Source organism: Akebia trifoliata, chromosome 13 (assembly GCF_017979445.1).
Source record: "Akebia trifoliata isolate Shusen 1 chromosome 13, ASM1797944v1, whole genome shotgun sequence".
NCBI lineage: Eukaryota > Viridiplantae > Streptophyta > Magnoliopsida > Ranunculales > Lardizabalaceae > Akebia > Akebia trifoliata.
This window is the reverse complement of record NC_141387.1, coordinates 21,227,145-21,296,351: the sequence shown is the minus strand read 5'-3', so window position 1 is coordinate 21,296,351 and position 69,207 is coordinate 21,227,145. Positions and strand designations below refer to the sequence as shown.

At 37.2% G+C, this 69,207-nt stretch overlaps 1 protein-coding gene across 1 annotated transcript; it reads right to left on the bottom strand.

The window, feature by feature from the left end:
• Positions 1–8,963: 8,963 nt before the first annotated feature.
• On the bottom strand, positions 8,964–48,426 carry LOC147388069 (WD repeat-containing protein 26 homolog). Its single transcript, XM_086421084.1, has 5 exons — positions 47,853–48,426; positions 31,881–32,756; positions 14,882–14,983; positions 11,878–12,507; positions 8,964–9,408 (listed from the first exon to the last, which is right to left on the bottom strand). Exons 2-5 carry the CDS (start codon positions 32,655–32,657, stop codon positions 9,190–9,192), a joined length of 1,728 nt encoding a protein of 575 aa, XP_086277210.1. The 5' UTR covers positions 32,658–32,756; positions 47,853–48,426; the 3' UTR covers positions 8,964–9,189.
• Positions 48,427–69,207: the final 20,781 nt, after the last annotated feature.

Below are 69,207 nucleotides of genomic sequence, written 5' to 3'. Positions count from 1 at the left end.
AATATATACCCCACTGTGCAAAAGACCACGGGCTGACTAACGAGTTGAGTTGAACGACTGGCTGATTGATGATCCTCACATGTCTCTGAGTTTTATATGTAGGGTAGCATCTTTTTGTAAATATGGCCAAAAATACTCTTGAAAGAGTACTTTATGTGCTAACGATCTAGCACCTGAATGATTCCCACAATCTTCTTCATGGATTTCACTCAGTACTTCTTCTACATCTTCTAGTGTTAGACAGGGCAATAATGGTCCGATCATAGATTTTTTGGACAATTGCCCATCTAAGAGGGTATAACACTCTACTCTGGCCTTTATTCGCCTTTCTTCCTTAGAGCCATCAGGCAGCTGTCCTGATTAGAGGAAGGTAATAATTGGATTCATCCACCCTTAGTCCATTGTTGCTACCATTAGACTAACTTGTTCAGACTCTTCGATCAATGGTAATTTTAGGAAATTGAATGGGAGTGCTCTCCTATCTTGTTCTACTAGCATCGAAGCCATGTAGGCTAGTGCATCCACATGTTTGTTATCCATTATAGGTATATGTTCAACCCTTACTTTTCCCACTTGAAGTATGGCAGACTTGATCTTCTCAAGATAAAGCTGCATTCTGGGGTCTCGTGCCTCGAATGTTACATTGACATGCTTGACCGCTAGTTGTGAGTCACTATAGACTGTGGCTTCCTTGACTCCTAGCCCCATCAATGTGTTTAGACCGAGCAGCATCGTCTCGTACTCTATTTCCTTATTTGATGCTTTGAATCCTAATTTGACTGTCTTTTCGAGTTTGGTACCAATTCCAGAGCATTCTATGTTTGAGGATCCATCGACATAAACCTTCCATCCCAACTAATCGTTGAATTCTTCCCATTTCTCCGTATTCTCGAACTCTTTTATTTGTCGGTCTGCCTTTTCTTCTATTGGGAAGTCAGCCAAGAAATCAGTAACCACTTTCCCTTTCAAAGATACCCTAGGCTTGTATCCTAGCCTGAACTCGACCAATTGAACCGCCCATTTCACCAACCAGCCTGATCCTTCTGTTTTTCCCAGCATTGACTTCAACGGGTATTCCATGACTACCTAAACTTATGAGCCTGAAAGTAAGACCTCAGTCAAAAAGCTGTGTAGACTAATGTCAGGCCCAATTTTTCAGTACCTAGTTTCCGCGTTTGAGAAAGTCTTGTTAAGAAAATAGATAAGTTGCTCTGCTACTGTCCCTACTTTAACCAAGACTGAGTTGAGTGCGCACTCTGAAATGGCAAGGTACAGTTTAAGCTCCTCCCCAGCTTCTGGCCTTGAGAGGATTGGTGGTCGTCCCAAGTATTTCTTTAGTTCAACAATAGTCCGGTCACATTCCTCTGTCCATTCAAAGTTCGTGTTCTTTCGTAATTACTGGTACAAAGGCTTGCACTTGTCTAAAGATCTGGAGATTAATCTATTTTGCGCTGCTACCCTTCAAATGAGCTTCTGGACCTACTTTTTGATCTTCGGAGAAGGCATCTCGAACAGTGCTCTGATCTGATCTGGTCTGGATTAGCTTCTATCCCCCTTTTTATGACCAAGTAACCTAAGAATTTCTCCGATGTTAGCGTGAAAGTGCACTTTTCTAGGTTAAGCTTCATACCAACCTTCCTCTCTCATGAAAATACTTCCTCCAGGTTTGCAATGTGGTCTTCCTTTTTTTTGCTCTTCACCAACAAATCGTCGATGTAAACTTTCACAGTTTTTCCTAACAAGTCTCTAAAAAGGTTTGTCACCAACCTCTAGTATGTTGCTCTTGCAATTTTCAACCTATAGGGCATGACTTTGTAACAATAGAGTCCCTATTCAATGATAAAGGTCATTTTCTCTTGATCTTCAGTGTAGAGTTGAATCTAATTGTAGCTAGAGTAGCCGTTCATAAAAGACAATTTCTCATGGTCTAATGTGGAATATACCAATTGATCAATTTTGGGCATTGGGAAGTTGTCCTTAGGACAGGCTTTCTTCAAGTTTGTAAAATCAATACACACCCGAACCTTCCCATTCTTTTTTGGTACTACCACAATGGTAGCTACCCAATCAGGAAACAACACTTCCCTGATGAATCATACTATGATCAACTTTTTTCTCTTCATTTACCGCTTCCCTTAGGTGTGGTGTTAACCTCATCGGCTTCTGCTTTATTGGCTTGATGCTTGGCTCAACATTTAAGTGATAACAGATCACTTCAGGACTGATTCTTGGCATCTCCTCTATTGACCAAGCGAAGACATCCTTGTTTATTTTCAAACAATATGTTAGATCCTCCAGCTCTTTTGGACCTAACTCTACCCCTATTCCAATCTATCTTCCTTCCCTTATATCAACCATTTTGACATTCTCCAAGTATGGAGGTCCATTTTGCTCACCTTCCCCCATTGTAATTGGTATTGCTGACCTTTTGCTTCTACACACTCCTCTTGGTCTAAGGTGTACACTTGAGCTATTATCTGATCTCCCCTAATGTCCCACGTCCCCTACGGTGTTGGGAACTTCAAGACCTGATAGTATGTCGATGGAACAACCCTCATCACATGCGTCCACCATTTCCTAAAGATAACGTTATCCAATGAGCTTGCTTCAACAACCATGAACCTGATCATTATGGTCATCGGTCCTGCCTACATAGGCAAAACTATCTCCCACTAGAGCTGGTTTGATCTTCCATCAAATCTGATCAAGGGGGCTCCTACTTAGGTTAGTGCGCTCTTGTTCAGCCCCATCTTTTAGAAAGCTGGTGCGTACAAGATGTCGACTAAGTTGTCGCTGTCAATCAACACTCTTTTAAGAGTAAAGGTACCAACCTGAAAGGTTACCACCAGAGCGTCATAATGAGGCCTAACCACGCCTTCCAAGTGTTTCTCAGTAAAGGCCACCGTTTGTTCTTCGTACATGTCATTCTACTCTCTAGGTCTACTTTTAGTCATGTAGACGTGCCTGAAATGTTCTTGCCATCGCCTCTTTACTTTCTTGTCGTTCTTGTTTTATCCTGACTTTTTAGGCTCCTACTTCAAGATTACATGAATCACTATAGCCCTTCCATCTTGACCTTCCGCTGGAAGCTGCTCTCGCCTTTGATTCCCTTCTCAAGGACGTTTTGGCATTTTTTTTCTTGTTAAGTCTCCCAATAAACCCTACTCTGTCAATCTATGCAACATACTTCTTAGAGCTTGACATTTGTTGGTAACATGAGCTTGAACCTTATGGAATGTGCAGTCCCTCTCATCCTACTTTATCTAATCTAGTGGAAGCGGCATTGGCCATTCAAAATAGGGCTCATTTATGATAAATGACAGGATCTCGCTGGGGGGCATGGGGAAATACATCCCCTCTTTTTTCTATCCTCTATACTACTTTGGTTGCACTCTCATTTTTTATTACTATTGTTACTGCTTGCTAGGCTTGGCCACTGTGTGTATCATTTTACTCTTTCCGACCAAATTTCGAGGATCATCCTCTAGTCAGATATACTTCTCTACTTTTTCAAACAATTCACTTAGTGTTTCCAGCATTTTCTTTACTGGTGACCTGTATAACCCTGAGCCAGATGGCAAAGAGTTTATGAACGCCATCACTGCAATCCTCTTGTCATAGCTCTCAAGGGTCATGACCTCTTTTCTAAATCTCTTTGTAAATTCCCTAAGATTTTCTCCTTGCTATATCTGCATGCTAAGCAGAGCATCCACATTTCCACCAACTTTCCTATTATCGATGTACCACGCCATGAAAGTACTGTAAAACTTCTCAAATAAAGATATTGAACCACTTGGTAGCTTGTGGAACCAAGTCAAGGCATTTTCCTACAGACTAGAGGGAAACAACACACACATCAAGCCTTCATTCCCCTCCTATTGAGTCAGCATCTATCGAAAGTGAAAAAATGCTCAACCGGATCTTTTGTTCCTAAATAGGGGGTGAAACGTAGTGCTACAAACTTCTTTGGGATCTCCTTGGGTAAGATCTCAATCGTGAAGGATGATTTTTGAACTCCTCTAACAGCTTGTACAGCTACCAAGCTGATATCTGTGCTCTTTACCACCTCATTTTCCTTTTGAATCATATCTCTGGCCTACTCTCGCATCAAACCCATCGTGAGCTCAACTTGAGTTGTTGTAGCAGTCATGGCTTCAATGTCTTCCCTTTCACTAGGGTCCCGTGATCGAGAACTGCTTTTTGCCTTTGAATCGTGATCATCTCTGTCAGGAGGTGGGAGATCTTGTCTTTCTTTCTACTGGTTCTATATGCACTAACTCAACATTCGATTCTATTCAACTAAGTCATCCATTCTTTACTACATCTTTATTTGTTGCTTTCTTATATCTTCTAACTGATTCAAGAAAATAGTCTCCATGGTAGGCACAACAGGCGAAGAAGCATTCCCCTCGGTCGATCTGATGGTTCTCACCATTGTTTTGACTAAAATCAATTTGCTTTAACAATTTTCATGGATGACACCAAATTTGTAGAGGCAGTATCTAGTTTTACCTTGATTGACTATGTTCTACTGATCTGAAATAGCTCCAGAGTTCCTCTTGTAAGCACCGATGTGGTACCTACCAATAATCTTCCGACGCCCAAGTTAGAGGTGCAGAAAAAACAGTATTAAAGAAAACTAGTTTCAGCCTTTATTCTCCTAGCCAAAAAGATCTTTTCTCTTCCATCGATTCCTTTATTTGTAGGTTCTTCCTTCAAATCAGGATTTCACCTTTAATCGGAATTTGATTACGGTGAATCCCCTAATTGTAAGGATCTTAAACAGAATTTGAATCTCTAGTACAAGATTCTTTAGAGATCTCTCGGACTTGACAAGTGTAATCCAAAATTATGCTGATATTCGGACTAAGCTTATCTTGCTAAGTAGGCCAGGTCTCTACTTATGTTGTCCTGCGTCATTAGTCAGACCAGACACTACTAGCTTGGTCTACCCTGCTGTTGGACAGGATTGAATTTATTGGCTCGCTCTAAGTACCATTTAACTAGCTAGGACACATGTACAGTTTAGATAACGTACCATTATTACCCTCTATAGTACTTAAGGTAGAAACTCTAGATTCATATAATTCAGAGAAGATGATGACTAGAGATCTTAGAAGGGTTTTTTGTTAGGCTTGTTTTTGCCTTCCAAAATTTGAACTCCTTGCCTTACCTTGAGTGGGCTTTTCTAGCCTTGTATTTGGACATGTGTCACCAAATAACTTACCCATGTGTAAAAGCTAAGTAGGTCATGAGCTAGTTAGTGTAGTTGGTTGCGTTCTTAGGTTCTGTCCCAATGCCTCATTAATGTTTTCACTTGAATTTGATTTGAGCTCTCAGTGCATTAATTATTGAACTAATTTGAATTTACTGTTTTGGAATTGGAGAGTCAGAATACATCACTGTCAACATTACTTTGATTCATATTCGTGGATTCTACATTAAATGAAGAAATTTGGCTTCATAGTCAGACCTCATTTGTCTTCTAGTGCCATTTTACTCTCGTTCTGCCTGATCTTTCCGACTATTTGAGGTTGATCCTCTGTGCTGGTCCTTGGCAATCTTAATTTTCGATTGGTTGCGCCTTTTTCAAAACCAACATGCTTGAATTCAAACTCGAAGTTGTAGGCCTAGGCAGGGCATGTGCCATTATCTCAAGGTGTGACAAAAATGGACTCCATAGTAAATATTTTTGGAATGTATACTATCATGGTAATTTCGAGATCACTCGTACATGAGTTGGTAAATTTCTGTAAAAATATATTTCAAATAAGAAGTGGTTTCGAATCCTTAGTAGGTTGGCTTAGAGGTAAAACTAAAAATATGAGTTTACTATCTTTGGTCATGTGTTCAAAATTGGATGGCCTCTTAACTTTCTTTATTGCATTTTCGCAAACTTCAATAGGATTGGTACATGCAACCATAGGGATTAATCCCATCCCAATCTTATATATATGGGTAGCGTTCGATAGACAATCTTAGGGAGAACATTGGGAGACAAAAAAATTTCCTATATGTCATATAAGTTTTGGATTGGGTTGAGCTGTTGTGAGGATGATCTCTTCACCATAGAGATCATCTCACAAAAAAGCAGCCCAATCTGAAACTTTTAAGTCATATAGGACAAATTTTGTTCCCCAACATTATCCCCCTAAGATTGTTTGTCAAATGCTCTCCTATATATATAAAATAAAACACAATTGTAGGATCCACTTTTGTGGCGGGACAAACTTCCATCCAATGAAAAGAATCTATGGTTCTTACACACTTCCACGTCGGGAAAGTGAGATATGAGGTACAATCTTGAGATCACTCCAACACAACTCCTATATGTGTGTATGTGTACATACATAAGGTCAAGTTCAAGGGCCATATAAGAAACCAAATATTTTTCAATATATGGGTTAGAAGTTTCATAATGGGTTGATTTCCTCACCATAACGATTTCCTCACCATAACTTCCATACAAGTTGAAGAACTATGGACCGTCCAATATTTGTAAACCATTTTTAATAGGTTAGAAGTTTCAGACTGATTTTATATGAGGATGATCTCGTTCAAATTCCATTAAGAGATTCTACAATTCGAAAATCAAGGATGGCCAATCCCATGTGACTACCATCAATCAAACTAATATTCAGATGCCAAGTTATCAAAACATCCAAAGGACACTCTTATTTGTCCTATATGGCTTAAAAGTTTTGGATTTGACTGATTTTTTGTGAGAAAATTCAATTTTTCTCGTTCTATGTCATGGTATCCATTCAATCAAAACGTATCTACTTCCATTTCCACTTTTCGTAAATAGGACCGGGCTTTTTCCAACTATTCAATGGCTTTTCCACGTAATTCGTTTGAATTTTGAATAGTACTCAAGATTCTTTGTGTACGATTATCTAATAAATCACTCATCCTCACCAAAAATCAGCCCAATCTGAAACTTCTAAGTCCATTAAAAGTGGTTTATAAATTTTCAGTAAAAAATCGACAGTTCACAATTCTAAAATAATTTTGATGGAGTTGGAAGTTTTAGATTGGGCTGATTTTTTATGATGATAATCTCCTTACAATAGAGATCATCCTCAAAAAAAAAAAAAAACAACTCAATCAGAAACTTTTAAGCCACACAAGACAAAAAAATTATCAGCATTTTTTCATCCTAAGATTGTCAGCTGAATGTCGCCTTCTGCATATGCATAAAGGTTGTGACCATAAGGTAATTAACAGGCATTATTTATGAATTGGCAAACACCCCAATAGCATGGTACGTTGTCATGGATGTTAAGCATCATGTAGATGCCTTCTGTTAGCCACCTAAATGTTGAACACGAGAGAGTTGAAAGCTTGAGGCTTAATGGCATGTATCAGTAAGTTTGTGGGCAAGACAGCAAGCCATGTGAGCAAAGCAATGTGTTGTGTGGGCAAAACAAGAAGTCGTGCGAGCAAGACAGTGTGTTGTGTTGACTACACATTGTGAGAGCCTGAGCCAGCGAGTTACAGGTGGGAGTTCCCAAGGTCTAGCGAGTATGGCAAGGCATCCAAGAGACTGCTTGGGATGACCTATGTTGAGATGGGAGGAAATGGATCATGGGTCAAAACTCCAAAACCCGACCCATGACCTACTATGATCGATCCCATGGAATGATATTTCCTTCTGAAAATGGAGAAAGACTTAGTGTACTCTTTAAGGAAGGAGACACTCTGTATAAGTAAACATATGGGCACACGACTGAGGCATAGCTCGTGTGGGTACATGGTGCATATATACCCAAGGATATGATAGACAGTGAGGGGCATGCGTAGGCGATCAACTTAGATGCCCGAGTGAGATGGTGACATCTGCTAGGTGACCTGAGAGCATAGTTGAGGCAAAGACATTAAGCTGCACAGCAACATGCTTGAATGTATCATGGGCAATTATTACAGTAATAGTAATTTGATTGGTTATGTGGGTTGCCCAAACAGTTGGTAGTATGTCCCTTGCACATAACATATGTGGTGCACACATGTGGAGAAATGGTTATGTGACAGGTGACATCATGAGATTCTTCGGAATGATTATTCAGAGATCATATAAGATGGTGACACCTAGCAAGAGGTTAAGGAAGTTACCCCAAGAAGGACAGATGTCTGTGTGAGATGAAGACAATGATGGTTAAACTATGTGTTCTACCCTTTCGTGAGAACACCTGTAAGCTGATGCAAGTCATTATTGTTTATATTATACATGTGTCATTTGATGACAATGGGATAGTTATTGTAGATTGTTGGACCATACACAGAAACGGTCTTCATTATGATAGGAACACAATGGGTGTGAGCTTGTAATCCCAGAAACTATGCAGAAATAAAAGAAAGGACTGAAGCATTTACTATTGTGTGTATGTAAGACTGAGACTAAAGTGAATAACTAATGGCAACACAGTTGAGTACAAAAATTAACTGGAAAAAATTTAACCTGTACACCTTCTATAACGTGATTTCCTATCAACCTACAGCTAGAAATGAGTTCATTCGGCAAGGCCACAATGTTATGTTGGGTCATAGCTTGTAAGAATCGATCCATATAAGCAATCGAGGCCTCTCGTGCTGGACTACGGAGATTTTGAAATCTTGAGATCTAGGAAAGTATTTGGCTCCCCTAACTAATCATTGGAGTTGACAATTAAATCTAGTGTTTTGAGCCATTGCACTCCCAAGGGATTTTAGTAGAGAGAATCCAAGAACACCAGTTTCACTCAGTAATCAATCTTCTAACATCAATTTGCAGCAATTATTCGCAAGGGAAAAAGGAGCCTTCCCCCTCATTTCACTGAGCTCATAATACATCCATCAAGTTCTGATCAAGGTGAAGGATGAAAATCTCTAGTTTTTAACGAACTACAAATGATGCCAATGTAAATGAGGACGGCTTACCCCTTGAGATCCAGACCATTAGATGCTCTTCAAGATTTGATTCAAGATTTCATCTCACCTCAACTCGAATGTAAATTGAAAGAAAGAATATTAACGAAAAGAAATGGTCATCAGTAGATGTTTATTGGCAGGAAGTGACCGCACAATTTACATGCATGTTTGCTAGGAATGCCTACAGAAAAAAGAAAAAGGAAACAATAAAGGGGGAAGAATGTACATAAAGCCTAATGGACTTGAATGGATCTGAACTTCCCCCTGTTTTGGCTCTGATCTTTAAGTTGCCCCGTTGCAATGGTGGATTTTGCCATTACTGTTAGTGTCCTTGCGCTTCCAGTTGGCCCGATTTAAACCCCAAATACGAATCGTACGATCATCACTGGATGATGCCAACATATGGGGGTTGGCTGGGTTCCAATTCACACAGTTTACAGCTCCGGAATGCCCAGACAATGCCTCTAGGACCTCCCCAGTACCTCTATGCCATATATAAACCTGCAAAAGATCACAAATGCCCTTTTTATCAAATGATCAATCTACCTAAAAATATTCAGAAATGAAAACAGAAAATACAAAACAATTGGCTACAACATCGATTAACATTAGAATTAACTAAAAACGCAGAGGATGACAAAGTAAAATAATGTATATACATAGGTAGCGTTCGTTAGACAATGTTAGGGAGACAATGTTGGGAGACAATTTGTCCTATATAGCTTAAAAGTTTTGGATTGGGTTGATTTTTTGTGAAGATGATCTCTATGGTGAGGAAATCATCCTCACAAAAAACAAATAGCTCAATCTGAAACTTCTAACCCCATAAAAAGTTATTTACAAATTAACGGTAAAAAAAAGGATGGTTCACAATTCTAAACCACTTTTGATGGGGTTAGAAGTTTCAGATTTGGGCTGTTTTTCGTGAGGATGATCTCGTCACCATAGTAGAGATCATCCTCATAAAAAATCAGCCCATTCCGAAACTTCTAACCCATATAAGAAAAGCGTTGTCCGCCGAACGGGGGCCATATATATAGGGTCCCGTTCAGCAGCCAACATTATAGAGCCAACGTTGGGACCCAAAATTTCTCCTATATGGGTTAGAAATTTCGGAATGGGCTGTTTTTTTGTGAGGATGATCATCCTCACCAAAAATCAGCCATTCCCCGACCTTGTGGGGACGTTCGCATTATCTACCACATTCTTTTTTCAATAATACCCTTGCCCATTTTGTCTTTTATTGAAAAATATAAGGGTATGTTAGTTTTTAATTTAATAAATACTTGTATTTTACAAAATAAATGCTAAGGACATTTTAAATGCTTTAGCAATCAATGCCAATATAATAAATGTATTTATTATGTAAAAGACTAACATACTCTTTGTCTTTTTCACTAAAAGACAATGGGTAGGGGTATAATTGGAAAAAAATGTGGTGGTCTTAGATGTTAGCATTCCCATAAGTATATATACATATGGATAGGGTTCAAGAGCCAATAATATAGCCCATATGGGCTAGAAGTTTCAGAAATTCAGCCCATTCCGAAACTTCTAACCCCTGTTTACAAGTTGAAGAATTGTGGACCGTCATTTTTACCGTTGAGGAGATCATCCTCACAAAAAATCAGCCTATTCCGAAACTTCTAACCCATGTAGGACAAAACACGTTGGCTATGTTATTGGCTCTTGGACCTAACTATCTATATAATAAAACATATCTATAGAGCCCACTTGCTACAATTTTATGGGGGTATAAATGTCCCATTTGCTACAGTTTTGTTGGGGACAAATATCCCATCTAACTACAATTTTTATGGGGCACACATTATTTCCTTGATCTACTGCCCTTTAACTTTGCTATATTTCCTTTTTAACCCACTTTATTATTTTATCCTTGCCCCGGTAACCTCAAATTTTTAATAATACCCCTCAAACTTTATTTTTTTCCACTTACACCCCTTAACCCCTAAGGCACGAGTGAACTCTAGTGTATATATGTATGTATGTATTGATCAAAATAAATATATAATAATCAGCACCGATCAAATGATCTTGAACATTAATTAATGGCCTTCATTTGGGTACCATACATTTTTTTGGACTAGCAATCAAAATAATTTTTTGTTAACGCTACATCTTTTTTGATAGGTGTAAGAAGGTGAAAGAGGGGAATTTACAATGCTACAAAAAAATGAACTGACTTGGATAATTGTGTAGTCTATATCCCAGAACACTGTTTAATTAAGGTCAATATCTAGTACACCGGGTGATGGTTGATGAAATTCATACCACCCATAAAAATAAAAATAAATCAGATTTACCTAAAAAATCGATTTAGGTGAATATGACCAGATCAAATAGTTCTATCTATCTGTACTAATAGAATATTTTCTGTACCAAGCATGCTTTTTATAGAACTAAATTTATATTCAAATAGGTACAATTCAAAGACTTCTCTCGCAGGAAAGAATCCTTTGGTCTCTAACTCCTTTTTCTATTTGTTGGTCCTTATGGAATGAGAGAAATAGTAATAACTTTGTGGGGAAGGGGCATGATGATTTCAAGGTTACCATCAGTATTCTTGGTATCATGTTTTCTTGGAACAAGCAAGTCAACGAGTTTAAAGACATAGTTTTTGAAGATTTTCTTTTCAATTGAGTGCTTGTTTCTAACGAGAGATCCTAATTTTTGGGTTTCTCCTTTAAAAATGTATCGTATATTCACTAAGAAAGCTTCTATTGCCACGCCAACTTTTGCTAATGCCACACCAAGATGTGTGCTAATTCTTTGGTGATTCACATTTGAATTGGGGTAGCGTTAGCAACAGTTGGTGTGGCAATAGAATATATCTCATTCAATATAAATTACAAAAAATTTATTTTATTTGTAAAACTAGATCATTGAGCATGTTTCCCATACCTTAAATTTTATATCAAATTAACAATGAAAAAGAAATAAAATCCATACCAGTGAGTCCTCACTTCCGCTAGCAATAAAAGAATGTTTGAATCCGCCAAAACAAGACCTAATGACAAATCGGCTGCGCTTGTGACCTTTGTACTTCGCAACAAGCTTGAGCTCACCATTAATGCCCCACAAATGAATCTCTTGGTTTAAGAGATTAACCAACAAGAACTTACTATCCCTTGATAATGAGAACGAAGTTATTATTTGTTGCTCCTCAATCAGTCTCTCGACTTTAGCTTCCCTGTCAAGTAGTGATATTACAGTTTCCTTGCACATACTTATAATCTGCTTTCCATCATTTGTTATGCCCATGTCCGAGATCTTAAGGGTTCGCTGACCTTTCCAACATTCCAACTCTTTCCCATCCAAATCCCATGTGCAGATGCTCTTGTCGGTTACACCCGAGCATATCCGTTTCCCATCAGGAAACCATCCGCATGATATCATTCCAAGACCAATTTTTTCATAAACATGCAAGCATTTACCAGAGATGACGTCCCAACGTCTGATGGCCTCCTCCAGTCCACATGTGAGGAGTTGGCTACTATCGGGGCTCCATGAAAGAGTCAACACGGGTTTCTGGTGTCCAATTAGTTTGTGCTTGGAGGACACCGCACCATCCTCGTCCACCTAAAATATTACATTTCTTAGAGTAAGAGAGCTGCTATTGGCACCCCAGTTTTTACTTATTACACCACAATTTATTAAATTATTCATCACCCCGTAATTAAAGATTAAAAACACACCATTCAAACATTACAAAAGTTAGGTCCAAGTTATAACACATTCAAACAACTTCAACAATTGCTTATAGTTAGGAATAGGCCCAAATTACATCCTAAATCTAGCAAATAGAAATCTAGACAGAAAAAAAAAAAAAAAAAAAAAAAAAAAAAAGGTTTCTTTTGGCACCCCAACTTTTACTTATTCTCAACCATTGATTTAACTATTTTTTTTAGTTTAATTGGTGTATAAAAAGTAAAAGTTGGGGTGCCAATAGCAGCTCTCTAGAATAAAGGGAATAGAAAATATTTTTTGGAGAAAATATATGGGTTATTCTCTCTTTTTTTTGGGTAAGTAAAATCAATTCATGAAAGCAGTCGAGATGACAGCTAAAAGAAATTGTACAGACACACCAACCACACTAGGACGATGAAATACAACAAATCTGATCCCACCTAACCAGAAAATCTTCAAAGAAGATCCCTTTGAAATACCTGAAGACCTTACACCAGAAAAACAACAAGCCTAACATCGTCTCAAACGACTCATTTAATGGATATTATATAAGCATAGAACTAATCATATTATGGAATCACTCCTTACATGCATATGCATTCACCTGACGCGGACCTAGATCTTTTTACCCAAATCTCAACCTGATCAAAAAATCCTATATCATCAATTGCATTATTCTTGATGGTTGTGCGCTATCAAACAAATGATACAGAAATTAGAAGGTTTGTAACACTTCGAATTTTTGAGCCAAGAGATCTGCTTGGTCATGCCTGTTATTATTCCCATTATTCTTTAAAACGTAATCCCAACACTCGTGAGTTTAAAGTATATTCCTTCCCAAAAAGAAAGCTATCTCTCCAATAATGGGTAGCTCCTAAGTGCTTTGATGTTCTAGGCAACCATCTAGAAGCTACTTTTACAACACTGCTTAGGCTAATGTAGGAAAATAGTAAAGGCGCTCAAACTAGTAACTATACTTGATGAGATGGTTAGTCAATGTTTCTCGTGAAACACCCACACAACTTCCCTACCGACACATATTGAAAAAAAAAGGGAACTTATAACATCTTTGCTGAGCATCAAACTACAATGACTTTCTTTTGACTAAAATATGCAAAACAATTCTAAATAAATGTTATGATAGTTTTACTTTTTAACAAAAATACTAATTTTTTCATTGGCTTAGGGGGGAAAACCTTAAAAAAAATACTTGTGTTTAATAAATTAACAAAATAGCATACAGAGGAGAAAAACATCAGTGCACTTTGGAATCTATTCTAATGGAAAAAAATCATTAAAATAACTTATAAGAACATTCGTTGAAATAAATGGTGGCATTGCCATACATGCAGGATTTGTAACACGTGTTGATGTCCATACTTATCGATATGGCCAAAAATTCCTACAGGACAATGCCATTGTTTTCTTCTTCTTCTTCTTCTTCTTTTTGTTTTATTTTTTATTTTTTATTTTTTATTTTTAATATAGGAAAACCTTAGTCGTGGATTAAGTGCAAGCTGATGGTCATTTGTCTCTCTTATTATTTTTTCTTGGCCTTCAAAGCTCAATGGGACAAGAAGAGAGTAAAAATGATCCCATGCAGAAGTTGTTCAATTTGTACTCTATTTCCAGCTCTTGTAGCATAGAAGCCTTACCATATATTGTTCTTCCTTTTATTTGAACAATTCCTTATCTTGATCTCCTGTTAGGATCACTTTCTTCAATACCGCTTCTATAGAAGAAAACTCAACATAAAGGGAAAAAAAATAGAAGATCTGATTATAAATATACGGTATAATGGAACAAGAATTGTGTAGCTGAACCCAAATATTTTGACTACGATGATGGAAGGAAAACATGTGATCCATTTTAATGTGGAATTATCCCACACTTTGCCATTTCCCTTTTCTCAATAATCTTTGACCTAATATATAAATGCAAAATATTACTAAATCATGAAACAAAAATTTCAAGTAGAACTAGCCAAGCATAAGCAGAACAGCATAAAGAATCAAATTGTGAAGTATACAGGCATACATGCACTTTGATGCAACCCTAGGAATTGAAGTGCAGTTAACCCCAACCAGAAAAAAAAAAAAAAAAAAAAAAAAGACCAACAGGAAACAGAATAAAAAATATAACAGTTCCATTTTTAAAAAAAGATTGCCTACTTAGGAAAAAGAGGCAGCCAGAGAGAGAAACGGACAGACATATAAGATATAGGACAGAACAATTTCCAATCAAAATTTGAAAATAAAAAGGTCACCTCCCATATAATTGCAGAACGATCACTGGATGAAGAAGCTAAGTATTTTCCGTTATGCGAAAATTGCAAAAACCAGACTTCATCACGGTGTTCTTGCAGTACCTGACCATTCAGAGAAAAACCAAAACACTCAGACGATAACTTCCACAAGATTTGAAGAAACAGAATCCATAGTGTCAAATGTTAGTCAAGCGTGCAGTTCATTTAAGGTCAATAAAACATCTAAAAAAAAGTACTTCAAGAAGGCCGGTGGTAATGTAACAAATTCAAAGGCAGTTTCTCATCCAATTGGAAACACAAAATTCACAGTGAACCTCTTGGCAGCGGATCTTTCTGTTGTCTCAGGAGACAACAAAAAGAACAAGATTAAAAGAATTGAAAAGAGAATTATACAGCCCCATTAACTTAAGATCCCACTTAAAATCAAAATCCTCAAAGAATAACCATTACACACAATATCCAGCTTGGACAGCAAAAAGTACGTAGATTCAGATGTGCCTTATTGTGGAAATAAAAGTATTAGTGTGCCAACTGGTAAGAGATGTACAAATGATCTATGAAGAACCCAGGTAGTCCCAGAGGTGGAAAAGAAATAATGTAACATCCTAAAAATTCATTACATGTTTCAAGGAATAAATTTAATGAAATTGGTTGTTTATTCCTCAAAGTTGTGGTAGGAGAATGTTTGAGTCAATTAGATCTTGTCATTAGGTTTAGAAGAGCCGAGAAACATAATTTGGCGTGAACCTGATTTGATGGTTTAGGTTAATTGGCTTAAAAATATATTTTAAAAGAAAATATATAAATATATGAAGAGTTAATTGATGTTCATTTAAAAGAAAACTCATCCCAAAGGAGCTGAATTTAAAACTTGTTTGTCCTGATTTGAAGTTTTGATCTCTTTAGGAAGTGGACTAAAAGTCGGGCTATTAAAGAAAAGATTCAGAACATCAAATTTAGAGGCCAAGAATCAAATCCAAAGAGGTAGGGAACTTTCAATTTCTTAATTGTAGCCGCCCGTAGCTTCATTTTAAAAATGCTTTCAATTCAACGTAAATGAATTATTTCGATGTTTATGTTCAATACATGAATTTTGCAAAATTCATACATTTTAGAATATAATTATGATATATTGATGTTTACTTATGTTAATATAGCATGGTTCTAAGCTAATCAAGCATAGTTTATGATTAGTTAGAAACATATTTTGATTAACCATTTAGTTTAGAAATATAAATATTATTGTCGAAAAGATAGATTTTTGGACAAATTTTAGATGAAAAATATTGAAAACTAAAATAGGTTTTTCTATGATTTCGACTAATCATACAGAAAAATTGTTTGATGAAAAACTGGATATTTAGTGCCCAAAAAAATTCAATGTGATTTCAAGACTTTTCTTATTAATTTCTTAAATAAAAATTTTAAGTTTTTGACTGATAGGCAAAATGATTTTCAAAAGAGATTTTGGTTGGTTGTTTCAAAGTCACATTGGAGGTGTAATTGCTTGTATTATTGTACTGAGAACTTTGTTCTCAATTTGTTGATGTGTATGGTGTATGGTGTATGAATAGCCATCTACATAAGATATAGCTCGTGTGATCACGAGGTGTGATTTTTTTAACTAATTATAGCTTGTGTGATGTATATGGTTTTAGCTAGCATGATTACTAGGTTTTACAATTTGATACAGTTTTACCTTGTGTGATTGCGGGGATGGACGTTGTCTCAAGAAGCTATATACCACAGGAAGACTGGGTATTCATTATTCATACTGGGTGTTACTTTTCAATTTGATTTATGTTCTGAAAAAAATAATAATAATTATATTTATTTTATTTTAGAGATCAATTAAAGGAATTAGAACACCTACAAAAAATAAATTATTTTCACTTCCGAAAGGACATGTTATTCTAGGATAATCGTCGTGATGTCTGATTTCTTATGTAGTATGGGATATAAAGATAGTTGTATAAGGATAATCGTCGCGATGTCTGATTTCTTATGTAGTATGGGATGTATAAGAATGTAACATCACACTAGGAATCTGAGAAAGTCTTTTCTATGTTTAATAGAATATAAGATAAAAAAAGATAGTTGTATAAATGATAGAATTTAGGGATAATTAGTATAAAAAATATATATTATTTTTTAATTATTAAAAAAAATTAAGATTTTATCAAAAAAGTAATAAACAAGCGGTCCAACTGCCAGATTTCAAGTTGACAAAAATACCCGCTCTAAATTTCAAAGTTTTAGAAATTTTTTAGAGTTGCGATAAACTGACGCACTAAGACTTACGCGGTGATGACACTGTTGACATGGCATGTGCACAAAATCACATATCATTTTCTTTGGAAAACATAATTTATAATTTATTACATAATTTAATATATATATATATTATATATATATATATATATATATATATATAGATATATATGGGTCAGGATCAAGGGCCATATGAAAAAACATATGTAGAAACAATGTAACATTAATAAATTTTCAAAATATGGATTAGAAGTTTTGGATTGAGCTGATTTTTTGTGAGGATGATCTCTATGATGGGAAGATCATCCGAAAAAAAAATCAGTCCAATCTGAAACTTCTAACCCCATTAAAAGTGATTTAGAATGTGGACCGTCGATATTTTGCCAATTTTTATTAATAATTTGTAAATCACTTTTGATGGATTTAGAAGTTTCAGATTGAGCTGATTTTTTGTGAGGATGATCTTCTCATCCTAGTGACCCCATCCTCGCAAAAAATCAGCTCAATCCAAAACCTCTAAGCCATATTTTGAAAAACCATTGTTTTTACATATGTCCCTTGAACCTCCCCTATATATATATAACATGTAGAAATTCTATTAATATAATTGATTATATTATTATATATAATAATACATAATTTATACTTTATATTATAATTTAATATATATTTACTTTATATACTTTAGATTATATTTATCACATAAGTTACATAATTTATTATATAATTTATAATTTATTATATTATTATATTATATATAATTTAATATCTATATAATAAAACACAACTAAGTTGGAACATTTGTGTGACACAAACATCCAATCAACTACAGTGTTGTGGGAAACAAATCCATTTCACTCTCCCGCCCACACTCACCCTCTAATTTCATTATCCTCTTTCTCTCTCTCTCTCTTTCTCTCTCACAAACATACACACTTTGCCTTCAACCTCTACTGTAGTTGAATACACAATTTTGGAACCTCTAGTGAGTCTCTCTCTCTATATTTCATACCAAACCTCTGCTTCAGTAGAATATAGATTTGTCTTCACACTTGCTTAGCTATTTTGGCATTTTTCTACAGATTGTCAGAGTTTCAAATTCAGGTTACCTCTTACACTAACTTGGTGAAGGTTGGTCAAGCTTAATTATGGTTTCTTCTTTAAAATGCCTATCGCCAAGCTTGATCTAGAGGGTTTTTTAGCTAACCTTAACTCTGGGTAACACTAATTCTCAACCTTCCTTAAAAAGCTTATCTTCAAGCTTAATTATTATGCAAATAATTTTTTGGATTTCTTCCCCAAAGGGATTTAAGGAGGTTTGAAGATGATGGGTTTAGGGTTATTCAAATGGGTTTTTGTTTCTATGAAAGGGGTTTCTATCAAAATTTTAAGGGGGTTTTTGGTTTTTTATTTATGAAATTTCAAAGGGGTTTATGTCTCTCTTACAATTATTTGGCAAACAATTGAACATTTTAATTTTTTCCCTGATTGAACTATGATTTTCTTTATTTGAAATATTATGCTTTAGTTTATTCTTACTTCAAAATTGTGCATTCTATAGGTGAATCTCCCATGACTCTTTTTTTTCCTCTTCCCCCCCCCCCCCCCCCCCCCTCCTCCTCCTTTTTTTCCCCTTTCAATTATTGCAGCAAGTAAATGAAGCACTTAAGTGGTTTCCTTTAGACGTGCTTCTACTAGTTTTTGAAGTACTTGAATGTTTTTTTCCAAATGCCATTCACTTAATTGCAATTCGTCTATTGGTTTGAAAATTAACTAATAGCTAAAATAGGGTTTTATCCCCCACAAACATCCAAATAGTGGAAAACAAATTCCATCGTTTTTCCTTTCCTTTACTATGAACTCATCTCATTCGTGTATCTCTTCTTTGGCAGGGAATTGCAAGGTCAAGGTTGAAGGAAATAAAGTCATCTACAAATAATCAAATAGGAGCACTCTTCGAATTTCAATCTTGGACCTATAAAAGATCTAAATAGCAGGTATAATTTGCTCTAAAATTGAAGTTAGTATATTTGGCATCATTTCTATTAAAGTTCTGAAGGTATGGTTAAGGTTTTAAATGCAGAATATTATATTTTTTACTTCTAAATACATATTTGATTATCACCATGTAGTTGGGATTATTGTAGTTTTTTTCTTCTAAATACATTTTGATTATTGCCATGAAATGGTAGAAGCTTCTTCAAAAAAATTCTCTTTTAGTTAAAGAGATTTTTGGAAGTTTATGATAGGAAGGGTGGAAAGAAGAACTATAGATAGATTTTTTTTTTTTTTTGATAAGTGTAATATATTGATAAAAGAGGGATAACAAGATACAAGGAGGCTGAGATGGCCTCTAAAAAGCATAGAAAAGAAAATTCAAGAGTCAAAGATCACATAAAGAGTTCCATCTAAAGACAAAGTCGTCAAAAGTGATTCTCACAAAGTCTATGTTTTGTTTTGACCAAATGTACATCAAGCCCAAGATCTCCAGGAAACCGTCGTGAGAGCTTCTACTCCTGCTGTTGAACACCTTGTTATTTCTCTCGGTCCAAACCCCCCAAGCAATAGCCGAGGGAAGCATCACCCAAAGGAATCTTTTTCTAGTGGGAAAGGCCTTACTGTCCCATTCTTCTAACAACGAGGAGAACTTACGAGGAAAGACCCAATTAATTCGAAATAGATCCAAGAAAAAAGACCAAATAGTATAAGAGTAAGAGCAGTGAATTAATATATGATCAACAGATTCCCCATCCCTCAAACAAAGGGGACAACAATTTGGAGTGATCCAACCCCGAGTGATCAAGTTATCCATTGTAAGAATCCTCCCAAGGGAGGCCAACCAAACAAAAAAGCAGATTTTAGAGGGAATTGATTTGGACCAACTGAAGGACCTCGTGAAAGATCGCTCGACCAAAGGGATGAGTGACCTATGAAAGGATTTGACAGAGAATCTAAGGTCCTTAGCCCTCATCCATTCCCACCTGTCCTGTTCGCTGTCTTTGAGATGAAACGAATGCAAGAGATCAAGGAAAGATATCACCTCAGTTAGCTCCCAATTGTTGAAGTTTCTCCTGAACCCCAGATCCCAGGTAGAGCTGGACTCGTTGCGAATCACACACTACTGGATCGAGCAGTTCTTTTTCAAAGAACAGGCATACAAGAACGGAAATTGAGCTGCCAGAGACAATGTACCGCACCAACTATCCTCCCAGAATCTGATTTTGTCCCCCGTGCCCACTTTGAATCTAATCCCTCTCTCAAAATCCTCACTCACTTTTAGAATCCCCTTCCAAACACTACACCCATACGAACCTTTAGCCTCACCACTGTACCAATCTAGTCTCTTTTCCCCATACTTAGCCACTATAACCCTCCTCCATAGACTATCCCTTTCCTCACCGAACCTCCACAACCATTTTCCTAAAAGCGTTCTATTGGCTAATCTTAGACCCCTAATCCCTAGACCTCCGTTCTTCCTGGGTGTGCAGATAACCTTCCATTTAACCAAGTGGTACTTCCTCTTACCATTCTTATTATTCCACAGAAAATTTCTCATAAGCCTTTCCAACCTATTTTCAACAGACCTAGGAAGCGTGAATAGGGAGAGAAAGTAAACTGGGATACTCGTCAATGTACTTTTAATCAAAGTAACTTTCCCTCCTTTAGAAAGATATTTGGCTTTCCACATGCTCAATCTCTCAATCACCCCTTCCCAAATTTTGACACTATTGTAGGGTGCTCCTAACGATAATCCCAAGTCGTGGGTAAAGTGTCATATCCACAGCCCAAAGTTGCGGCCATCAGATGTATGTCATTCATATCACCTACTCCAAACAGCTTACTTTTCTGCAGATTAATATGTAATCCTGAAATAGCCTCAAAACAACATAATAAAACCCGTAGAACCCTCACTTGATCCCTCGAATGTTCCAAGAAAATCAATGTATCATCCGCAAATTGTAAGTGAGAGATCAACGGACCATCATTCACCCTAAACCCCGAAAGCTTACCTAACTCTACCGCTTTTCGAAACAATCTACCCAGGGCTTCTGCTACTATAAGGAACAAAAATGGAGATAACGGATCCCCTTGTCTCAACCCTCTCGAACCCCTAAAAAAACCAGCTGGACTTCCGTTAACAAGAATCGAGTAGGACACTGTTGTGACACATTTCATAATCCAACTGATCCACTTCACTCCAAAACCCATTCTCCCCATCATATATTCTAAGAAATCCCAACTCACATGATCATAAGCTTTCTGCAAATCTATTTTCCCTATCATTCCCTTTTTCTTGTCTTTGATCCTCGAGTCAATACACTCGTTAGCCATCAAAACTCCATCAAGAATTTGTCTCCCCTTAATAAAGGCCCCTTGCTCGTCTTCGATAAGCTTGGGGAGAACTACTTTCAACCGTGCCGCAAGCACTTTGGATATTATCTTGTACACCGAGCTCACCAAGCTAATGGGTCTGAAATCCCCTAACTTGTCCGCCCTTGCTCTCTTTGGGATTAAGGCCACAAAAGTACTGTTAAAACTATAATCCAAACACTTCTTATCTTCCAACTCCTTAATGACTTCCATGAAGTCCTTTGAGACAACCTCCCAACAATGTTTGAAGAATTCCATAGAAAATTCATCCGGCCCCGGCGCCTTATCCCCACTCATCGAAGCAAGAACTCCTCTAACCACAACCTATCTTCCTGATTTAACGCTTTAAACTCCAGATTATCCGACCGGGGTCTTGAGGGTTCCTTTTCCTTGTACAAATCTTTGTAATATCCTACCACACCTTCCCTAATCTCCTCTTCTCCTACCACCATGGTGTTCTCGATGTGCAATCTATCAATCTGATTACTTCTTCTATGCGAGTTGGCCACTTTGTGAAAAAAAATTGTGTTGTTATCCCCTTCTTTCAACCATTTGATCCTCGATTTTTGTTTCCAACTTATCTCTTCCATAAGCGCCGTTCGTTGGAATTCCAGTTTCAACTCCGTTCTTTTGCCTCTTTCTTCCAAATTCAAATTTCCTACCTCCTTTTTGTCCAAGATGTCAATGTCTTTCAAAATTTCCTTTTTTTTTCACATCGATTCTTCCAAAGACCTCTTTGTTCCATACCTTGAGCTTTTCCTTCAAAAACCTGAGCTTATTCTTGAATACTCTGCCTGGATTCCCTAAGGAGGGGCACTCATTCCACCAATTCCTAATAAGGTCTACAAAGTTGGGTTGGACTAACCACATTCTCAAATCTGAAAGGAAGAGGGTAATTTCTAGGGTGTCCAGCTTCCAGGACGATAAGAGTGTGGTCAGAGACTGGGCTAGGACTCGCCGAATGAATCACATTTTGAAACTTTTCCTCCATATGTTATCAACCAAAAACCTGTCTAATCGAGACATCCTTGTATCACCTTGATTATTAGACCAAGTGAATCGTCTACCCAAAAGAGGAAGGTCCATTAGGCAATGTCTTCCAATAAAATCATTGAACTTTCTCATGCCCTTAGAGATATTTAAGCCCCTATTCTTCTCATGGGTAAATCTGATAACATTGAAATCCCCATCCAGCACCCAAGGTTTCTCCCAATAACCTGCGACATCTTCAAGCTCCTCCCAGAATTGCTCTCTTTCCCTATTGATGGTTGGCCCGTAAATCCCTGAGAACACCCACTGAAAGTCATCATCCCTGTAATTGCATAAGATAGAGACTGAGAAAGCCCCTACCAAGTAGTCTACCACTTGAATCAAATCTTTTTTCCACATCATAAGAATCCCACCAGCTGAACCAATAGCCGGGAGGGCTATCCAATCAATGTTTCTCCCCCAAATTTCCCTAATGATTTTGTCGTCACATTTATCTAATTTCGATTCCTGAAGTGTAACAATTAGGGGATTTATACTTCTAATAAAAGCTTTCACTGCTGCCCTTTTTCTCCTATCACCCAACCCTCTAACATTCCAAGATAAGACTCTAAGCGACATTGAAAACCAAGGAAGACCCATCGCACCCAGAAACAACCTACCTCTTCTCCTTCCTAACCACTTCCTTATCCGTTCGTGGTCTGAGTAAGCTCCTTGTCATTTCCAAGGGGGCGACTACCACCAACTCATTGCTCTCCCCGTCCCTATAACTTCGAATTTCCTGACTATTCTCGGATTCTAAATGCTCGTACCTCTCCTCAATTCCGTACGTTCCATTAATGCGATTAAGTTCCTCCTCTAGAATAGTTCTTTCTCTCCGGTCCCCGACCGCTACTCTCAAAATCAGGGATGATTCGCTCAATTTTGTAAACAAATTCATTCAATTTTTGCTAAAGATCCTATAGATAGATTGTATCATCTCTAATTTTTATTTTTATTTGGAGAGCTATCATGGTATCAAACTCAAGGTGATACTGATTATGTCAATCAATTTGAAAATAGGGTTGTCTGATCTTCTCCATTGATGATATTTTATTCTTTTCCTTCTTAATTTGTGAGTGTAATTTTAGTCCAGATTGGGGGACGAGTATGTGAGATTATCCTTAAAGCTAATTGAGCATAGTTGCTTCATATTTTGACTATGCAATATTTCACAAGAGGTTAGGGGAGGTAGTGGTTATACTCAAATAAATCCCTATATTCCTCGATGTCTTGCCTTTACAAGCTATTCAAAAAGAGGACCAAAACAATTGTGCTGCAAATGCTCTCAAAACTATTAACACGGATCCTTCATGGTACACTCAATATCACTCCAAAACTAAACATTGTGAACTTTTTAGCACTTATGTAATTAATACATGTATTATACACTGGTATATGCTAGAACTCTAAGATTTCCAATCGTATGAGGTCAACACCATAACCTACACAATGAAACATTTGGTGTCCCAACCAGTTTGTTCTCATCATATATATTGGGATGGATGAGACTCATACTTCTTGATGATGATGATGATATATACATCCAAAATAAGAGGCTCCAATTTGAAAATGAAAAAAAAATATGTTTGTGAATAAATCAAGTTTTGTTTAGCCAAATTTGTCATTTTATTCACAAACAGAACTTGAAAAATTCAGTTAAGAAACTCATTTGCTCCCTATGTGTAGTTGAGATTTTAGCTCTCATTGTTTTTCCTGTCATAACGTGTATTGCAATCTTTGATGTACTTAAGATTTTAGCTCTCATTACATCTATATTCTCATCAAAGAACTTATTGGAAGACTCCCAATTACCCTTGACAATGGTATCCTTTGGCAATCTTTGATCCTTTTTTTTATTGAGGTTGTGGAAATTTTCTTTATTTTTATGGAATAAAGCGTGCGGAGAATGAATTGGATTTTTAAAGGAAATTTTAATTTATGAACCTTTGCTTTATTTGTTTGTGGTAATCTTTTGTATTTTGATGGGAATAGAGCCCTCATAATTTAGAATATGTTTGCAGACATTTGTTCTCATCATATGAGGAAGGCGACACTCCTGCACCTTCAAATGCATCAAGCGTACTAGCACCTTGTACCATGCAGTGGTTCTCATCCCAATGTTTATCCCCCACGTAAGGGTTGAAATTAATCCTACACAAATCTCCATGAACAATTTCAAAGTTATTTCATTTTTATTCCTCCCGTACCAAAAATACTCATCCAACTTTATTATCTTTCTTCTTCTCTTTTTTAATAATACCCTACAAACTTTATTGCATTTTTCCAATAATACCCCTATACTTTTTTACCTCCTTAATCCCAAAGAGAATGACTGTGTCACCATGACGTAGGCACGGGAAAACTTTAGTATATATATATAAACATATAGAAATCAACGGATCAAAAAACATGTAGAAATCCTATTTAATATAATTATAATCATTATATATAATTTATAGTTTATATTATAATTTAATATATAATTTAATAGGGGAAAGTTCAAGGGACATAAGTAAAAAACATATGTAAAAACAATCATTTTTCAAAATATGGGTTAGAAGTTTCGGATTGAGCTGATTTTTTGGGAGGATGATCTCTATGTTGAGAAGATAATCCTCACAAAAAATCAGCCCAATCTAAAACTTCTAACCCCATCAAAAGTGATTACAGAAAAGGCCTAGCATCGAAAAATATAAGGGAAAACGGATGCTTAGATACGAAGAGTGGGCTGATATTTTGGGATGTGACATTTCCATAGGGGTTGGTATTGCGACAAGGCCAATGTTAGATGAAGACACTTGTCCAATCGATCTTACTGAAGATGAAAATATAGATAATCTTGGTGCAAGGAGTCAACCATCCATCCCGGTTGGAGAATCTAATTCGCAAGTAGAATAACAGAGCAAAAGAAATCGACAGAGCATCTCTGTCTTACATGAAGATTTTGTTAATGTCATGGATGGCATGGAAAAGATTGCAAATGCGTCAAAGCATGTAATAAAGATTCAATGACATCTTAGATGGATGCGGCAACAAAAGGGATTGAAAATATAACATTTATCGACGTGGTTGTAAAGATCGAGGCATTTGAGATAATTTCGAAAGATGAAGGTTTTGCACGTGTTTTTATGGACATGACAAACATGAACTTGAAATAGACTTGGCTAAAGATGCACTTAAACCAAGACGGATGATGATTGAAGATTGCTAAGTGTGGATCTCATTAGTAATATTATTTTTTTACTTGAATAAGGAACATTGTTTAGTTTATTTATTATTTACTTTTTTGCCAATTGGGCATTTAGCTGGTAGATTTACTATTTTACTTGAATAAGGAACATTGGATCATTTATTTTTGGACAATTTTACATTTAATTGGTAGGATTTACTATTTTATTTGAATAACGAATGTTGTTTCATTTTATTGAGAGGGTTTACTATTTTATTTTATTTTGAGTAAGAGTTATGTGATTAGACCCATAGATGAGTTGATTGACATACTATAATGCAACTTTCAAGTCATGGGTCTAAATGTAGATTATTTATTAAAAATAATAATAATAATCTATCAACTCCAATTCCAAGTTGGTTGTCCAAATGTCGAAGTTGAAGTTGTGTACAATTCCTTAACTGAATTCCCACGGACAACCAAACGTTGAAGTTTATTTTAGGAATTGCAACAAAATCCACCAATTCCAACTCCAACTCCCACTTACAAACACACCCTTAGTGTCTAGTGCCCTTTCTACTCACAATTACTTATCTCTGGAAATTGGCATTCTTTTCTCCATGTCCCTTTAACAACTTACCCAATGAAGCAATGTCTCCTTTAACTTGGAGAACACATTTGAAACTCCATTCAATAAACTAGAGTCCTAAAATGGAAACGAGCTTACCATCCCACCCATAGTTTAGTGCCCTTTTTACATGCAATCACTTACCTCTCAATGCTAGTATCTTGTTACCCATATCTCCACAACTATTGAGCAATGATAATCTCCAAGATATTCTTATCTCCTCTCCCTCCCACTCTCTTAAGAATACAAAGGAAACTATAGTATCTTTATCAACACCTCCTTACCTCCTTTGGACAAGACTTCCAAAAAGCAACTCTTCTACCAACACCATCAACAAGAAGATCTCAAACAGCCTTATACCTATATTTAGCACCTATGGGGAGGCCTAAATACATTGTAGGAAGTGTTCCAAGATCACATTCCAAACTATTAGCCTATCCAAATTCTCACCTCCTACAAAAATTTTGTTCTTATCCAAGTTGATTCCAAACCCTAAAATTGTCTCTTAATAGTGTAGCAAAACCCTTAAATATCTCACCTCACCTTTAGAAACTCACAAACATAAAAGTGGCTGCAAATTATAAATGGAGATATTCATAACCCATTAGAATGTCAAAATATCCAGGAAGACCTCTATCACTTGGACATCATTTTCTCAAGAGCTTCCACCATTATGATAAAAAGGAATAAAGTGAGATCACATTGCCTAAGGCCCCTCAAGCTCTAAAAATAACCGGCAGGGGAGCCCTTATTTATTTCAAATAACCTCTATTTGAAAAGGAGTAAGCATCTGCCTTTTATTTATAAAGCGATTTTCATCAAGAAGAGAGGGTATGTCGATTCCCCCTTAAAGATCCATCTAAACTATTATTGAAAGCTAATAACTTTAAGTTTGAGACATCCATGTCTACAGATAAATAGAAGAATAGGCAAGGCAAACAGTTCTCTCAACATTGGAAGAATTTGAGTGGACTTCTTTAACTCTCAAAGATGTAACAAAAGATAATGGGGGGAAATCATTTCGAAGGACACTTTTCTCCTCTGGAGGAACCAGAACTATGGAAAAACAATAAGATCATTCAAATTGACAACAATAAGGTCATCTTTTTCCCAAAAGGTAATAAAGCAAGCCAATGGGGAGTTAATGACCAGATTGGTCCTTTCAAGGTAAATGCATTGTACTCGAGAATCCAATTCAAACAAGCTTACTATTGAGTAACAAGGATGTTTTAGAGCTTGGGGATGAATTTGGTGGTAAGATAGGGTCATGCAATATCATTTCAGTTCATTGTGGAAATATATCGAAGGCCTTCAGTTGCGAGAGGTTACCAATCATGTACGAATTCTCGAAAAAGTTTTCTCCATGGGGGGGGATCTCAACAGTAATGTTGAGGATTTTGATTGTCTCAAACCAATTTCTCTTATACCCTTTGAGAGTAATAGAAGATTAACTATAGATAAAAAGAGGCAATGTCAAATTTGCTTCTTAGGATGCAATGGACTGTGGAGCAGGATACCAAGGTTATTTTTAAGCATTGGTGGCCTTAGCACATTTGAGGGGACAAGGAATGCAATTGTACACATTAAATGTGGAATCCACGTGTCTTCTACATAATCAAATTTATGGTAGATGATTTAATTAGTATAGGATAGGGACAAACATTTTATGTCGCTGTGGATGTGGACAGGGCATAACTTATATATGTTGATTCAGCTAAAGCATACATTCAAGAAGTTTCAATTTAAGATGTCACCTTCAAAAAACATTCGGGAAAATCTAGCATTGGCAAGATTGAAGATGTTGGCAATGACCAAAAGCATGGGATGCGGAAGCACGGAAAGGAGGAAGCCATGGTTTTTTACTATTTCTAAGAACTATTGACTTTGCCCAGTGTTTCTCATTTTGGTAACAATGTCACTTTTTTAAATGATTTTCTTGATTCTACTATGAGGGACAAGTCAGGCCTTTACACCTCAAATTATGGTTACATTTACAGCTCTTATTTGATTTCTTCTCCCCTTAATGAATTACATTCCTAAATCCCAATTGAATTAACAGGGTTCAAAAACTCTACTTTTCTTTTTAGTTTGTGTTATATTATTTCCCAATTTTCGGAACAATTTTACATCCTAGTTCAATAATTGGCTAGAATTTTGGGAAACATTTGTAGGTGGGAGGGGTTGATTTGTGGATGATCAGACAATTTTGGGTCTTAATTCGTGTACTTCGGGTGATAATGAGAACTCAATTCAGATTGAAAAATTGTAATGACTTATCAGATCATAGTTCTCGGAAGAGAAATAAATGGTTATTACTTGGGAGAGCCTAACATTATTGTTTTCAAATAACAATCCCAATGATTTTTCATTATCTACAGCCAAAATAAGGGGGTGATTAGAGGTAATCATGATGAGAGATCTGACAAATTAAGAAATGAAAGTCGAACATATTCGTGGTTGAAGACAATCATCATGAATAAAGTCATATCACAATATCTCCTTTTCCAGTAAGTTAGATAGATTGTTGGCTATTATCAGACGCATAATAGGTTAAAAAAATGCAATAAAGAAGAAACGAGCATCATAGATGACCATTTCCTCTCCTTGGTGAAGGTAGAAAATAAGCCAAAGGGAAACCAACTTGTGATGCAGTTGAAAAACATGAAGAAAAAAAAAGAGGATAAGATCACAAGGTGGATGTGAGTGTCCCCTAAATATGATATGTTTAAAGTAGGGAGAAGCCCATGGCTCAAACTCAAAATAAGAGATAGGAAGTCTATCATAGCCAAAGAAGTTGAAATTTCTTAAGTTAATTAGAGACTTCTTGTTGACAATGGGCAAGCAAAGGACAAGGTCCTGTGGTAGCCAATAAAGTTGAAAATGATATCTTCGGCTTCAAACATTAGAGACCTAGGAAACAAAGAAAAAAAGTAATAGCGGTGAAATGCTTGACAAAATTTGTGGTGGCCTAATATAGTTATTTTGCAAGAAACAGTGCATGAGAGTTTGAATAAAGGAACCATTTTGGATTTTTGGAATTCCAAGGTGGTGGGTTGGTGTGACCTTCGGGCTACAGGCACGACAAGTGATATTGTAATATTGTGGGATAAAAATGTGATCTTAATGGAGGACAACTTAGAGTCGGCTCAGAGTCCATCTTGTGTAAATGCATTTCCAAGGATTTTTATTGGGTTTCTAAGGAGTTTATGGACCTTCTGATGGTAGTTATAAATCTCAATTTTCAAATGAAGGCAATGTTGTAGGCATGTGGATGTTTCTCTTGTCTTTGGAAAAGAAGGGGTAGCAATGTGACAAGAATCATACGGGATTTTGGAGTTTGTGGATTGTAAAAAGCTTATGGATCTCCCATCCTGATGAGTTATTTCAAGTGGATGGCTCAAACAACGGGAGAGGAACAATTCCCCGGGTTAACAGTCGAGATAGAATAGGTCAGATGGGGAAAGGGATTTAAGGAGCTTGTAAAAGTATGGGAGTTTCTCCTCTCTTTCCCGATATGAAATTAAGTATACCTCTCTCTTAAGGTTGATTTGCTTCGCACCCTAAAAGTAGACAAATAATGGTTAGCGATTTTGGACATTTTCCAAGTGAAATGACCAATCCTTGGGGCATCATTTTACCATTCCTATACCTGTTTCAAACCATGCCCACATTTTAAGGATTTCCACAGTAGAATTGCTCTATATCCCTAATGGTATCTGGCCAAACTTCATTAAAGTGGAAGAACGATGATCGACCTCATTTGAGGGTTGAGTGGGTGTGTACTTTCTTTGTAAGATTAAAGCCATAAAGGAAAGCTTGACATAGAGAGGAATTTGGATGCGTTGAAAAAGAATGTGATTTTTGCTCAAATCCGAAAGGTTATCCTTGGAAGAGAGGTTAACAAAAGAAATGGTGCAAAGGAAGAATTCCAAAATGTCTCAAAGTTGGAAGAAATTTGTTGGGGAAAAAAAAAAAAAAGCAAATGTGAGACGACTTGAAGAAGGAATAATGAATAATATATTAACCGAGCTTATGGGGAATGGGAATTTTTAGAGAGGGATAAAACATTAGGGAAGGAAAGGTACACTTTTATGCCAAATCGTATCCGCCACAAAAAGTTATTAGTTCATTTTGAAGACTCCTACTTGATTTACCAACCCAAATCAAAGTTTTTGGTTGGAAAGAGCTTTTGAGGATGAGGAAGAATGGGACAACATTAAACAAATGGATGGAGATACAGCACCTGGATCCAGCAGGTCACCAATATATTCTCACAATGCCCATCTAACATGGCTAGATGAATCCAACAAGTCATTATTGTTGTTCTCACAAGCGCCCATCTTCGCAGACGCTCATTTGCACATTCTTAGCCATAACTGCATGCTTTCTAGGCGACCGTCTTCTCAAACACTTAATGGCTTCTTGATCTGCTATTAGGCATAGCCACCCGCTTTCTCAGACGCTGGTCCTCTCACATGCTTATGGATTTCCTAATGCGTTCTTAGTCATACTCATTTTTCTTCCCAAGAGTTCATCTTTGCATACGCATATTAGTTACTTGATACGTTTTTATCCATAGCTGATTGCCCTCTCAAGGCATATTAGTTACCTAATGCACTCTTAATTTGCGTGTCTTCTCTAGTGCTTCTGAATTATATGGCATGCTCTTAACTATAGCCCCAACTTCTCCCCCACATGGGGGGGATCTCTTCTGTCCCTATCATCCTCTGCTTTCCCTCTTCCTCTCTTGGAACTGAATCTTCGTCCTCTTCCCCTTCATCTTGCAAGACGAGAGCCAAATTGCAGTCTTCTCGGTTAATGTGGGATGTCAAATCCTTCTGACCTTATCCTGTCCATTTCATCAGCTAAAACCATATCCACAAACACACCGAGTAAAATGAGAAGATGTGCACCTTGATTATTGGAGCACGGGTGCAATGGAAACAATTGATGGATTATGAAAGCCCTATTTTTCCTACATTTGCAAATCATGACTTATGAAAATAGATCTTAAATAAAACCTATTCTATGCCCCATGTCCTACATAATTTATGACCTTCATCAAATGGTTCTATTCTTTGGGAATGATTCAGCTAAAGTACAACTTATTATTGGAACTATACAACAGTTTGATGCCAGTTTACAGTATGTGCACATTTAAATGTGCTGCTAATTTTCAAGTTCTTTTACTTACATTCAGTGAGTAGAAACAGTCCACTTAGTGAACGAGTGAGTTGTACAGTCAATAGTTTATAGGTTCAGCCAATTTTAGGCAAAACATTCAGCTCAAAGAGATCTTTACGCAAAATATAAAATGAGAAATTCCAATCCAGATTTTATCGTTGAATTGAAATATAAATATTTGTAAACTTAGTTTTAACGAACCACGTGAGTTGATTTTGCAAATGAATAAACCAAGCTAGAATTCTTTTGTGTAACAAATGACTATAAAATACACACAGAAGTGGGAACCAAAGGTAGAATGTTAGGCACAAGAAACTAAAATATTCAAGTAAATATAACTCACTGACCTGTAATGTTTGGGTAGGTATCTGATCTCTTCCACACTTATGATCTGAGTACAACGACGGTACACTATCCAAAGAGTTGTGGAAAACACAAGCTTCATATTGCACTTTAAGAACCTGTTCAACTAAATGTTCCAATCTTCCTTCAGGTATCATAACAGTAGGGGGAAGAAATTTCTGTAATTTTTCCAGAAGATTTGACCTTGACTTTGCACTCTTGATATCTCGACGCTGAGAAGGGGACACAATGCAGGCAGAAAGTTCATGCACATAGTTCTTGTTAATGCAAATAGGTGCAATGTCATTCCTCAGAGTCTTCAAAGCGTCTATGGTTCTTTCCTTTTCAAGAAACTCAAGGAACTTCTGCTCAAATATCAATAACAAAGCTGACTTCAGTGTGGTTTCATCCAACTTGTCAATTTTATGCAATGTTGCCACACTTTCGTCCCACCTCCCATCAAGCACTTGTTGACTAAACAAATTCACGAAATTGGAGTGTAAGGGTATTCCCGACTCTTCCTCTAGAAGGGCCCCACTCTTTTCATAACCAAGAGAGTATAATGCCTTGGTTATGATCCTGACGAATTCTACTCTTTTGATAACTCCTTTAGAACCAACCATCTCTTCATCCCCTTGGGGCACTAGAGGTCGAGCCATTGAGTCTCCCAAAGAGACAATAAAAGGCTCCGTGAGAAAGTTGTTTTGGGGGACGCTCCTAAATTCACCTGAGGACAATTTCACACGTTTTGAGCATGGCTCATCGTCCTCCACACCTCCCATGAAATGCCCAAACTCAGCCCATATGTATGTATGTATATCCAACACGGATGAAAGTAAAAGTCAATGTATAATGAAACAAGAGTAAACAAAGTGTTGTCCCTGCATAAATTATCCCAAAAATAAAGGATTATACAAATCCAGAAAGCTACATTTAAGAAGTGGAAAGCAGATTCCAGTTAAAATATGTCGATGATTCCGATTATGTTAATATATGAATCAAAAATAACAATGGAAATATTTGAAATGAGAATCAAATAACATTGATGCATCAAAGATTATGTCACTGATTAATAGCCCCCTAATTGGATTAGAAGACAGGCAATTGAACAAAATAAGTCATTTTAGAGAGATTCTATGCCACACCAACTTTTTCTAATGCTACCCCAATTCATATGTAAATCACTAAAGAACTAGCAAGCATCTTGGGGTGGCTTTAGCAAAAGTTGGCGTGGCAATCAAAGCCCTCTTGTTTTATCCTGTATGGAAAGCTTATTTGAATCAAGCAAAAACTTGTATAACCAACTATGCTTTCAAAAGAGCTTAAATCAATCCGAAAAACCATGACAACACAAAGTCAAGTTGCGCAAATCACTAGAACCCACAAAATAATGATAAGGGTAATGTCCATGAGAATATTGTTTATACAACAGTTAATGGCCTGTGATAAAATTGTGGCACAATTTGCAGTTCCAATGATTCAAATGGAAGTACTGGGAATCCATATAAAAAATTCAACTGGGGACATCTTTTCTAAGAAGAATAATTACATAATGTGCTCATTCATTTATACATAAATGTGGGGAAATAGTGCAAACTTCACTTTCCTCGTTATGATAAAGAGACCCATTTTGAAAGTTTGCAATTTACAAGTAGCACCCAAAATCAGACTAATAATGTATAAACTGTAATGTACTACACAATAATTGAATTCTTAATGTAGAACTAGAACCCATGTCATTGATTCTCATCCTATAGGGACTGAGTGTTATAAGAATATCCATCAATAAAAAGATCACCCTATCATGATCATCCCATGACTATTGATAATAAATCAGTTTGGATGGCTATGTCTCTCACATGCTTTCCGACTTGCTCCCACACAAAACAAGATAGCAATAATTAATAAAGTAAGTTCTTCACAACCAAGTTGACAAAAAAGTTCTTGATATAAGACTTAAATGATTATGATTGTTGGGGGTTGGATTTTTGGGTTACTTCTGCATCGAGATGATCTCAATCTTTGACAGTCCAATCATCACATGCACAGAAATTGAAAAATAGAAGAAAAGGGAACATTTTTTATAAGGTTCATCGCCTAAAACAGCATCTATGTCCCTGGGTTCAAGAGAGCAAATCCAATCATCTTCAGCATAGTACAAACCATTCTCCACAAGCATTGGCCTCTTTGGGTCCCCCTTCCCCTATGGGAAAAGAGCACTTTAAATACATAAAACACATAGGCTAAAGACTGCAACAATCCCTTCTTGAATCAAGGAGTTCACTCCCCTTCCAACCCTATTTCCTTTTAAATTGGACAGATCTCCTCTTCTAACTATATTTCCTTCTAAGATAGATTCCAATTTTAATTTTTTTATCTTCTATATTGTGCCACATGGACATCGAAAGGCAAGACACTGTATTCGAACCTTGGGATATGTGGCATCCGACCCCAGAATGTGCGATGCTCGGTCAATGTGCAACATCTGATCTCAAGATAAATATTGCCCAGACTCGAGATGTGCAAGTCCTTTAATGACTCTCAGGGAACCTAATGCATACAACTCGAAGTGCCACATGTCCAACTAGATTGAGTGCATACTTTGTGCACCAACAATAACCCTCCTCAGAGGTGGAACTTGGCAGAATAGCTGAGTGTAAGTGTGACGGCTCTACAAATCTGTAGTGAAGTTTGGTAACATGATTTCAAATGTCGATTTAGTAAACTACTACCAAAGAGCTTCATATTTCCAAAGAAAGTACTCTGTTATGGTCTTCTTTTCGTTATAGGTATTGCTTTGAAAATTTCAGAAGCCCTTGATACGGATGGTGAATAAGAAACTCAAGCTTCTAGACCTATTATGGATTAAGTTCTCTAAATTTGTCTTCATCTGTCACCTTTGTCCATTGAAATTAGAACATAAGGGCTTGAAACTCCTAGGCTGTCCTTTGTCGTGAGATTTCTCACATTGCACACTTTACCAATGAGTGCTTGCCATCTACACCCCTCTACTAGCTAAAATCTTGACTAAACAAACTGGATTCAAGCGATAAATCAATTCTTGCCCCAACAAAAAAATGGTTTTCCCAGCCATGTAACAAAGAAAAATAGAGGTATGAATTTTCTTTTTTTTCTTTTTATAAATTTCATTAAAAGCATAATGAAAGAAAAGGAGGACGACATGGCCCCCTTACAATGGAAAAGGAAAGAAAAGGAAGCAAACACCAAAAATATAGCAAGCCTGTCTCAAGGCTAGCCAAATCCTTGAGAAATTACAAGCAACACAACTCCTCCCACTTGAAGACAAAGTTCTCGAAGAAGACCCCGTCAAAATCCTTGCATAACTTGCACTAATAAAATAACATCCCCAAAATCTCCAAGATCACTAGTTGAGGCATTTTTTCCTCTCCCTAAAACACTCTCCTATTTCTTTCTTTCACAATCCCCCAACAAACCATAGATGGAAGGATGGCCCAAAGGTATATTTTTTTGTTCAAGAGAACATTGTGATTCCACTCGACAAAAAGCCCCAAGGCAGTGTTAAGAAGCACCCAATCCACTTGAAAGAGAGACAGAAAGTGATACCAAATGCCCGAAGTGAAAGAACAATGAACCAAGGATGTGATTCACAGGTTCCCCATTATTTTTACAAAGAGAGCAGAAATTTGGGGTTATCAACCCATGAATCATAATGAATGAGAAAAACTTTACAATGAAATATATATATATGGGGGAGGGGGGCATTCAAGGGACATATGTAAAAACAAACATTTTTCAAAATAAGGGTTAGAAGTTTCGGATTGAGCTGATTTTTTGTGAGGATGATCTCTATGATGAGAAGATCATCCTCACAACAAATCAGCCCAATCTGAAACTTCTAAATCCAACCAAAGTGGTTTACAAATTATTGGTAAAAAATCGACGGTCCACACTCTAAATCACTTTTGATAGGGTTAGAAGGTTTAGATTGGACTGAATTTTGTGAGGACTATCTTCTCATCATAGAGATCATCCTCACAAAAAATCAGATCAATCCAAAAATTCTAACCCATATTTTGAAAAATGATTGTTTTTACATACGTTTTTACTTATGTCTCTTAAACGCTCCCCTATATATATATAATAAAACACAGCTGGGTTGGTACAGTTTTGTGTTTTTTGAGTTGGTGATAAATGTCCCCTCAACTACAGTTTTGTGGTTGGACAAAGCCTACACCAAAAAAACTTTGTCTTTCCTCTTCACTCCCTCTAACTTTATTATATCTCATCTTTAACCCATTTTATTGTTTTTTTATTTTTTACCTCTCAACATCAATTTTTTTTAATAACAGTAGGGTCCACTTTTGTGGGATAAATCGCTCATCACCTACAGTTTTGTGGGATAATATCATTCCCATCACCCACTTTTACCCCTTTAACCTACTTCATTGTTTTTCATCTTTGGCCCCTTAACCTCAATTTTTTTTAATAATAATCTTCCAAATTTTATTTTTTTCACTTTTACTCATTTAACCCTCCCATCAAGCTATAGTTTTGTAGGATCCAGTTTATTTCCTTTATATTTCACCCCCTATAACTTTCCTACATTTCCTCTTACTCTTTTAACCCACTTTATTGTTTTCATCTCTTACCCCTTTAACCTTCAGAAATTTTCAATAATACCCCTCCAACTTTATTTTACCCCCTTAACCCGAGAGAAGATGTCCATGTCGTAGGCACGGGCGAACTCTAGTGTTTATATGAGAGAGAAAACCAAATCAGGTTAAGCCCCTAATTTTCCAATTCATCATATAAGATGACCAAGTGTGAGAAGACACATGAAGAATCGTATCCCACTGGTGATGCCATAGATGTGGGTGTATATTTTGGGTCTTGCATTGATGCCTTGTCGTTCCCCTATGATCTCAATCATTGAGGAGAAAAGTTCAATCACCACATGCACAAAAAATAGAAAAAGAAAAGAAAAGGAGAATATTCATCACGAGGTTCGTCACCTAAAAGGACAACTATGTACCTACTAATGTTTAGAAGAGAAAGAGAGAGATTTAGAGAAGGTTAGAGAGAGGCTCAATAGAGAGTTTCTATGAGCCTCCCCTCTTATATTTATATAAAAAAATTAGGGCTACAATTAAGTGGGACATGTGAAACTGGAAAAGACCAATTTGCCGCCCCACGTCCTATTCATACCAATAAGACTCTCCCTCAAATTGGAAGTCCAACTTGCAACAAACTAAAGAAACTATTAAAGAAGAGAAAATAAAAGAAACTAAAAGAAAAATAACACTCCCCCTCAAGCTGGAACATAAATATTAAGTAAATCCAGCTTTGAGCAAATAAGACTGAGGCGACTATAGTTAAGTGCCTTAGTGAACATATCCACCAACTGATTTTCAGACTTCACGAACGGTGTACTAATTTCCACACATAAAACTTTGTTTCTAATAAAGTGACAATCTGTCTCAATGTGCTTTATTCGCTCATGAAACATAGATTGAAAGCAATATGAATTGTAGCTTGATTATAACAATATAATCACATAGGAGTAGCTATCTTAACACCCAATTCTCCAAGAAAATTCTTAACCCAAGTCAGTTCACATGTCATAAGAGTCATTGCTTTATATTCTGCCTCTGCACTAGACCTTGCAACCACATTTTACTTATTACTTCTCCAAGAAACCAAGTTTCCTCCCAAGAAAGTGTAATACCCAGATGTAGACTTCCTATCAGATGGATAACCTACCTAGTCAGCATCACAATACCCCTCTAAGTCCAAATGATCTTTGGACTTATACCACAAACCACATCCTGAATATCATTTAAGAAATCAAAGGATCCGAACAATAGCTTCCCAATGTGGAACCCTTGGCGGTTTCATAAACTGACTCACTACACTTACTGCAAAAGAAATATCTGGATGAGTGATAGTCAAATAATTAAGTTTACCAACTAGTCTTCTGTATTTTCCTAAATCATCAAACAATTCTCTACTATCTACTATAAACTTTGAATTAGGGTTTATTGGGGTATCCATAGGTTTACTTCCCAACATACATATCACATCAAACAAATCAAGAACATACTTTCTTTGAACCAAGTTAATACCTTCCTTGGATCTCACAACTTCTATCCCTAAGAAATAATGCAACTTACCAAAATCTTTTGTCTGAGACTGTGTCTGAAGGAAGGCTTTTAGCTCTCTATTCCATTAACATCATCACCTGTGATGACTACATCATCAACGTAAACTACCAGAATAATAGTCCCTAAAGAACTGAAGCAAACAAACACAAAATGATCTGTCTGACACTATTTCAACCCAAATTGAACTACTACCTCACTGAATCTCCCAAACCAAGCTCGTGGAGACTATTTTAGGCCTAAATGGCCTTTTTCAACTTACACACCATGTTAGACTCTCCCTGAGCAACAAAACCAGGAGGTTGCTCCATATACATGTCCTCCTCCAAATCACCATTCAAATAGGCATTCTTAACATCCAACTGACATAAAGGTCACTGAAAGTGGGTAGCAAAAGAGATGACAATACGAACAAAGGTCATTTTTGCCATAGGAGAAAAAGTTTATGAATAGTCCACACCATAAGTCTGAATATAACCTTTGGCCACAAAGCGAGCCTTCAACCGCTCAACAGACCCATCAGGCAAATACTTCACCACATATACCCAACAACAACCAACAGTGTGCATATCAACAGGTAAGGACACTAACTCCCAAATACCATTATGATGAAGAGCATCCATCTCAACCTCCATAGCCTGTCTCCAACCTGAATGAGACAAAGCATCCTGTACACTATGAGGAATAGACACAGAAGAAAAGAAACAAAACCACAATACAAAGCAAACAAATGAGATAAAGAAACAAACTTAGAAATAGGGTGCTTACTACAACTACGAGTGCCTTTCCTTGTGCAATTGGAAGATCAATAGCAGAAGAAGTGCTAGATACTTGATCTACAGACTATGAAGACGATGGTAAGGTGTCTGCATCTAAAGAAAAATGGGGATTTGAAGGTGCCAGTTGCTTCCTATGAACATAAGTGAGTGGAAATGGAACAGTGGAAGATAAATCAACCATAGGAAGAGGAAGAGCAAACAAAATATCATCATACTGTACTAGATTTGTAAAATATGATACAGAATCAAAAAATGTAACATCTACACTAACATAAACACGATGGGCAGAAGGATCATAATAACAACACCCTTTCTGGGTACGAGAGTAACTTAGAAATACACATTTCACCGAACGTGGATCAAATTTGTCAAAACCAGGAGATGATTGGTGAACGAACAAGACACAACCAAAGATCCGTGGAGGTAAGGAAAATAAAGGACTCAAAGGAAACAGAACAAAATAAGGTCATTGACCATCAAGAACAGGCATAGGCATACGATTAATCAAATAACATACTGTAAGAATCACATCCCCCCAATAAGGTTTGGGAACTTGCATCTGAAACATTAGAGAACGTGCAATTTAAAGAATGTGTTGATTTTTACGTTCAGCAACACCATTTTGTTGGGGGTTTGTGTACACGAAGTTTGATGAATAATACAAAAAATGAAAGAAAGTCATTCAAAAGTCTAGAATCATATTCTTTAGCATTATCACTACGAAATAACTTGATTTGCACACCAAACTGAGTTTGAATTTCAATATAGAACAATTTAACAATAGAAAATAATTCAGAACGATCTTTAATTAAATAAAGTCATGTCATTCTTGAAAAATCATCTACAAAAGTCATAAAATACCGAAACTCACAACGGGAAACAATCCTATTAGGACCCCAAATATTAGAATGAACTAGATTAAACTGACTCGATACTCTACTAACGGACCTAGGTGGATAAAAAACACGATGATGTTTAGCTAACTGACATGACTCACAATCTAAAACAGGAATATGACTCAAAGTGGGTATCATCTTTTTTAAAGAGCGGAGTGAGGATGACCAAGTCAACAATGCCATTGTTGCGGAGTGATTGTGACATGAAGAGCAGTCGAACCTTCACCACCATCCAAATAGTAAACCTCCAAATTCATATCCCCCACCAATCGTCCTCTTCGTCTTTAGATCCTGAAAAACACAATATGAGGGGTAAAACGTCACGAAACAATGAAGAAATTGAATTAACTTACTAATGGACATTAAACTGAAAGGAAATTTAGGGACATTTAATATAGAAGATAAAGAAAGAGTAGAACAAGGAACAACAGTTCCAATATCAAAAACCCTAGAAGTAGTACCATCAGCAAGAGTGACAAACTGAGATGAAGAGGAAGAATGTTGAATAGATGAAAACACACCTAATGACCCAGTCATGTGATCTGACGCTCTTGAATCAATGGCCCGAGGGGATGAAGATGAAGCAAGACAGAATATACCTAAGTAAGCTAGAGTCGCAGTGTTGGATAACGAGACACCAGGCTGAGGAGGATAAAATAACTTGGAATACTCATCACGAGAGATAGAAACCATATCTACATAGGAAGCCACCTGAGGAGGATCAACAAAACCACCATCATTAATGTCACTAGAAATAGCCTGATTGGCCTAGCTTGTGGGCGGACCATATAAATCACAAAAGAAATCCACAGAGTGACCATCAAGTCCACAATGGGTACACTTTTTGAGTGCACCACGACCATGACCCCCACTAGAATCACAACTCCTTCCACGGCTTCGACCGCAGTTACTACGATACCCACAACTACCACCACGGCCTCGACCACGATCTGTACTTCCAGAAATAGTCAATGTTGATTGGTCAAGTTCAAATACCAATGATGTAGCACCAAAACTAGAAACAGAAACTCTCTGAAGGCGAGAAAAAACTTCAGTAAGAGAAGATAATTCTAGTCAAAATCTGAGATTTAACAAAATTATACTCAGATTTCAAACCAGAAAGAAAACAAACAACATCCATTTCTTCCTACTGTTGATGTAGTATGGCCAAATCAATAGTAAGGGGCTGATATACATTGAACTCGTTCCGTATATTTTGAAGACAAGAGAGTAATATGATGGTAAACTTTGGTCACCTGGCTGAATGCAAAAGAACTCTTCAGCCAACTGATAAATCCGAGAAATATTATTCGCTCCAGAATAAATCTTGCCCACCTGAATCCAAATCTCCTTGGCAGAAGATAGGAACATCAAGTTTACACCAATAATGGAATCCATACAATTCCACAACCACGTCATAATCTGAGCATTTTTCTAAACCCACTCAGAATAGTGAGGATCTTCAATCTTAGGAAGATCATCTTTCAGATACTTCGACTTTCCTTTAATAGTAAGGAACACCTCAACAGATTTCGACCAAGAGATAAAATTATCTTTATTTAATTTGATCAAGGTCATCTAAAGATTAAAGAACTTAGGAGGAGATAGAACGTTGGATTTCATCTCCATCTGAAATCACTCTACAATAAATATATCGCACCAAATAAACCAAATCTGAAATACCAATCAGATCTATACAAATCTTGAGGATTTACAACAGCGCGACTAGATTTTGGAGAAAAAATTGATCTGATTCACAAATCATATCGCAATAATCAGATCTAATCGAATATGGTCTATGTACCTATAGATCAAATCATTGATGACTAAAGTCCCATTTTTGATAAATTGCAGAAATTCGAAAAGTAGATCTAAACCTCCTAAAGATAAACACACCACCAAACCACAACTTGTACCACCAAACTACAAAACACCAACTTCAAACATACTCACAAACTGTGAGTATTTACTAACTAGAACATTAAAACTGTAACTTTTGAGAAGAAGAAATAATTATTCTACTTAAAAAAATAATGAACTAATACATAGATTTATAGCAAAACAGTAGTACCAGTTATGGAACTAATTTTGCTATAAAAAATGAACAACTAATTACAGCAAAAAATGAGGAAACTGTCAAACTAAGATTTAAAATTTGAAATACTAATTTCAAAAAATAAACATTCTAACTACTTCTTAAAACTTCGACACCCCCCCTCAAGTTGGTGCATAGATATCAATCATGCCCAACTTGCTAACAAGAAGTTCAAAGTTAGGTCTAAACAATCATTTGGTAAAGATATCAGCTATTTGTTGCGTTGTTGGAACAAACGGCATACAAATAGCTCCACTGTCAATCTTTTCCTTTATAAAGTGCCTATCAAACTCCACATACTTTGTACGATCATGTTGCACTGGATTCTGTGCAATGCTGATGGCAGCCTTATTTTTTTTTTTTTTTTAATGACAGCCTTATTGTCGCAGTACAGTTTCATTAGCATGTTCACTGGTAACTTCAACTCTTCTAGTATCCTTTTTAGCCATAACATCTCACAAACACCATGAGCCATAACACGAAATTCTGCTTCTTGCAACCACGTTTTGTTTTTTACTCCTCCACGTGACTAAATTACCCCATACATATCTGCAATACCCTGACGTAGATCTCCTGTCAGTAATTGAACCTGCCCAATCTGTATTAGTGTAGGCATCAATGCTTTGTTGTATAGTCTTCTGAAAGAGTAAGCCTTTACGTAGTATACCTTTCAAATATCTTAGGATTCGATAAGCTACTTCAAGATGTTTCTCATAGGGTGAATGCATAAACTGACTTATTAGACTCACGAAAAATGCAATATCTGGCCGTGTATGTGGTAAGTAAATCAATTTCCCTACTAATTTTTGAAACTGAGATGTATCTACAGGATCACCTTCTTTGTTATCTCCAAGTTTGTAATTGGGATCAATTGGGATTTCTATTAGTCTACAACCACTCATTTCGGTCTCCTTAAGTAGATCGAGAACATACTTCCTTTGTGAAACAACAATTCCCTTCCTCGACCGAGTTATCTCCATCCCAAGAAAGTATTTTAAAGACCTCAAATCCTTGAACTCGAACTCTGCTGCAAGAGACTTCTTCAATCAGTTCATCTCAAGCAAATCATCCCCAGTGGGGATTATGTCATCTACATAAACGATTAACATAGCTATCTTTCCATCTTGCGAGTGTCTTACAAATATGGTGTGATCAGCTTGTCCCTGAGTGTACCCTTGGCTTTTAACAAACTGAGAAAACCTCTCAAACCAGGCCCTTGGTGACTGTTTCAACCCATACAAGAATTTCTTCAGTCTGTACACCTTCGAACCAAATTTCCCATCGAAGCTCAAGGGTGCATCCATATATACCTCTTCCTTTAAGTCTTCATTAAAGAAAGCATTTTTCACATCTAATTGCTGTAGAGGCCAATCAAGATTTGCTACAAGTGATAAGAGAACTCTCACAGTATTTAACTTTGCTACAGGTGCAAAGGTTTATAGGTAGTCAATGCCATAGGTCTGAGTAAATCCCTTAGCAACCAACCTACCTTTATACCTTTCAAGTGATCCATCTGACCTGTATTTAACTGTGAATACCCATTTACACCCTACAATTGTCTTTCTCTAAGTAAGTCCACCATCTCCCATGTCTGATTTTTTTCAAGAGCCTTCATCTCCTCAAAAATAACCTCCTTCCACTCGGGAACCTTTAGAACATCCTGCACATTTTTAGGAATCTCCATACAAAACACTTGTAAGATAAAAGCACAGCAATTGGGTGAGAGATTTTCATATGACACATAGTTGGACAATAGATGTTTATTACATGACCTTACACCGTTCTGAACAGCAATAGAAATATTGGAATTAATGGACTCACTAGACTCAAACCTAGGATTAGTACCTAAAATAGATAGGACTGATTGTGTAGGCTTAGAGAAAGCATTACCTAGAGGATTTGTAGACTCATAGCAATGTGGGAGATCAACCGACTCTTCTCCTTGAGTTATATTCCTTCGCGAGTAAACAATATCAAAGGGTATTATCCATGTGTTCTTGGTGCTTGTTTTCTCCATGTTTGATTCATTGGATTCATAACTTTCAAGTGATGGCATTAAGGATGGGCCTGTATTTTCATTATTTAAATAACCTAATTCACAAAAATCTGGTACAATAATGTTTGGGTTCTCAACTTCGGCTAAGAGTGCAAGAGACTGGTCAACTTTGGCTATGGGTGCAAGGGAATAATCAATCGACACATCTTCGAGTTGGAAATATAGATCCGAATCTTCATTTTTTCTCCCCCTGAAAATGAGTATTAAAAAATGAATTTTGTTCAAAAAAAAGTTACATCCATGGTGACAAACAATTTTTTAGTAACTGGGTCAAAACATTTGTATCCCTTTTGATTAGAGGCATATCCAACAAAAACACATTTTTGAACTCGGTGTTCAAGTTTTCCTCGGTTATGATCATGAATGTGAACAAAAACAGTGCACCCAAATATCTTCAAAGGCAAATTTGATGAGAGCCTATTATTAGGATAAAACTTATGAAAAAAATCCAACGGAGTTTCAAAGTTTAAAACCTTACTAGGCATTCGGTTTATAAGATAGGTTACAGTGAGAATAGCCTCGCCCCAAAGATATTTAGGTACCTTAGTTATGAAAAGCAATGCCCGAGCTACTTCTAATAGGTGTTTGTTTTTCCTTTCAACGACTCCGTTTTGTTAGGGAGTTTCATTACAAAAGCTTTGACGAACAATCCATGTTTCTAAGAAAAAATTTCCCAAAACTTTATAAAAGTACTCTTTGCCATTATCACTCCTAAATATTTTGATTTTGCACCATGGTGTAAAATATTTTAAAAACCACTTCTACTTCAGATTTTTCTCTCATTAAATAAATCCAAGTTAACCATGTATGAGTATCAATAAATGTGACAAACCATCTTTTTCCAGAATTTGTAGACACCCAACAAGGTCCCCAAACATCACTATGGATAATTATAAATGGCTTAGACGCTTTGTAAGATTGGGGAGAAAAAGAATTACGATGATGTTTAGCAAGCTGACAAATCTCACATTCGAAAAAAGATGGACTTTTATTTCTAAAAAGAGTCGGAAACAAATACTTTAAATATTGAAAACTTGGATGGCCTAATCTATAATGCCATAGCATTATTTCATTATCTTTGGAATCAGAAACAGAATTAAAACAAGTATAATGTTTAGTCTACTTGAGTTGGTTCATCTTCAAAAAAGTAGAGTCCAGCACACTCCCTAGCACTGCCAATCGTCCTCCCTGAACTCAAATCCTGAAACTCACAAAATGATGGAAAAAAATTAACACGACATTTGTGATCTAGGGTGATTTTACTAATAGACAATAAATTACAAGAAAGGTTCGAAACATGAAAAACATTATGAAGAATTAAGGAAGAAGAGAGTTGAACAAATTCGATTCCAACTGTGGCAGAAAGGGAACCATCTGCAATTTTGACATTTTTATTGCCTACACAAGGACTTTAAGAGAAAAAAAATTTTGAGCAACCCGTCACATGATCAATCGCTCTAGAATCGATAATCCAAGGATTTACAAAATTTGGGAAGATACTAAGGAAGGCTGAAATAAAAGAGTTACCTTTCTGAGTTAAAGAGCAAGAAGGAGTTACAAATGATTTTGGAGATTGACATAGTTTGTATAGGTGCTCTAATTGCTCCTTTGTGAACGGGACCATTTCCGAATTGACTTGATGTTCTTGAGAATACTCAGTCGCAGCCTGGAATGCACGTCCTTCTCCACTATTGTTCTTCTTCCAGTTTGGTAGTTTACCATGAAGTTTCCAGCAGGTATCCTTCGTGTGCCATGGCTTTCTACAATGTTCGCACCACGACTTCTTCCTTTTGTCACCTTTGGAATCCAATCCTCTAGACATGAAAACTGAACCCTCTAGTTCATTGTTTGGACTCAACTCTGGATTTCGCAGCATTATCCTTCGTCGGGACTACTCACGATAAACTTCAGAAAATACCTCACGGATTGAAGACAAAGGTTTCCGGCCAAGACTGCGATGTAGACAAACAAGTAACATATACACACGATCATTTTCTTCCTTCATTTTGTAACGAGCACAATCATTGGGATTTTCCCAATCATCATTGTAACACCGATCCAATTCCTGCCATAAATAACTTCACGATCACCTTGCTTTGACTGTCAGAGTCGTATCTTCAAATCGAAAATCTATGATGAATTCTCCAAATCAGAATAACAATCTCGCACAGCCTCCCAAACTTCTTAGGCTGTCAATAAAAACAAGTAGGGCTTCCCAATTGCTGGCTCCATCAAATTGATGAGCCATACAATGACAAAAGAATCTTCAAATCGCCATTTTTTCAGGTATGGGTCAGTCGCTACAGGTTGTATTACTTCGCCTACCAGATGTCCCGATTTACCCCTTCCATCGATCGCCAATTTCACAGATTGCGCTCATTCGAGATAATTTTTCCCATCAAGTTTGTGAACTGTGAGTTGCAGAGAAATCTGGGAGAGAGATTCGCCAAATGATGTTAATGTTGTCGATTGGATAATCTCGGAGGAATCTGCCGAGGCAGTAGGGTTTTTCGCTGGGTCGGTCATCGTCGTCTTCTCCATGGAAAATCAAATCTAGAGCACAACGCTGTGATACCATGTAACTTTTGAGAAGAAAAAATAATTATTCTACTTAAAAAAATAATGAACTAATACATAAATTTATAGCAAAACAGTAATACCAATTCTGGAACTAATTTTGCTATAAAAAAGGAACAACTAATTAACAGCAAAAAATGAGGAAACTGCCTAACTAAGATTTAAAATTTGAAATACTAATTTCAAAAAATAAACATCCTAACTACTTCTTAAAATTTCGACAAAAACCCTAGGTTGTAATTAGAAGCCTAAGATTTTAATACCAAGTAGATCAAATAAGAAGAAGAAAGGGAAATAGGAAGAGAAGATAGGTTCTCAAACTTCAAGATCTAAACCTTTTTTGATACTATGTTAGTGTTTAGAAGAGAAAGAGAGAGATTTAAAGAACTTTAGAGAGAGGCTCAATAGAGAGTTTCTATGAGTCTCCTCTTTTATATTTATATAAGAGAATTAGGGCTACCATTAAGTGGGATATGTGGAATTGGAAAAGACCAGTTTGCCCCCACACGTCCTATACATACCAATAACATTACCCAAGCTCAAGAGAGCCAATTTACTAATCGCCATCACAGTGCAAACCATTCTCTACTAGTGTTAGCCTTTTGGCCACTTTTCCTACCCCTTTCACCTATGAGGAAAAAGGTTTTTTAAATATAAAAATGCAGAGGCTAGAGATAGTAGCAATCCCTCCTTGAATAAAGGAATTGGTTCCCTTTCCAACTATATTTCTTTCTAACTTGGGATGTATTCTTATTCCAACTATATCTCCTTCTAGGATAGTTTCTGGTTTTCATTTTTACGTTATCAATTGTTTTATATGGACATCCCAAACGACTAGGCAAGCACTCTATCCTTGCAATATATGATATCCAATCTTGGGATGTGTGGCATCCATACATGAGACATGAAAGCCTTTCCATGAGTCTTGAGTACCTAATGCAGAGATCTCAAAGTGCCAAATGTGTAACCTAGACAATGTTGATTCACAACAATGCTGATGAAAAATTCATCAAAAACATAATGTTTAGTAACCGTTCTTAAAAAAACTAAAGTATACAAGAGATAAAGATAGAATGAATCACAACAAAAGTAACATTCAAGCATTCCCTCATATTCTGTATATAGCAGCAAATAAAACACCCAAAAAAGAACTATTTTATAGACTCTTTTGGATTACCATTTCTTGCTCCCAAAAAGCAAAATATATTTTTGGGGGATTTCAGCAAAAATATACTCTCTTTTTTTTGCCTTTTTTCTTTATGCTTTTTGGGGAGCACAAAGTTCTTTGTGATCAAAGAGAAAAAAAGCATGATCAAATAAACCAAAATTAAACAAAAATTAAAGATGAATAACTGGCAACAAAAAAAAAAAGAAAAAAAAAACAGAAACAAATAATTTGAACCCACAATTGGCAGCCCAGAGCAGATTTCTGACCTGGAAATAGAGGTAGACAAAACTTGGAATCAATCCCAGCAAAAAACCCTTTTAAGAACAAAATCTCCCAAGAAACAATTAGTATAATAAGGAAACAAAACAAACGATGTTGATGTGTGGGAACCGATTGAGGTCAAAAGGGTTCAAAACCCAGAAGAGAAATCCATAATTGATGAAGGAAATCAGTCCAAAAAGATAATGAGAGAGAGACTGAAAACCTCTAAAGAAAAAACAGACAAAAGAAAAAGCAAGAATCTGGCAATTGGGTTTTTTTTTTTTTTTCTTTTTTAATTCAATGGAAGACTGGAAGTAAAGGAAGGATGAGAGATGAAGTGAGGGGAAAGAAAGAAATAGATGAATAAAGAAACCCACAAGTGGGCGGTGTTGCCAAGCTTTTATGCTGTGTGACTATGCAGATACCAAAGGAAGGGAAGAAGTACACGGGTAATAATACAATAAATTTAAGGATTAGATTGATGTCTTCTCAATGCTCATAGAGGAAGCCAACTCATTCGTGCATCATAATCAAGACACTAAAATCTACAGAATGTTGTTAGTAGTTGGCGAGCGGTGGCTAGGTGTAATTTTATAAGTTTTTTTTTTTATATATGATCATTCTTTCCTTTAAGCTCCAAAATTGACCCATGGGTTTGTGTTACTCAATCAACTAATGTTTTTTAATTGGATCAATTTATCCTTGATTATAACGTGATATTTACTTGGATCAATTTATATATGAGCATAAGATGATATTTACTCCAATTCTCATTTTCCCTTCGTGAGGTATTGGTCACAAAATGTTACTATTGAAATGATAGATGTATGAGCATAAACCGTGACACTAGATGGTTGTCATATTCATCCCAAGGAGCATCTTCGAGAGGTGAGGAAGTAATCTAGAGGACTAAAGGGTGAATCCTAGGATGCAGTGTTTTGCCTCATGATAAGTTCGAATCCCTAAAATCATGACATAAATCTAACTTAAGCATCGAAATTTTTTTGATAAGTACCACACCAATGCTTAAATATGGATTTTACACGTTTGAATCAAGGAGAACATGAATTTCAAGGTGGAGGTGAATTTTTACCCCAAATCTTTGATAGCATCTATGAGACAATAAAAGATTTGGTCTTTCTCTACCAAAATAACAAAAATCATGGTGCAATCAGTCAAAAGTGAATTACGTGGTTCAACAAGAGAAACCCCAAGAGCTAGTACAAAAATATATTGTAAAAATGTTGTAATGTCAGACTAAGATAAAAAATAAATAAAAAAAATTGAATGATATGATGGAAGTGAACAGTAAATGTAGTCATCAAATGGAAGCACCAATGACACAGAGAAATTGTTGAGTAACATCCAAAGGAAATAATATCCTCCAATTGAGCAAGTAGAGTAATTATTTCTACTAGATAAGGCTAAGGCAACCAGCTCTTGATAATTTATTACATATCTTGAGGTAATATATTATGTGTATCTTGAAGAATTTTAGTTAATATTGAAATTGGTTTTGTTGAAGGATTTTTTCATACCTTTTTATTTCGAACCCTCATCCGATCCATGACCCTATTCAAGATCCTAATTTAAGTATATGAAAGGAACTAAGAATCATTGAATCATTAAAAAGAAGAGTATCATCCTAAAACTCAATCAAAACGTCAAGTGTAGTTATACTTGTTAGGTACTTATTACATTCAAACCAAATATAACAAAATTAAATAAAATTGTTCTAAATTTGAATCCGAAATAGACTAAACAATTAACTAATAAATAAATAAACTATGTCCATTGATGATTCTGCATTTCCATCATCCAACTCCAATCTCAATACTCATTATTTTAAAGATTTTTTCAACAGAGTCGATAAGCTTTGTAGGAAAGTCAATGCTACACTAACATCTATGCATATATACATACATACAAATAAAAAAAAAACTATATGATCATGCTATTATCAAATAAACAAGTTATTCCAAGACAATCAATGCATGTAATGATGATCAACCGATTGGTTTGGCCATTACCAACATCATCGATTTTTCCAACAACTCGGTCAAACTCTCTATTCCAAAGCACGGAACCTTCCTCAAGGACTTTTTGGGTCTTTCACCCAATGACCTAAGTCCTGACTTGCTCAGTTCATCATTCCAAAATATGTCCATGATTATGTAATTTCACATTCATCTTTTAAAAAAATATTTCATGCAGTTTCAACATAAGTATTATCACGACAACCAAAGATTTATTATCAAAATTTATCAGATATTTATATCTCACATTATTCATCAATATGCACATAAGAAACACATAATCATGTTATATACTTTGTAGATACGTGGATTTCGTCAGTACAACGGTCACACCTACTATGGTTTGGAGTCGCCACCATTCATGTTGTAAGTGGGTGTGAATGGTCACCCGATGTACATTTTCCAAAAAATGACATTTTTGGTTTATAGTGACTCGCGATGGATAAGGAACTAATCGAACCTAGGGATCGGGGTAAGTGGTTCGGTTAGAAAAAAGGGAAGGTCTTAGGCACCCTTCTCTCCCCGCACAGTGGCGGTAACCTCAAAGAACTCGGTCATTTGATAATAAAAAATTGAAAAAAAAGAGTGACACGTGTCATACATTTGTACCCTAGATAGGGGTTTGCTTTCGGCTCAATCATAGGATCATCTCACTGATGGAGATGATCCTTATAGATCCTTAGCCTTGAGGACCACACATCTTAAAAATAATATGAAGAGAAGAGGGGGATAATAAGAGAGGGAGGAAGAGAGGATAGAGAGAGAGGGGGGTATTTGTTGCACCCAATTGTATCCTTGATCTTCTTTTCTTCTTCTTCTTTTTCTTCTTAAATTCTCTTGAGTCCTTAGTGAGTTAAGAAAATACAACTCTTGTATGATTGAAGGAGTAGAGAAGAGATGATGAGAGAGATGAGTGTAGTATATGATTTTTTTTTGTAAGACTTGGGGAGGATTAGTGAGAGAGAATTGGTAAGATTTTTCTTAGTGATAGTGAGTAACCCTTTTAGGAAAGAAGAGGGGGTATTTATAGATGTTGGGAGGGTATTTGGGGGTATAATGAGGTGAAGAGTTAGGATAATAGAAAATGGCATGGGTTTTAGAAAGGAAGGATATGAAATTTGGAGTGTAAGTAATGAATGAAAATGAGTAAGATTTTGATCCAAATGGTTTGGATCTTACCCAAATCCATTTGGGTAGAGTGTTTGGTAGGGTGAGATGAGTGATGGTTGATGGGGGAATGGGGGTGTAAAGGAGTTATTTGGAGAATGAGTGTTAGGTTGGTTGAAGAGGTGAGGTGTGTAGATTTAGAAAAATGGGTTATTTTTTTGGGTGGATTAAGAGGATGGTGACATGTGGCAAATGTGATGAGAGAATGAGGTGATGAGATTGGTTGATTGGTTGATGGGAGTTGTTTGATTAGAAAGAAGGGTATGAGTTAGTTGGTTGATGAGGAGTGAAGTATGGGTTGAGGTGATTTTGTTGGAATGTTTTAAGGAAGGTGATGGGTAGAGATATGGGTTGTGATGTGGGTGGTTAATGGTGTTAGAGAATGATGAAAGGTTAGGGTGTGTAGGGTATGGGTTGTGATGTGGGTGATTGATGATGTTAGAGAATGGGGATAGGTTAGGTTAGGGTAGGGTATGGGTTGAGGTGACTTTGGAGGGAAGTGATGGGAGTTAGATGGATTGTTTAGAGAATGGTAATGGGGGTAGGTGATTAGATGAGGGAAGTGAAAGGGGATGATGACATGTGTCATCTTTGGATGTTGAGAGGGTGATTGGTTGATGTGGGTAGTGGTTAATGGGTTAGGGTTGTGGGTTGGATAATGAATTGGGTATGGATAATAGTTGGTGGGTTTTTAGTGTATTGGGCTTGGGTTTTGGGGATTGGGTATATGTTATTTTGGCTTGGATGGGGGTTTGATTTGAATTGGATTTTTAAAGGTGGATTTATTCTATGATTTAGGCAATATGGGATTGATTTTAGGTTGGAGTTAAGATGGGAAATTAATTTAGGAGAAGGTTAAGGGTTTATGGGCCTTGAATGGGTTTAGGGTGTTCGCAGAATCAGAGGTGGAACGGTGGAAATAGAAGAGGGGTAGGCATCCCAAGTCTCACATTTTTCATTTTTATCTTTTTAGGATTTTTAGAAATTATTAGATCGATTAAAATGTCACGTATTGGCGAATCGGGCTTTTTAGACTCGTTGGAGAATTTCATCAAGCGTTCGGTTATTCTTGGATATAAAGGAGGAACGGTGAGGTTGAACACGTGTAGGATGGGTCACAACCCTTTTGTAGGTCCCTTAGACCATTGGGAGGTCTTAGGGGCCTCAATTCGATTAAAACGACATTTTTTAGTGATTTGGGCTTTTGAAACCCGTTGGCCAATTTTGTAGAAAAATCAATGTTTTGAGTGGAGTGGGGTAGATGGGAGCTTGCCGGGTCCTTTTTATGTGGGCCCATTAGACCCTTAGGAGGTCTTAGGGGCTTCGATTTGTCAAAAATGTCAGATTTTAATGTTTAGGGCCTTCGAGGTCCGTTGGCCCAATTTATTGGAAAATTATTATTTTTGGGCCCTTTCGAGTGAGGGCCCGTTCAAATTGGGGTATCTACAGCTGCCCTTCTTTACAGGAATTGCGTGCAAAGAACTGCAAATAATAGATTAAACCTCTAGTTATACAGGCCAGACGAAAATTTACAAAACACGACTTCGAATTCCCGATCGAATTGATGACTTTTGTAGAAAATGATTATTCACGCACGGGGTCTGACATAGTTACCTTATTGATTCCTTGGTCTCGATAGTGCGGAGCTCGTGTGAGACCTTGGATTTGATGAAGATTCAGTGATTTTTAAAATTTAGGTATTTCTCGGTCGTGTTTTAACACATTGAAATTGAGTGCAACTCGAAAGGATTTTTGAAATTTTTCTGATTTTTCTGTTTTTTTTTTTTTTTTTTTTTTTTTTTTGATTTTTCTAATTTTTATTTGATTTTTGATTTTTTTGATTTTTATTTGATTTTGATTTTCATTGGTTGATCCATGCTCGAGACACGGATATCATTTGATTCAGTTTCTTCTGTGTTTGAAAAACGGATAGTTATATTTTGTTCTTTCATCCGTTCTTGGGGTACGGATCCAACCAAACTTTCTTCATCCGTGTTGGTGATACGGATAGACCAAACCTTGTTTCACCCGTACTAGTAACACGGACCAGTACGAATTTCGAACGCTTAAAGCCTGCGCGCCTCTTCTTCTTCATTTCTTTTTCGGTTTTCTTCGGTTTCTTCTTTTTTCTGGCGGTTTCTCTCCCTTCTCCTCATATTCCTCTCATTTTCATTGATTTGGGTGCTCGGTGGATTACTTCGAACGATTTGAAGATTTTTTAGTGAGGGCTTGGGCGTTTGTGGAGGTTGTTAGGAGTTCGTCTTGACTTTGCCGTTAGTTTTCCATTTTATTTTTTAATCTTCTCTTCCTTGTCTATTTTATATAAGAACATTTCGCTTTGCTTCGGACATAAACACTTTTGCTTGCCATTTTTTTTTCTTTTGCTTTTATTTGCACAACATTTTTTTGGGGTGAATACTCTCCCCTTTTGAACTTCATTTAACATGTTCTGGAATAACATTATTGATCGTTGCCATTTTGTTTTGCTTGCTTCACTGTTGTAATTCGATTGGATATGAGTGTATGGACTGTTAGTGGATGGTGGGTTTGAGAAATTTTGAAGGAGTGGGGCTTGTTTTGGAAGGAAATTTCCCAAGATGTTTGGGAACTTAGGGAGTATGGTGAATGTGTAGATGATGGTTGAGTGGGTAGGGATGTGTAACGGCCATGTACTCTGACACCTAGAGTTTAGGTGTGTCTCGCCCCGGAATCACCCGGGAGCACCCATGTAATACTATGTAAGGCTCGTTATGAAGCCATGTTAGCCCCGTACCAGGGCATATCTGTTAGCTTAGGGTACATGTCAGCCCCATACCAAGGCATCCTTGTCAGCTTAGTGGCATTTTAGTAATAAGGGAGTATGACTGACCTCTACTTTTGATGTTCCCTTCTGGAAATCTAGTAAAGACTTAGCATACACTTGGTAGGAAGGGTGTCAATGCTATCCCAATCCCCGGCCTACACCCACGTTGTTGAAGCCCTTGAATCCCAGCTCCGTGGAAGTCCCGCATGTCATAGGATCATCATTTGCTTGTAACGCATCTATTACTTTTGTAATGCGTTACACCGTGTAATTGAATATTATATCAATAAAGTTGCCTCTGGGCTTTGCTTCGTGTTGCCTCGTTTACTTGTTTGCTAGCTACGTGTGTGTGGTGTACGATCATTTTACAGGCTTGCAAGTGGATTTGACCCCTTTGCGCCGCACGACCCCGCTTCGAAAGAATAGGGTCGTGACAGTTGGTATCAGAGCAGCAGTTGTTTGAGTACAGTTGGTATTCCCCCTAGCTATTCCCCCGAGATTCCATTTAGTTCACGCGAACGATGGTAAGAGGAACTACTAATACCGCGGACCTACCCGCTCCAAACACACCAGCACCACGTACAAACAAGGAACGCATTGAGGTATTGGAGGAGAAGATAGCCATGCTCCCCGGTATAGTTGATGGTATTACACGAATAGATGATCACCAGAACACGCTGGAGGAAAGAATCGAGACGTTCAGAACCAGAATGACTGACCTCGAGGAAGAGACACCCAAGGAACCATAGCCATGTTACAGGAATAGATTACGGAGCTCACTACTAAGGTAGGCCTCCTGGTAAGAGCCGTTGGTAACGAGCGGCCTACCGGTAGTGATGCTTCTCACTCGTGCCTGCGAATCCCCGAGCCACGCGCCTTCAGTGGTGCACGCGATGCGAAAGAGCTCGAGAATTTCCTGTTTGATATGGAACAGTACTTCCGTGTAGCTCGTCCGGATTCAGAAGAGGTAAAAGTAACAACTACTTCTATGTATCTTGCAGGTGACGCTAAGCTATGGTGGCGAACAAAGTACACCGAGATGGAGAGTGGCCAATGCTCCATCGATACATGGGAAGACCTCAAAAGGGAGCTGAAGAATCAGTTCCTACCCGAGAATGTGGAGTTCATTGCCCGCAAAAAGTTGAGGCAACTCCAACATACTAGTACCGTGCACGACTACGTCAAGCAATTTTCCACATTGATGCTTGATATCCGTGATATGTCAGAGAAAGACAAGCTGTTCTCGTTTACAGAAGGGCTTAAGCCTTGGGTTCAGACAGAACTACAGAGGCAACGTGTGCAAGACCTCACGACTGCTATCGCCGCAGCTGAGCGGTTGACGGATTATTCTCCCGTGGATGGGAATAGAAAGAAGGTATCCAATCAGTCGAAAGGGTACTCTCAGCAGACGTGAACGCAACCCGGGTCTTCCAAAGGTAAAAATGGAGGATCTAGACACAGTCCAAGCAGGAGATCCCACCGGGATTCCTCCCCTTCGAAGAACACCGGTACCCAGTCCAACAATCACCGCAACAAGATTCAGTGTTACTTGTGTGGTGGTCCTCATAAGACGTTCAATTGCCCGCAAAGAAGCAAGTTGAATGCATTGTTAGTTTCCTAGAGTGACCCTAGTCACGAGAGTTCAAGTGAGAAAGATGAGGATGAATCTTCTCACATGGGAGCTATGCATCTGTTGAATGCAATGAAACAGACCTCTGAGACTAAGACGATCCGTCAGCGTAAGGGTCTCATGTATGTTGATGTGGAGATTGGTGGTAAGACCACCCAGGCAATGGTTGATACAGGAGCTACACATAGCTTTATTGCCCCTACTGAGGCGAAGCGCCTCAATATCCAGCTCGAAAAGGATTCAAGCCGTATGAAAGCTGTTAACTCTGAGGCCACTCCTATACAAGGGTCGGCCAAGTCCGTGGCCGTCAAAATAGGTCCATGGAAGGGTAAGCTAGATCTTCTCGCAGTTCCACTCGATGAGTTCCGAGTTATCATTGGGATGGACTTTCTACGACAGAACAGGGTCGTTCCGATGCCATTTGCCAACACTTTGGGCTTGCTAGGTGAAAGTCCAAGCTTCATTTCTCTCTCGACAGGTAAAGAAGAGGGAAAGATGATCTCAGCCCTTCAGCTGAAGAAAGGGTTGAAGAAAGGTGAGCAAACGTTTCTTGCTACCTTACGAGTTAAACCTGATGATCAGGACCATAGTTCAACTCCCCCATTGGTAAAGCAGGTTTTGACTGAATTTGATGATGTTATGCCGGAAGAGCTTCCGAAGGCCCTACCGCCACGTAGGCCGATTGATCATCAAATCGAACTAATACCTGGTGCCAAGCCTCCTGCAAAGGGGCCATACAGGATGAGTCCTCCGGAACTAGCTGAGCTACGCAAGCAACTTGATGGACTTCTGGAGTCTGGATTTATCAGACCTTCGAAGGCACCTTATGGGGCACCTGTTTTATTCCAGAAGAAGCATGGTGGGTCATTGCGACTTTGTGTAGACTACCGAGCGCTGAACAAGGTTACCGCCAAGAATAAGTATCCGATTCCACTGATTGCTGATTTGTTTGATCAACTTGGGGCAGCCAAGTACTTTTCCAAGTTGGATTTGAGATCAGGGTACTATCAAGTACGGGTTGCAGATGGAGATGAGCCGAAAACTACCTGTTCTACCAGGTATGGTGCTTATGAGTTCTTAGTCATGCCCTTCGGCCTTACGAACGCACCTGCAACATTCTGCACCTTGATGAATGACCTCTTCAGACCGTACCTCGACAAGTTTGTTGTGGTATATCTTGATGATATCGTGGCATATAGTTCTACCCTTGAAGAGCACGTTCAACATTTGCACAAGGTATTCTAAGTGCTTCGCGACAATCAGTTGTATGTCAAGCTAGAGAAGTGTTTATTCACTCAAGAGCAAATTATGTTTCTTGGCCACGTTGTGGGTAATGGACAGATCCGGATGGACATGGAGAAAGTGCGAGCTATTGATGAATGGAAAACCCCTTCTACTATCACAGAACTCAGGTCATTCCTCGGTCTTGTGAACTATTATAGACGTTTCGTCCAAGGTTATTCCAAAAGAGCCGCACCTCTCACAGACCTGTTGAAGAAAGATCACACTTGGTCCTGGTCGGACAAGTGTCATTAGGCATTTGAAGACCTCAAGCTTGCTGTTATGCAAGACCCAGTCTTAGCTCTACCCGACATCACAAAGTCGTTTGAAGTTCAGACAGATGCATCTGACTTTGCTATTGGAGGAGTGTTGTTACAGGATGGGCATCCGCTTGCTTATGAAAGTCGGAAGCTCAATGATGCTGAGAGACGCTATACTGCATAGGAGAAAGAGTTGTTAGCTGTCGTCCACTGTTTGAGAGTTTGGAGACATTATCTGTTGGGGTTACAAGTTCATGTGAAGACCGATAATGTGGCCGTGAGCCATTTCTTGACTCAGAAGAAGTTGACACCAAAACAGGCTCGTTGGTGAGAATTCCTCGCAGAGTTTGACTTGGCCTTGGATTACAAGCCAGGAAAGAACAACAGCGTGGCCGATGCCTTGAGTCGCAAAGCAGAGCTAGCAGCACTTCAGTGACAAGTTTCTCAGGTTACCAGCACTTTACAGCAAAGAATTCATGATGGTTTGAACAGTGATCCCCAAACAAAGGCCATATTGGATATGGTATAGAAGGGGAAAACACGCCATTTCTGGATTCGTGATGGGTTGTTATACACCACCAAGAGCCGCATGTTTGTTCCACGTGCGGACGGGCTAAGACGAGAACTGATGAGGGAGTGTCACGACACTCCATGGGCTAGCCATCCGGGCTGGCGCCGCACATTAGCTCTCTTGGAGCGAGGATACTACTGGCCGAACATCCGTGATGATGTGTTAGACTATGTGAGGACCTGGCTCATTTGCCAGCAAGATAAGATCGAGCGCGACAAACCAATCGGGCTGCTGGAACCGCTTCCAGTCCCCCAAAGGCCTTGGGAAAGTGTTTCTATGGATTTTGTCTCAGGTTTGCCGAAGGTTGCAGAGTATGGATCCATCATTGTGGTTGTGGACCGTTTCTCTAAATATGCTACATTTATACCGACCTCGACATATTGCTCAGCAGAAGAAATAGCACACTTGTTCCTCAAGCATGTCATCAAGTATTGGGGTGTGCCCAAGAACATTGTCAGTGATAGAGATTCAAGATTTACCGGGAGATTCTGGACAGAATTGGTCAGATTACTTAGGTCTCAGCTTGACTTTTCGACCAGTGGACATCCACAAACAGATGGGCAGACTGAAAGATTTAATGCCATGTTGGAGGAATATCTCAGGCATTTTGTCACTGCCAACCAAAAGGATTGGGCGAATCTACTTGATGTCGCACAGTTTTGTTTCAACCTTCAGAAGAGCTCTTCCTCCAACAAGAGTCCTTTTGAACTCATTACTGGCTAACAACCTTTAACTCCTTGTAGACACCCCACTTTTGCACTCGCCTGATTAATTAACTCGTCAATCCGATTGCAATGATTCCCAATGATGGATGTGTATTCCATTGCTTTATTTTGTTACCAAATGTGTTTCAGAAATCCGGATGAGGTATCTCGAATTGACAAAACCTTATAAACCACGCTACGCTAGGAAAATACGACCCCAGAAACATAGAAATCATCATCTTGCAGACCAAAAAGAACTTCACGATAAAAATCACTAAAAAATTACCAAATTACCAAAATACCCCTAACCTAAAAACAATCCTAGAGCCTACGTTACGCTTAGGAAAACTCTCTCGAACACATAAAATAACAAATCGGAATCAAATAAATCATTTCACCAATTTTAACAGAATTTGACAAAATTACGAAAATGCCCCTCATAAAGTTCACAATCATTTCATATAAAAATTTTCATAAATGACACAAACCAACATTCTCATTGAATTCCTTACGAAAAATCGATTCTAAAACATCCTAGAACATTAAAAACCGACTTAAAACGTGAAAAGTCCTCTCCGGGGGTAAAACGGTAATTTCACAATTTTCATAATTAAAAAATTCGAAATTAATAAATAAAATATTAAATAATTAAAGTGAAACATTAATGAAATTAATTTAAAATTTTGAATTAAAAAATCGATCAATCGGACTTTCGGGTAAAATTGTTGAGGGTTCGTGGGATATTTCTTTAAGGACCCCTCCATTTGGGGGTCCAAAGAATTAAAGAAATAATGGAAGGGGGTTCTCCAAAATTTAAAGTCAATCAAGCAAGACTGTAGTCAAAGTATTAAAGTTAATCAAGTGAGACTAAAGTCAAAATTAAAGTCAATTAAGCAAGACTGAAGTCAAAATATTAAAAGTCATCAATTAAGACTAAAGTCAAAACATTAAAAGTCAATCAAATAAGACCAAAAGTCATAATAGAATTCTAATTAATAATAACTCTATCTAATAGAGTTCTAACTTAAAAACAATTCTACCTAAAACAATTCTAATTAAAACACAATTCTACCTAAAACAATTTTAACTAAAACACAACTCTAATTAAAAGATCTCTAATTAAACACTAACTCTATCCAAATCAACCTTAAAAAAATTCTATAAATAGAGATGCTCACACCCTATTTTCGTATCAAATCATAAACCCTAAGAGAAGTAGGTCTAGAAGCTCCCCTAGCCCCCCATAAACCCTAGTTTTGGAGCCCCAACTCCTTACCTAACATCCCTCCTTCAATTTTAGTCTAGAAAACACATAAAATCCCTTCAAAAACACCCCCAAATCCGTAACAAACTTGAAGAGTTCAGATCCAAAAACAAGGAGATACCTTGATCTAGGAGATCCGAAGTCAAATCCGGAGACAGAACGAAGCAATGGAGTACAGTACAAGGAGCTCTTTTTGTCAGATCTGAGGGAACAAAATCCTTGCTATCGGAAAGGTATGTAATTTTTTTTTTTTATCTAGGTTTTTAGCAATGTGATATATTTGGAAGTTAGTAGAGACCGGCTTTGGCCGGGCGGGATTGGTGCCTAACACCTTCCAACCCCGTAACATGATCCCCGATTTAGATTTTTTGTGGTAGATTAGTTCTTTTTATCCATGTTAGAGTCAGTTTGGTTCCTAGACCACAATAACTAGGTAGCGACTCCCAAACCTCAAGGGTCAAAAGCGGATCCGCGCACCCCGCGGATCGAGGGCGCTTTCAGTGGCGACTCCGCTGGGGACTATCGATGATCAAACTTGAAAAACCCCAAGTATGGGAGCATTGCCAAGATGACCTAGTTTTTTTTATTATTTAGTTGGATTTATTTTATTTATTTTTTCTATTTATTTATTTTTTATCTTGATTGTAGATGATTTTTGGTATTGCATTTTTTTTTTCTCCAATTAAGGATCACTTTTTGATGACCCCTAAATAATGAAAGATTCAAATTGACCTATGAAAATGATGGAATGATGAAGGTTGGACAGAAATATTAAAACATTTTTAGAGAATATTCTAGTGAGAATTAAGTCTGGGAGCCTCTTAATAAAACATAGATCTCGTCGAGTAGATTAATTTAGAATCTGAATTCACTCAATTTCGTTATCGGAAGCCTTAGATATCATCGATGCAAGTTCAATCTATAAATCTGAAATTATTTCTGAATGAAAGTTGGGACAGCAACGTTAAAACTTTTTTACAGAACATTTTAGTGAGAATTAAGTCTGGGAACCTCTTAATAAAACATAGATCTCGTCGAGTAGATTAATTTAGAATTTGAGTTCACTCAATTTCGTTATCAGAAGCCTTAGATATCATCGATGCAAGTTCAATCTGTAAATCTGGAATTATTTCTGAATGAAAGTTGGGACAGCAACGTTAAAACTTTTTTACAGAACATTCTAGTGAGAATTAAGTCTGGGAACCTCTTAATAAAACGTAGATCTCATCGAGTAGATTAATTTAGAACTTGAGTTCACTCAATTTCGTTATCAGAAGCCTTAGATATCATCGATGCAAGTTCAATCTGTATATCTTGAATTATTTCTGAATGAAAGTTGGGACAGCAACGTTAAAACGTTTTTACAGAACATTCTAGTGAGAACTAAGTCTGGACACCTATTAATAAAATGTAGATCTCATCGAGTAGATTAATTTAGAACTTGAGTTCACTCGATTTCGTTATCGGGAGCCTTAGATATCATCGATGCAAGTTCAGATTGTATTTTCCTAATTCACAGAAAATCTGAATTTATCTAATGTTGGCACAATTAATGTTCTTGAGAGTGAGCTCATCTCAACCATTGTCATTCTATCATCAATGTAACACCTATTGGAATCTCGATTTATTTTGGATCACCCAAAAGTGATCATTGATTGGACCTTAAAAATTATAAAAATTATGCCTATTGCAATGTTTGTTTGATCATTATCATATGCCATATTTATTGATTAATTTACCATGATCTTGCTTGAAATACATGATTGATGTTGATCGTAATGTTAATGTGCTTATGTGATGGAAATAATGTGATCTTAATTGAATATTCATATGATTTGAATGATTTTGATTTTGATTAAATGTATGATTGGTTTGATTGGATCCATGGGCCCATTTGTTTGAAAAAGGTCCCGGGCACACCCCACCCTATTTTGCATACACCACATGCACATTTACTATTTTACTTACTTACACGTCCCATTTAGCCAACGTGGCACTAGTGCGTGGCCCGGTCTCTTCGGAGATGCGACGTCATTCATGAAACCCACAACTCCAGTCACGTACCTTAAGGTATATCAAACTGGGGGCATCAATACCATCTGATCAGGTGATTCTGAGAAGTATGTTGATGCACCCAGGCTGGAGCGACCTGAGCCTTTGACCTATTGTAAGCCACACAGTCACATGTCCCGATTGCCAATATAGTACTAGTACGTGGTTGGTCCCCTCGTGGGATGCCAAACCATTTATGAAAGCTACAACTCTTGACTCGTACCAGTAGGTATAAAAGATAGTCTAAGTATATCAATTGCACTTCTTGGTCAAAACCGGTGCCTAAGCAAGATCTTGCCCCGCTGTACCCTACTGTACGAGGGGGATAGACTACGTCTATTCTAGACGAGAGGTATTTAAGTGGGCCCTTGCTCAGCATTGTGCGCCACCTTTCAACTGGAGATCAAACTGGCTGTTTTTGGCTTCAGAGAAGTGAATTGAGGTTTTAGATTATCACCTAAACGATATATCAAACCAAGTCACCACGTATCGAAAAGTATATAGGTGTGCTTGGGCAAGGGTGGCCAGATAAAAATGCATTGCACGTAGTAAGCTTAGAGTCTAGAAACCATCCCTGTAGGTCACGACTTGAACTTATCATGGGTGTTCCCGGGTTGTTCATTGAATGGAATCTTATGAGACTTTGTGATTATGTGAATGATGTAGATGAGAGAGAGAGTGTATGATTGTCCCCAAGGATCAAAAATGTTGTTTTTGAAAATTAAAATGGGTGCACCAACCCAATAAAAAAATTCATTTTAAACTTGACCCAGTCCATCTCGATCCAACGATCATTATGGGCCGAGCCATTTGAATCAAAATGAAATTCAAAATTTTTCTGATTCGGTTTTAAACGTATTTTAAAATAAGGAAAATGTTTTCCAGAAGAAAAATGTTTTCCAGAAAAGAAATGCTTTTCAAAAGTAAAATACTTTCCGGAAGAATAAGATTTTCCAAAAGAAAATGCTTTCCCAAAAAGTTTTCTAAAAGAAAATGTTTTCTAAAAAAAGAAAATGAAGAAAAATATTTTTCAGAAAATTTTTTTTTACAAAAAATCTATTTTTGCATGAAAAATTATTGAAATATGTTTGTGGAAGTTTTATTCAATGAAAACATTATTTGTCAATATTTTTCAAGAGTGCAATAAAATTATTTTTCTGAATAATCATTACATTAATGAATTGTTTAATGGATTGTGCACAAAATTCAATAAAATCTCAGGGTTCATTTAAAATGTTATCAAGGGGGTGACACTGAAATTGGTTAAGTTCACCTTCAAAGAGGTTTAAGGGTTATCATTGTACCTAAGCTCAATCGTCCACCGTCTAGCTAGGGTTACTAGTCCAGTCAGTTGGAACGAACGTCAACGCCAAATCAATCCTTTAAAATTTCTTAACATCGCCCAGTTATTCCCTGAAGATCATAGTACTTTAGTCTTGTCGGTTATAAGCAATGTCTCAGTCCTTAGTCCTAATCAAGCCCGTTGTGGGTAGTTGTATTGAGTTTTCATGAGTTATTTGAGTTAGCTCGAGTCCAATTTTTCAATGTCATATTTTCTTTAGATCGAGTCTACTCTTTTTCTGTCGAGTCGAGTTAGTTTGTCGAGTCATAGAGGTGTCTGTCGCCCCTTTTGAATTTGATTGGCTAAAGGAAATATTTGAATATCTCGAGCGCATTAACGAATTAACTACTAATTGGCTTCAAGGATAGATTTCTTTCTTGAGCAAGAAGATAAGAGTCAGGCTCAACGTTTAATCAAGAAAAAAAGGTTATTGACCTCGGAACAGAAAATATTTCCTAAAGAGATTTAAATAGAAACCCTCCTATCCCTAAAGGAACACGAGGGGATAATGAATTTACTCAGAAATTTCAAAAGACTTGTTCGTGTGATCTGATGAGGATGTGTTAGGTGCAAGCTTGGGTGTTGTTCAACACGGAATAGATACTCGTCTATATCGATGGAATTAAAGAAGATGTTATAAAATGTATCAGCACTATCCTTACTACATCTTGAGTTTCAAATCACATATTATCAGTCGATATGGGGGTACCTTTTGAACTGATCTCTGATAATGGGTCGTACTTCAAAGCATAAATCATTACTCTATGTTTAAAGTTGAAGATCCGGAAGCACAAATCATCCCCCTACCGTCCTCAGATCAATGGAACGGTTGAAGCAGTTAGTAAGAGTGTCAAGACTATCATCAGGAAAATGTGTCAATCACATCGAGATTGGTCAGAAAAATTATCATTCACGCTATGGACATATCGAACTTCAATTCGATCCTCTACTGGAGCTACTCCCTACTCCTTAGTGTATGGCATGGAAGCAGTCTTGCCAGTTGAAATGGAAATTTCGTCTCTTAGGGTCTTATTGGAAAATCATTTGCTAGAAACAGATTGGGTTCGTCAGCAGTATGAAGAATTAAACTTGATCGAAGAAAACGAGTTAAAGCCCTGTACCACGTGCAAGCTTATCTAAGAAGAGTTACCCGTGCATTTGACAAAAAGGTCAAAGCTCATCATTTACAGGTCAAGGATTTAATTATCAGACTTCAAAGAAAATTGAACACTCCTCCTTGATTATAGGAGAAAGTCTGAACCCAATTGGAGAAATTCATTCATTAAGGAAATACTGTCTGGAAAAGTCGTCAGACTTCAAGATCATGATGGAAGTGAACTACCAGAGTCGACCAACCTTGACCGGATCAAATGGTACTACATTTAAGGAGGCCATCTTTGGCCGAATCAATTTTCCTGCTACCCAGTTCATTATCTCCTTTCTCAGCCCTTTGCAGTCTTTTCAAAAAAAAATTGTGCCTTTTATTTCTTAGCTTGATCACCTAACCTAGGGGAGAGAATATTCGAACTACGTTTTGGTCTGATCCCAAAATTCTGGGGTACGTAGGCACCTGAGAAGTTACTTCAGGCCCGACCACATCAAAAAAATAAAAATAGATTCCCCGACAAAGAAAAAATCTAAAAAAAAAAAATTCAAAAGAAAAAAATTGTCAAAGTAGGGAAGAAAATTCAAGGAAAAAGAAAATAATTTAAAAGGAAATGTCACACAAGGGGCATTTGGATTTTTGAGCTTCAAAATTCCTTTCTTTTTATACCCAGTCCTAAGCTTACCCATGAAAGTCCTCTTAAGTACCGTGCGAGAAGTCAAGGAAGATAGCAAAGCATGATCAGACATCAACTCCAGAAGTTCAGAAGGGAAGAAGAAAAAAAAAGTCTGCTAAGTTGAAAACCCAAAAAGGGCGGCTTAGGCAAAAATTAAGGTAAGCTCGCAAGGTTGAAGATCTGAAAGGATGACCTTGACAACAATCAAAGCAATGAAAAAGAAAAAAATGTAAGCTCGCTAGATCGAAAACCTAAAAAGGCGATCTAGGCAAAAACTAGAGCATGCTCGCTAGATTGAAAACCTGGATAGGCAATCTAGGCAAAAATTAGAGCTATCAAAAAATAAAAGAAAATCTCCGTTGAGTTGAGAAGCTGAAAAGGTAGCCCGAGCCGAAATATCAGAAGTTCGAATGATCAAGTTTCAATACCCAGTTTGAACCAAATATAGACTCAGTGGATACAAGTATCTCGTCTATGATTGATCTGAAGAGTTTCATGTCCTTAAGCGAACCGACGGGGAGAAAGAACAAATTCTATGATAATTTCAGAAAGAAATATTTTGTTCCAATGTCTTTGAGCCTGACTCAAAATCTTCAATAAAAAAGTCAAAATTAAAAGTTAAACCTTTATTGCGCTTGCGGTAATCAAGGATTTCAAACTTTCATAACAAGGGCACTTCCTTTTTTCTAAAGAGTACAGTTTCCCCCCTTACACTAGGGGCATTTATTTTCAAATTATATCAATTGTCCCTAGTGCAATGTTCCTTGTCAAACTAGGGGCATTTTTGTTCTAATGCCTGGTCCATTTCAACCCCAAAGGATAAGGTTAACTTTGCATTAAAGGTTACCCTCTTGATAGCAATTTTGAAAACTCCTCAGATTCAAAGAGAGTAAAATATTTACCAGACCTTCATAAAATCCAACTTTTTATTAAAAAAAAGTCAAATGCGAGGTTAATCCCCCGTTTGTTTCCTCAAAGCTTAGTTCATTATTCTTGCATCCTGGGCAGGTAGAATAGAACTTCCTAAAAAAAAAAAATTAGTTCATTACTCTTTCACTCCGAGTAGGTAGAGTAGAACTTCCCAGAAAAAATTAGTTCATACTCTTTCACTTTGAGTAGGTAGAGTAGAACTGAACTTCCAAAAAAAAATTAGTTCATTACTCTTTCACTCCTCCGAGTATGTAGAGTAGAACTTCCAAAAAAAAAAATTCATTAATCTTTCTCTTTCACCCTGGGCAGGTAGAGTAGGATTCCCAAAACAATTAGTTCATTACTCTTTCACTCCGAGTAGGTAGAGTAGAACTTCCCAAAATAATTAGTTCATTACTCTTTCACCCTGGGCAGTAGGAGAGTAGGACTCTCAAAAAGCTTGGTTCATTACTCTTTCACTCCGAGTAGGTAGAGTAGAACTTTCCAAAAAAAAAAATTAGTTCATTACTCTTTCACCCTGGGCAGGTAGAGTAGGACTCCTAAAAAATTAGTTCATTACTCTTTCACTCCGAGTAGGTAGAGTAGAACTTCCCAAAAAAATTAGTTCATTACTCTTTCACCCTGGGCAGGTAGAGTAGGACTTCTAAAAAGCTTAGTTCATTACTCTTTCACTCCGGGTAGGTAGAGTAGAACTTCCCAAAAAAAATTTAGTTCATTACTCTTTCACTCCGAGTAGGTAGAATAGAGTAGAACTTTCCAAAAAAAAATTAGTTCATTACTCTTTCACCCTGGGCAGGTAGAGTAGGACTTCTAAAAAGCTTAGTTCATTACTCTTTCACTCCGAGTAGGTAGAGTAAACTTCCAAAAAAAAAAAAAAAATAATTCATTACTCTTTCACTCCAGGTAGGTAGAGTAGAACTCCCAAAAAAATTTAGTGCATTACTCTTTCACTCTGAGTAGGTAGAATAAGACTCTCAAAAAAATATAAATTTATTACTCTTTCACCTAGAGTAGGTAGAGTAGGACATTTAACTTTCTCCCAACTTTTGAAGATTTGTCTCAAATATCATTCAAATTTTCTCGAGTTTTGTTTTACTCAGATTTTACTCAATTTCACACAGTGCACACACTTGAACTTTTTAGTCAGGGAGAATTCTCTAAAATTCAAGGATCTGACACTGTCAGTGAGAGCTCTCGCTCAAGGACCTGACAATCTTTTAATTCGGGAAGAGCTTTACCCTCAAGGATCCGAACACCCCGACGAATTGCTAAATCAGGCTGCAAAACGAACTGTCACTAGCTTTGGCATTCGGATATCGCACTATCTACCAAAATAGATTTACTATCTACTTGCTTCAACCCTCTGCCAAAGAGGGGCATCTGTAGACACCCCATTTTTGCACTCGCCTGATTAATCAACTCGTCAATCCGATTGCAATGATTCCCAATGATGGATGTGTATTCTATTGCTTTATTTTTGTTACAAATGTGTTTCAGAAATCCGGATGAGGTATCTCGAATTGACAAAACCTTAGAAACCACGCTACGCTAGGAAAATACGACCCCAGAAATATAGAAATCATCATCTTGCAGACCAAAAAGAAACTTCACGATAAAAATCACTAAAAAATTACCAAATTACCAAAATACCCCCTAACCTCAAAACAACCCTAGAGCCTACGTTACGCTTAGGAAAACTCTCTCTCGAACACATAAAATAACAAATCGGAATCAAATAAATCATTTCACCAATTTTAACAGAATTTGACAAAATTACGAAAATGCCCCTCATAAAGTTCACAATCATTTCACATAAAATTTTCATAAATGACACAAACCAACATTCTCATTGAATTCCTTACGAAAAATCGATTCTAAAACATCCTAGAACATTAAAAACCGACTTAAAACGTGAAAAGTCCTCTCCGGGGGTAGAACGGTAATTCACAATTTTCATAATTAAAAAATTCGAAATTAATAAATAAAATATTAAATAATTAAAGTGAAACATAATGAAATTAATTTAAAATTTTGAATTAAAAAATCGATCAATCGGACTTTCGGGTAAAATTGTTGAGGGTTCGTGGGATATTTCTTTAAGGACCCCTCCATTTGGGGGTCCAAAGAATTAAAGAAATAATGGAAGGGGGTTCTCCAAAATTTAAAGTCAATCAAGCAAGACTGTAGTCAAAGTATTAAAGTTAATCAAGTGAGACTAAAGTCAAAATTAAAGTCAATTAAGCAAGACTGAAGTCAAAATATTAAAAGTCAATCAATTAAGACTAAAGTCAAAACATTAAAAGTCAATCAAATAAGACCAAAAGTCATAATAGAATTCTAATTAAATAATAACTCTATCTAATAGAGTTCTAACTTAAAAACAATTCTACCTAAAACAATTCTAATTAAAACACAATTCTACCTAAAACAATTTTAACTAAAACACAACTCTAATTAAAAGATCTCTAATTAAACACTAACTCTATCCAAATCAACCTTAAAAAATTCTATAAATAGAGATGCTCACACCCTATTTTCGTATCAAATCATAAACCCTAAGAGAAGTAGGTCTAGAAGCTCCCCTAGCCCCCCATAAACCCTAGTTTTGGAGCCCCAACTCCTTACCTAACATCCCTCCTTCAATTTTAGTCTAGAAAACACATAAAATCCCTTCAAAAACACCCCCAAATCCGTAACAAACTTGAAGAGTTCAGATCCAAAAACAAGGAGATACCTTGATCTAGGAGATCCGAAGTCAAATCCGGAGACAGAACGAAGCAATGGAGTACAGTACAAGGAGCTCTTTTTGTCAGATCTGAGGGAACAAAATCCTTGCTATCGGAAAGGTATGTAATTTTTTTATTTTTATCTAGGTTTTTAGCAATGTGATATATTTGGAAAGTTAGTAGAGACCGGCTTTGGCCGGGCGGGGTTGGTGCCTTAACACCTTCCAACCCCGTAACATGATCCCTGAATTCAGATTTTTTGTGGTAGATTAGTTCTTTTTATCCATGTTAGAGTCAGTTTGGTTCCTAGACCACAATAACTAGGTGGCGACTCCCAAACCTCAAGGGTCAAAAGCGGATCCGCGCACCCCGCGGATCGAGGGCGCTTTCACTCCTCATACTATTATTTCAGGATATCAGGGACAGTGTCCAAGGGCGTACAAGTTTTCTATGTTTTGGCAGGACAACAATGAGATTGCCAGATCTTACCTTGAAAAAGCGTCTAAGCGGAAGAAGAAATGGACTGATGAACATCGTCGACCAGATCGTTTCAAAGTTGGTGACTAAGTTTTACTCAAGACAGATTAGTTGAGAAGGTTCAACCGAGTACAGCGAGCACACAGGGGACTACTACAGCGTTATGAAGGTCCAATGCTCATCTTCTCTCGAGTTGGCAAGGTCTCCTACAAGCTAAAGTTACCGTACTGGTTACGCAACATCCACCCTGTCTTCCATGCCAGCTGTCTCAAGCCATTCCATGCAGATCCAGGAGATCCAGCACGCAGCATTCCAACACGTTCACCTTCTCGTTCA

Coding starts and splice junctions, on each gene's coding strand:
- LOC147388069 (XM_086421084.1), bottom strand. CDS start 32,657: ATGGGAGGTGTGGAGGACGATGAGCCATGCTCAAAACGTGTGAAATTG. Junction 14,984..31,880: donor TACCTACCCAAACATTACAG/GTCAGTGAGTTA, acceptor CTGAATGGTCAG/GTACTGCAAGAACACCGTGA. Junction 12,508..14,881: donor GTTCTGCAATTATATGGGAG/GTGACCTTTTTA, acceptor GTAATATTTTAG/GTGGACGAGGATGGTGCGGT.